This window comes from Pristiophorus japonicus, chromosome 2 (genome assembly GCF_044704955.1).
Source record: "Pristiophorus japonicus isolate sPriJap1 chromosome 2, sPriJap1.hap1, whole genome shotgun sequence".
In the NCBI taxonomy this organism is placed as follows: domain Eukaryota; kingdom Metazoa; phylum Chordata; class Chondrichthyes; family Pristiophoridae; genus Pristiophorus; species Pristiophorus japonicus.
The window spans coordinates 101,197,463-101,269,551 of record NC_091978.1 but is presented as its reverse complement, the minus strand read 5'-3'; positions in this window follow the sequence as shown (position 1 = coordinate 101,269,551).

Sequence of the window (72,089 nt, the reverse complement as noted above, 5' to 3'; positions counted from 1 at the left end):
GGCCTGATGGTCTGCATCCCAGAGTACTTAAGGAGGTGGCCTTGGAAATAGCGGATGCATTGACAGTCATTTTCCAACATTCCATAGACTCTGGATCAGTTTCTATGGAGTGGAGGGTAGCCAATGTAACCCCACTTTTTAAAAAAGGAGGGAGAGAGAAAACAGGGAATTATAGACCAGTCAGCTTGACATCGGTAGTGGGTAAAATGATGGAATCAATTATTAAGGATGTCATAGCAGCGCATTTGGAAAGAGGTGACATGATAGGTCCAAGTCAGCATGGATTTCCGAAAGGGAAATCATGCTTGATAAATCTTCTGGAATTTTTTGAGGATGTTTCCAGTAGAGTGGACAAGGGAGAACCAGTTGATGTGATGTATTTGAACTTTCAGAAGGCTTTCGACAAGGTCCCACACAAGAGATTAATGTGCAAATTTAAAGAACATGGGATTGGGGGTAGTGTGCTGACATGGATTGAAAACTGGTTGGCAGATAGGAAGCAAAGAGTAGGAGTAAATGGGTACTTTTCAGAATGGCAGGCAGTGACTAGTGGGGTACCGCAAGGTTCTGTGCTGGGGCCCCAGCTGTTTACATTGTACATTAATGATTTAGACGAGGGGATTAAATGTAGTATCTCCAAATTTGCGGATGACACTAAGTTGGGTGGCAGTGTGAGCTGCGAGGAGGATGCTATGAGGCTGCAGAGTGACTTGGATAGGTTAGGTGAGTGGGCAAATGCATGACAGATGAAGTATAATGTGGATAAATGTGAGGTTATCCACTTTGGTGGTAAAAACAGAGAGACAGACTATTATCTGAATGATGACAGATTAGGAAAAGGGGAGGTGCAACGAGACCTGGGTGTCATGGTACATCAGTCATTGAATGTTGGCATGCAGGTACAGCAGGCGGTTAAGAAAGCAAATGGCATGTTGGCCTTCATAGCGAGGGGATTTGAGTACAGGGGCAGGGAGGTGTTACTACAGTTGTACAGGGCCTTTGTGAGGCCACACCTGGAGTATTGTGTACAGTTTTGGTCTCCTAACTTGAGGAAGGACATTCTTGCTATTGAGGGAGTGCAGCGAAGGTACACCAGACTGATTCCCGAGATGGCGGGACTGACATATCAAGAAAGACTGGATCAACTGGGCTTGTATTCACTGGAGTTCAGAAGAATGAGAGGGGATCTCATAGAAACATTTAAAATTCTGACGGGTTTACACAGATTAGATGCAGGAAGAATGTTCCCAATGTTGGGGAAGTCCAGAACCAGGGGTCACAGTCTAAGGATAAGGGGTAAGCCAAACCGAGATGAGGAGAAACTTCTTCACTCAGAGAGTTGTGAACCTGCGAAATTCTCTACCACAGAAAGTTGTTGAGGCCAGTTCGTTAGATATATTCAAAAGGGAGTTAGACGTTGCCCTTACGGCTAAAGGGATCAAGGGGTATGGAGAGAAAGCAGGAATGGGGTATTGAAGTTGCATTATCAGCCATGATCATATTGAATACTGGTGCAGGCTCGAAGGGCCGAATGGCCTACTCCTGCACCTATTTTCTATGTTTCTATGTTTCTATGTAGACCTGGGAATGATTACTGCACTGAACAGATGAATGAGTCATAGACAAATACCTCGGTCTCAACTGTCAATGCTTCATTAAAGTTACCTCAACACAGCAAAACTATGAGTAAATACAGTGACAATGTAGTACAATCCAATATTCTGGCATGTCTAAACCGCCCCTATCGTGAAGTACCCAACGTCTAAATCCTCCGCTCAGATCCACAGTGTACCCTTGAATCTGTACCGACCGGCTGGGCGTACCCCTATGGTCCTTGCAGCAAAACCTCCCCACTAAAACCCCTCTAAAGCTTGGTTGGGAGAACACTATGATACTCACCAATGATTCTCACCGATTCGTTGGCTTCCTCGCTGCTTCTCCTGGTGAAAACGTGTCTCTTCTGGTTCCGTACTGTCTATGATTTTTTTTCTCCATCCCAGATGGAATTCTCGGTCCTTGTATGGGTGAAGCAAATGTAAATTAAAATTGGCATTAGGGATATAAACGAAATAAGGTTTGAAGTGCCGGCTTCTACATTGGTTCAGCAAAAGGGACAGAAGGTCTGTGGCTGACCTCACATTCTAACATATTCCAGCTCCAATGACCCAGAGGCCTCTGATTCAACATTGATGTACCAAAACACTAGATAACATCAAGGTACGTCCAGTCCGACAAGATAAAACTCTGTGAAAAGACTCTAAACAGACTTTTAGGCACTACGTACGATCAGTAAATTCTAACCCAATGAGGTCATCCCAGTTAAGGTCTAAAAGTTGCCTTGAGACCTTGGTCTGTCAATCCAAAATATTGCTAATAAGGTAACCCAATTAGAGATCGAGGGAGGTGGTACCGGGGGGCGAAGGGATCTAGGAAATGTATAAATGATGCACAATTTTGCTATTCAGGGAACATCTCCACTCACAGGCGGCTGTGATGAGAAGTGTTCTCGGACGTCTGTAATTAAAGATCGTTATACCTTGCCATCCGTCTCCATCTAATACTTTGAGGGCTGCTACGCGGGTTGGGATGAGCATCGACCCCTTATATCAAAATGCCCACTCGTGGGAAGAGAAGCCTTCCCATTTTCCACTTCAATTTGGCGCTGCGAGCAGAGTACAAGAACTTCCTCAATGGAACAATGATCCAGCTGTTGGGGTGAGTATGTTTAACTTACCACTTTCAAGTTAGAGCTGAGGCATTGTAAACCGGGAGGGAAGGACATCTGTACAAAGAACCATCTGTAGCAGGTCCCAGAGGGACGGAGACAGAGGACAGGGATGATCTAGGGGTGGGAGGGGGTTAAAAGGCATACTCTGGGATGCGCACGTGTAGGAAGCGCGGCAGTGCGAGGGTATGATGCAAGGGAAGACATATGGACGAGACCTATTGACCCAAGCGGTACGAGAGCACGCGAAGGAACGAGACACATTGACGTGGAAGCTTGGCAGTACGGGTGTACGGTGCAAAAGGAAGACATATAGACGACATCCCTGCAGAGACGAGACATATTGACTCAGAAGCATGGCAGTACGAGTGTACGGCGGCAAGGGGAGACATATAGACGACATCCTGCATTCCAAACACGAATTAAAGGGAATGCCCAAGACCCCTACACCTTCCCCCAAAGTAAGATGGGTAATCCGGCTCGTAAAAAGGTGAATAAAACCAATGAGGGAACAGGAACCCAGGCCAGCAAAAAAAAAAAGGAGGAAGAATGTAACTGGGAATCAAAAGGGTCTCTATTAAATTTGCAAAAAATACGCAACATTACTGGAAGAAATGAAACAGAAAGGGTAGCAGCCCATGGATTCCCCCCGATAGACAGAAAAAGTGGTGGAATAGTCAGACCAAACACAAAGTTGAAATGGCCCAAGTAATTATCCTTACCTGTTATCGGGAACAGGTAAAAGAAATAGATCCCCACACTGAATTGATTCAGAAATTAAAAAGTAAAATAACGGAATTAGAAAAGGCTGTAAGGGAGAATGGACAAACCCTTCAGTGCGCATCAGCAATACCCGACCCAAAAATAACCCCCCCCCAGTCCCCCAAATATGCCCCTCCCTGAAAGAGGTACAGGCAGGGGAGCCCCAAGATAATAACAGGACCAAGGAAGGGCCCCCGGCATATGACTGGTAAGTACAGGCAGCTCTCGTCCGTACTACCACCGTCCCTGCACTCGGGCAGCAACCCAGTCACGTCACCATACACGAAGTTCCCCTCACCCCGACAGAGAGACAGACACTGCTAAAAGATTTACCCACCCCCAAACCAAATAGCAGAAATACAGAATTCTGGCAAAAGGTTGAGGAAATGTTTGATGCACATAATCTAACCCTAGGAGACGTACACGGTCTGGTAAAGGCCAAAACCGGTGATATAAACTGGCAAAGGGCTACCCAAGCCGTGCAAAATGGCAACTGGATGACGATGGGAAACCCGATGCAAACTAAGGCACAGCGGATACTAGACCTCAAGCACGGGATGGATGAATGTTGGGGACCAATAAGAACAAATTGGAGCAGGATATTAAAAGTAATCCAAAAACCGAACGAAACTGTAGGGGAATATGGAGAGCGGAAGTGGCTTGAGTACAAGGACCACTCTGGTGCTAACAACCCCGATGAAATGTTTAAGGACAGACTGCGGGAGGCGCATCAAAAAATAATTAAGCAGGGATTCAAGATAGGAGGTGGTTATGATGAAATCTTAGAATGGATACAAAACGTGGAGGAATTAAAAGGAATTAAAAGCCAAGCAAAAGGAAAAGGTAGCCAAGATAGTGGCGGCAGCATTTGTGACGGGAGAATAGGAAGATGGGGGGACCTCCACGCACCCCCTTGACGTGTTACACATGTCATCAGGACGGGCATTTTAGCAGAGATTGCCCGCAAAGGGAGGCTGAAAAAGGGATGGATAGACCCAGGTGCCGTAATTGCAACAAACTGGGCCACGTAACAAAAAGATGCTGGGTAGCGGGAGACGGGGCGGCATGAAAGGGCCCCCAGCAAACCAGAAAACAGACAGGGACGCCCATCACGCATGAGGAACTGATGGAAATTCTCCAACAAACAACACTGCCAGCCCCACCCCCTCCGGAGACATCCTCTAACGAGGAGCTCATCAACTTACTTAAATTGGCCAATACCGATTCGGGGTTACCGGCCTCCGAGAGAAGGTTGGGATGGCAGACGCTAGATCCCCGTATGTTTATTAGTGCAGTGTTAGGGGGCCGGCAGTGCAACATGCTAGTGGACATGGGAGCATCGGTATCCATAACTAATCTAGATCTCCCTCTTACAAGAACCACAGTTAATATTCAAGGGTTAGGAGGAGGATCCAAAAAAGCGACATTAAGCGAAGTAGTACTATTAGAGATACAGGGAATAATGATACCCACCCAATTTTGGTGCTGCCCTAACCCAGAAGGCACCATACTAGGGATAGACACCCTGAGGGAAGTAGGGGCACTTATAGACCTCCTGCATAATCGGATAATGTGGGGAGAGAAACATCAGACCCAACAGAAGTTTGATTGTCCGGGACACCAGCAGCAGTGAGTAACAAGGATTGTCCCAATACAGCCCGAGTGGGAAACGAAGGGCGTGTGGGACAGCGTATGCCGACTATACCCGGCTCTGCAGGCACAGCACAAACAGGATTGTGGGCTGGCCCGAGTTGACCCGGTCAAAATTCCCGGGCTGGAACATAAGGTCCACAGACAATATCCTTTAAAACCCGAGGCTGAAGCAGCTGTCCACCAAATAGTGCAAGAATTAGAAGCACAAGGGGTGGTAAAGCTAGTAACTGCCACCACTAATTCACCGGTGTGGCCGGTAAATAAACCCAACGGAACCTACAGGTTCACTGTCGACTATACAGCCCTGAACAAGGTCACCCCAAGGGAACATCCGATTGTGGCGAGCCCATCCACTATTTTCAATGGTCTGAACCCAGAACAGAAAATCTTTACTGTACTCGACATAGCGAACGGAAACAGTGTACCTGGACCAGGATGCCGCAAGGTTTCACAATAGCCCAGGCATATTCCACCAGGGCATTGTCAAGAATCCTGGAACCCCTGGACGTAGGAAAAGGAAGCACTATACTACAGTACGTAGACGATATTCTTATCACTTCAGGTACTGAGCAACAACACATGTTGGCCCTAACTACAGTATTAGGGGCCTTACAGTGCTCGGGGTTGAAGGCAAATCCTAGGAAAGCCCAAGTGGGAAAGGAGGAGGTTACGTACTTGGGGTACATAGTAGCCCAAGGGAATAGACGGATGTCCGCAGATCAGAAAGAGGCTATTAGAACAATGCCGAGACCAGGAATGGTAAAAGGGGTCCGACAGGTATTGGGACTATTTAACTATTGCCGAAACTTTATTCCGGAGTGTGTGGAGATGGCCCAACTGATATAGGACCTAGTAAAAGGAGGAAGGCCCTCCCAGGATCCCATCAACTGGGGTATTCCCAAGGAGGCGGCGTTTATACAACTGAAGCAAGCCCTTATGAGTACACCCGCCTTGGGATTGCCGGATCAGAATAGACCCTTCCACCTGTATATGTACCATAGTGAGACCCATTAAAATGCAGTGGTAACCCAGGAACACAGGGATAGGCAAAGGCCCGTGGCATACTATTTCACGAAACAAGGACCGGTGGCCACAGGGCTATCCCGATGTGTCGTAGCTCTCGATTGTGCGGCATGGACCGTGAGAGCCAGTGAGCCTATAGTGATGACCGGACAGGTCATCCTACATACGCCACATACCCTCGTGGAATTACTTAACACAGGAAGGTTCAGAACCGTATCAGCCGCACGGCTCGCCAATTGGGAAGCGATGCTCTTACCCCCAAACGACGCCATGATTATAATAAAGGACAATGGGAATAATCCCACAGGATGGATAGTCAGTGTGGTCTCACGGGAAATGAGGGGGAAGGGAGTCACATTAGCGAAACCCCGCTTGAAAAGGCAGATATGGACCACTTTGTGGATGGATCCCGTCGATGTGTAGACGGAACCCCACAAACAGGATGGGCAGTGGTGGACAACAATGGACAAGTCAGGAAAAGGGGACCCTTAGAGGGAAACCTATCTACTCAGGTAGCGGAATTGGTATCCCTCACCGAAGCATTAAAACTAGCAGCAGGGAAAGGGTCAACATATACACAGATAGCCGTTACGACTGCTTGGAAGAGGCGGGGGTACGTGACATCAGCAGGGAGACCCATTAGGCACGAAGAGATAGTTAAGGAATTGGTAGAGGCATCCCTCCTCCCTCAGGAATGTGCAGTGATAAAAATTAAAGCGTATCTAAAGATCACGGACAGGCACCAGCAGGGAAATGCCTGGGCAGACGAAGCTGCCAAACAGGCAGCCGAATTAGATATGACTAGTAACATCCCGATTGGCTCATGTATTACCCAAACGGAGGAAGTAAACATACTCAAAATACAGGGAGAATCCACCCCGCAAGGAACAGAAGAATGAGAACAGAACGGAGCTAAAAAGGGGGCGGATGGAATTTGGAGGAAAAATGACAATGTAGTGGCTCCGGAATGTATCCAACAGAACCTATTGAATCTCTACCATGGATACACCCATACCGGTAGGACCGGCATGATGAACTCCATGTCACGATGTTGGTGGTGAAAAGAAATGGGTAGAGACATAGAAAACCATTGCAGGAAATGTAGGAAATGTAGGAAATGCGCTAAACACAACCCGAGGAAAAAGATAAAGGTCCTGCTGGGACACCAAACTCGTCCAAAGGGACCCTGGGAAGTGATACAAATAGACTTTACTGGGCCACTGTCTAGCCAAAGGGGAAAAATGTACTGTCTGGTAATAATAGACCAATTTACAAAATGTGTAGAAGCCTTCGCCACCAGAAACTGCACCGCTGATACAGTAGCTAAGATCCTGGCCGGGGAAATAATACCCAGGTGGGGAATGCCACTACAGTTGGACTCAGACCAGGGTACACACTTACGGGAAAAATCATGAAGTAAGCTTGCGCCCTGTTAGGAATTAAACAAAAATTCCACATCCCATACCACCCTGAGTCTTCCGGATTGGTAGTGCGAATGAATAGGACCTTAAAAACAGCACTGGCTAAGGCAATCGAGGAGACCGGACAGGGGTGGGTTGAGTTATTACCACGAATTCTAATGAAATTAAGAGCTACCCTTAACCGGACTACCAGACTGACCCCCTTTGAACTAATGACAGGAAGAGCCATGAGGCTGCCAGAACTGCTGGTTACTGGAAGTGATGACGTAGGGCTCTACAAGGATAAGATACGGAGGTTCATGATTGAACTCTGTAAACAATCAAATGAATTACGAGCACAAGCCTGAGACCAACAAATTATTAGGGATCTAGAAGGGGACACGAAGGAACAAAGGGTTCAGGTACATCAAATAGCAAGCTGGGTCATGGTAAAGATAAATCTTGAAAGACCCGGAGACTCGCCAAAATGAACCAGACCCCACCAGGTGATTATGGTTAGTGACACATGCGCTTGCATAGACATAGGAGGTGTTGGCAAATGGAAACACTGGGACCCAGTTGAAACGATTTGGATCCTAACCAACCGGTGGCCACCGGAAAACGTTGTGTCTTACAGGATCCTATCCCTCCATGGAGCCAGAACATCCACTGATGAAGAAAGTAACGGACCTCAAGGCCTATATTATAAGACGTCGGAAAACGTTAGCTGTGATCCCGATTCAAAAACCCAAATGGTGGTAGTCGGCACAACGGTAGATTTAAATTGTAGCATTGGACTAACGGGCACAACACAACTTAACAGAGATTCCAACCGACAGTGGGGGTGGAACAATAACAAGGGCATAGCATTAGCAGTAAATGAGACTGCAGTATGCTTTGTGTTAGAAGAAGAACGAGGAAGTGGCACTCATAGGGAGAGGATACAGATACGGTGCACGCCCGTCTTTACTCAATTCTCAGGAAAGCCATGACAAGGGGATACCAGGTGGAAGATATATCCGGCCTCCCCGTGCGTGGGTACGGACCAGTGGTGTCGGGACATCCTTGTCCGAGATAGACCCCCTACTGCTGACCCGACAACCACCCTGGGGACAAAAACTCTTCCCAGCACAATCATGCAAGCCTCCCGCCATATGCCCGTCCATAAAGACTGGAGCCAAAGGAGGGCTAGTAATAAAGGAATCTAAGGAAAGGATATATTTTGGGGTGCGGCAGCGACTACACACGGTAATCCTAAACCTAACGGATATCATCCTTCCTAACTTCTGTGGGAATGAAACTATAAGTCGATACCAGAACCTGACAAAACGAATCCTCGAAGGCCCAGAATCCACTACCCTGGATTTAATGTCAGAAAGAGAACAGAACAAAGTCAAACGAAAAGGGGAATAGGGGAATACTGGAAACACTAGGCAGGGGTTATGCGGCGGGGGTTGCGATGATGATTTCCATAGACCCATATGCAATAGACGACCGGGTTAACACCTTAACGCAAATCTTAAGGGGTTTATGGTGGAGGGAAATAGATAGCCAAGCCCTACAAGCGCAGTTGCGAGAAGGCGCGGAAGGGGAACTGTTACAAGTGGCCCACACATTACAGGAACATGCCAAGACCATAAATTTGATCCACGCAATGGGGAACGATTACAAGCTGAGATAGTTTGCTCCAGGTATGGGGCCTGGATACTGAGTGAGGTACAACTTAACCTGGAGCAACTCCAGAATGGGTACATACCAGATTGGACTTTAGACAAAAACATGAACAACATGTGCGAGGTACGGAAAAATAGTCACGCATGGGTGCCAAAATTTAGATGTATTACTGGACATGTGTATATGATCGGATTCGTGTTATCAATACCACAGTATAACATAACAAAGGAAGATCCCTTATACCAAACTGACAATATCGGTGAAATAAGAAACCGAACACAGTTGCGTTACCATCAACCTTCCAGACAGGTGATTAAAATTAACAATAGTACCAAAGGCATTGACATAACTAACTGCTATAAAAATAACCAAGTGGTTTTACGTCGAGGTATGCTATGGGTGATGATTGCGGATTTCACCAAACAAACGGATGATTGCTGAGTATCACTCCTCTTGAACGCGATTCCGAAACAATCGCTACTCCACAAGGGAATGGAGATTGGTGCGTGAGCACAGAAGCAGCCAACCTGATGATTAAGACAAGGGGAGGAGTCATCCCCTGTGTAATCACCAACCCTAAATTCTGTTTCTGGCCCATGGGAAACATAGACATAAATGGATACCACGTACATCCCGAGACAACGGAAATTATCCACAGAACGGACACGGATATCCTCCGAGAAGGGTACAAGGAGGCGGTATGGGAACCGTAAGGAAAACAGATACCTGAATTAAGTGAGGAACAATTACAATTGATGCAAGGAATCCAAAACCAAACACGACAGTATATCCGGCTGATGGAAGAAATAGACAACTTACAAAGAGACACTAACGCGATGCTGGCTGATCAGCTCTGGTACTCAAAGCTGTGGAACATTGGACTTAATATTCAGATCCACCCATGGATAAGGATTATATCACATGTACTTATAGTAATACAGGGCCTGGTCCTGATAGTACTGGTAGGGTTAACCTGTGCACGAATTAAACAGGCCAAACGACATGCTAGGTCACATAATTATGATTAAGACAATAAGGGACGAAAATTTAAACAGTCCTGCAGGAAGGATTTACCTTATATAGCCCTGCAGGAGAAGTCACAGGAGGTCCTGAAGTTTGGGAGATGGCCACCCAGGCGAACGGACATATCTGGAACTTGTCCATAGGGAAGTAGGTTCCGGGGAATATGGCCTACTTGGTGTATAGCCAAGGGCCAAAGGGGGGAATTGTAAGAGAAAATTGGCATTAGGGGTAGAAGTGAAATAAGGTTTAAAGTGCCGGCTTCTACATTGGCTCAGCAAAAGGGGCAGAAGGTCTGTGGCTGACCTCACATTCTAACATATTCCAGCACCAAGGACCCAGAGGCCTCTGATTCAACATTGATGTACCAAAACACTAGATAACATTAAGGTAAGTCCAGTCCGCCAAGATAAGACTCTGTGAAAAGATTCTAAACAGACTTTTAGGCGCTACGTACGATCAGCAAATTCTAACCCAATGAGGTCATCCCAGTTAAGGTCTAAAAGTTGCCTTGAGATCTTGGTCTGTCAATCCAAAATATTACTAATAAGGTAACCCAATTAGAGATCGAGGGAGGTGGTACCGGGGGGTGAAGGGATCTATGAAATGTATAAATGATGTACAATTTTGCTATTCAGGGAACATCTCCACTCACAGGCGGCTGTGATGAGAAGTGCTCCCAGACGTCCATAATTAAAGATCGTTATACCTTGCCATCCGTCTCCGTCTAATACTTCGAGGGCTGCTACGCAGGTTGGGATGAGCGTCGACCCTTTATATCAAAGGGCCCGCTCGTGGGAAGAGAAGCCTTCCCATTTTCCCCTTCACAAGTGAGAACAAAAGAGAGAGAGCTATGGTCATGTGGCCACCTTTTATATCCATAGTCTGTTTTCCTTTTCTGGCCAAATAAAATTTTCCTTGTTTCGAGGCTTCTGTCTGAGTGGCCCATGTGTATTCCAGTGATGGCTGGTGTTGGGGTTTCACTTCCAACTGGTTTGGGGCTGAATGGCTTTCTATTATTCTGGTTTCCCATCTCTCGGGGTTATCTCATTCCAGGTAATGGTTTGATCACTGACTAGTTCACATTGCTTAACAATGGACCCTCCATCTTTGCCCATTACCTGTAATGAGTTGCCTTCTCCTGGCCATTGTAACCTCCCAGACCACCTCCGCCATCAGATGTGGATTTCGAGTACAACATGGAAAAGTACCTGGGCCTCTCCCACAACAGGCTGCCAGCTTTTTCTGCAGTGAGAAATATTAAAACGTAATGTCCGGATATCCAACAACTTTTGGGGAGCCGATGTTTACAGTCCCCCCTATGATATTTCAAGAGTCCTTCTAGAACATATCAACGTTCGCTGGTGAGCAAGCATCGTGGTTCCCAACCAATCCTATCTCTTTTACTTTTAAAACACCCCGAACATATGTCCCCGAAATATAACCATGCACCGCACTGTTACCATATCTATACAGAAAGTTACATTCAAGGTTCGTTAACTACGGCCTCCCATCAACTCCAGAATGCTCGACATCTCTTTTTACAAGAAATTCATAGGCAGTCCCTCGGAATCGAGGAAGACTTGCTTCCACTCTTAGCATACGTTCTTAGGTGGCTGTACAGTCCAATACGAGAACCACAGTCTCTGTCACAGGTGGGACAGACAGTGGTTGAAGGGAAGGGTGGGTGGGACTGGTTTGCTCCACTCGCTCCTTCCGCTGCCTGCGCTTGATTTCTGCATGCTGTCAGCGACGATACTCGAGGAGCTCAGCGCCGTCCCGGATGCACTTCCTCCACTTAGGGCAGTCTTTGGCCAGGGACTCCCAGGTGTCAGTGGGGATGTTGCACTTTATCAGGGAGGCTTTGAGGGTGGCTTGTAACGTTTCCTCTGCCCACCTTTGGCTCATTTGCCATGGACAAGTTCCGAGTAGAGCGCTTGCTTTGGGAGTCTCGTGTCTGGCATGCGAACTATGTGACCTGCCCAGCGGAGTGGATCAAATGTGGTCAGTGCTTCAATGCTGGGGATGTTTGCCTGGGTGAGGACGCTAATGTTGGTGCGTCTGTCCTCCCAGGGTATATGTATAGGATTTTGCGACGACATAGTTGGTGGTATTTCTCCAGCGACTTGAGGTGTCTACTGTACATGGTCCATGTCTCTGAGCCATGCAGGAGGGCGGGTATTACTATGGCCCTTGTAGACCATGAGCATGGTGGCAGTTTTGAGGGCCTGGTCTCCAAACACACTTTTCCTCAGGTGGCCGAAGACTGCACTGGTGCACTGGAGGCGATGTTGGATCTCGTCGTTAATGCCTGCTCTTGTTGATAGGAGGCTCCCGAGATAAGAGAAGTGGTCCACATTGTAAGGGCCGCGCCGTGGATCTTGATGTCTGGGGGGCAGTGCTGTGCAGCGAGGATAAGAAATACACAACAGGTATATCGCAATCAAAAACTGTACATCGACAAGAGCATGTGAGCATATCCGGATCCGCAGAGGAACCTCCACACTTTTACCAAGGTCCCACCAGGGTGGGGAATTTATCCTTTTAATTCTTTCCCCTGTGTCCCGGTTTGTCTGTTCCAATGTGAAATAATGTTTTTGGGATAGCTCGATCGCCTTTAATAATGTTGTTTGGTGTTCCTGCAGAAAAGGAATCTGATACCTGTTGCAGGTTCGGGATCGTGTCATTTACCTTAATGTGTACCATGGATGGCTCTGGGATCGGAATAATACATTCCTGTGCCACTGGAACTTCGGAGTGGGGTTTGAAGCAGAAAGTGCTGTCGGTGACCGGACACCAAGTGTCCCGGTGCATTCGATACCAGTCCACACTCGTGGTTACGCAGTATGTCCCGTTGCCCGCATATGCTACCTGTGGTGGAACATGGCTCTGGGCCCTCACCTCCATGCTGCAATTGATGGGCTATCGACTCTCGGAATCAAACCCGCACTCCAGCCGATCGAACGCATTCAAATGCTGGGTACACAATATGACATGTACACGCCTGTTCTGTATTTACAGTCTTTGTGTGTGTCTCCAGCTCTGCGATAACCTCCTTTAAATGGACAGTCGTTGCCTGGTCCTCCTCTAACTCCGACCCTACCACTGCGTGCCCTTCCCCCAGGATTTTCTGCAGCTGGTCCTTTAAACCACTGATCTGCATCTGCAGCTGCACGGCGTCCATACTATTGACGAGAGATGCACCTACCCTAAACGCCGTAACAGCATCATTGACCACCCCCCAACCCCCGCCTCTGCCACCCCGGACTAACGTTATCCCTCACTCCCATATCGTACAATCTTTCCCGACTCACATCCCTGTAACTGAGTTCAGAGAACTGGCAGAACATTTCTTGAATGAGCGCCTCAGACAGCTGCTCAGTTTCTTTTGGGCACCACTCGGGCAGATGTACCCCGGTTAAGTTTAAAATGACTGACACGACCACGTAATGCACCCACTGGAATAGAACCTTTCCAGTTGGGACTAAAACTAAACCATTCCATGGGCCTGGTGGGGTGGCTGAACACCTAACTTCTGTCGTCTGTACCAGTGGGGCTGTGGGCAGGGGCTTCCTCTTGTGTGCGACAAGCTCCGTGGTATTTATAGTTTGGGTGGGTCTGGGATCATGCAGGAGTCCATACTCCGATCCCATCTGTTCCCAGCCCCGGTGTCCTGCCATTGCCGCGACAAGGTAATCCCCACACCCGCTGAGTAGATCCATTCTGACCCCCATATACACATAAATTCCCTGTTCCTCCTTCCACCACTTTTCCCAGCACACTTCCACTCCCTCCTTTGACCCCGTGATCTGTCGGTACGTATCGTTCCCTAGTCTCTCCCAGTCTGCTGTCTGGTTCCCCGTGTCCTGACTCAATTTCCTGAGCCACCACCACTGTCCCAGGGGAATGTGTCCCTTTGCACTTCAAGCATACGCGCTTGCCCTCCGTCACCCCAACCCTTGTGGCTGTGACCTTCAGTCTGGGACACGGTATGGAAGCCTCCCCGTCTGTGAACCCAGCATGGCTGGAGTATTTAGTCGAATTTGACCCCAGCCACCCTGGCCATCTTCACTCGTGGTAGTAACCTGCCATTCCATCCGTGTCCCCTGTCCTACCCCCGTGTCATGGTGGATCCGTTCCCCCGAGTACATCCGTAGAGGAAGGACAATTCGGTGTCCCCCCTCTTGCTGCACCTTGTTCCAGCCAAGCTCCAAAGAACGATTACCAGGGTTGTCTCCATCTTTCTCCCGGCTTCCTGTGAAGATACAAAGAAGCAACAACCTTTCTGTGAGAGGGTATACCTTCACAGGTCTGGCTTCATCAAAACACGAAACTGAGAAGGAAACTAAATACACTGCCACCCGTCTCTGGGTGGCCCCGCTAGGTCTCTATGACCCTGGGCTTTTTACGGCTCCTTGGTTGTGTATAAGGAGGTGACCATGGGGTTCTCGGCCATGGGGTTCTGCTACTCCTCCTAACCACGACCACCACGGGCTCCTCACTGTCCCAAATTGTGGGAGGAAGACCCGCGTCCACCATGCTGTTTACAGCGCCTTGGTGCTTCTTTCTGTTTCTCGCTCTTTTCCCCGGGTTAAACAACTTGCACTGGTTCACATGGAATCACTTTGTGCGCTTCAGAAGCTTAACCGTGTACACCATGGGACTGGCTTTATCTACGATGCTGTCGGGTCCCATGTACCAAACATGCCCACCCGAGCGTAATTGCGGACCATGACCTGATCCCTTACCTTCCACTCGTGGGTTCACCGGAGCTTGAGCAGCAACCGATTGCTCTGGTGCTGTTTCCCCATGTTGCTGTCAGCTTGCTAATGAATCTGTTTCAAGTGCTCGAACAGATTCTTGACAAATTTGTCCTGGTATACTTCTCTTACGTGCCCCGCTGTGAGAACCGCCGGCAGAACATGGGCATGCGCATGACCCTACCAGTCATGAGCTCATGTGGGGAATACCCTGTGCTTCTGGAGAGACTGGCTCGAACCCCCATCAGGACAAAAGGCAGGACCTCCACCCACTTTTTCGGGGACTGTCCTGTTTCCTTCCGCAGCCTTTCTTTGATGGTCCAATTAAGTCGCTCCACAACCCCCGATGACTGTGGGTTGTGAGCCACATGCCATTTCCCTTCTATCCCTAGCACGTTCAAGGTAGCTGTTATGTATGCTACATGGTTACTGCTTGTAATATTACAAGGTGTGCCACCAGGGGGCACCTCAGTGGGAGACTTGTAGGTTACCTGTACCGGTGTGCCAGGCCTAGTATAAAAGGCAGGCCACCAGGTGTGATCCTCACGCTGGAGTTATCAATAAAGGACGAAGGTCACAACAGTTCAAGTACAACACATTGTCTCGTGGAGCCATTATCAGAGCATCTAAAGACATAACAGTAGCCTGCATGACATAGAAACATAGAAACATAGAAAATAGGTGCAGGAGTAGGCCATTCGGCCCTTCTAGCCTGCACCGCCATTCAATGAGTTCATGGCTGAACATGCAACTTCAGTACCCCATTCCTGCTTTCTCACCATACCCCTTGATTCCCCAATAGTAAGGACTTCATCTAACTCCTTTTTGAATATATTTAGTGAATTGGCCTCAACAACTTTCTGTGGTAGAGAATTCCACAGGTTCACCACTCTCTGGGTGAAGAAATTCCTCCTCATCTCGGTCCTAAATGGCTTCCCCCTTATCCTTAGACTGTGTCCCCTGGTTCTGGACTTCCCCAACATTGGGAACATTCTTCCTGCATCTAACCTGTCTAACCCCGTCAGAATTTTAAACGTTTCTATGAAGTCCCCTCTCATTCTTCTGAACTCCAGTGAATATAAGCCCAGTTGATCCAGTCTTTCTTGATAGGTCAGTCCCGCCAACCCGGGAATCAGTCTGGTGAACCTTCGCTGCTCTCCCTCAATAGCAAGAATGTCCTTCCTCAGGTTAGGAGACCAAAACTGTACACAATACTCCAGGTGTGGCCTCACCAAGGCCCTGTACAATTGTAGCAACACCTCCCTGCTCCTGTACTCAAATCCCCTCGCTATGAATGCCATTTGCTTTCTTAACCGCCTGCTGTACCTGCATGCCAACCTTCAATGACTGATGTACCATGACACCCAGGTCTCTTTGCACCTGCCCTTTTCCTAATCTGTCACCATTCAGATAATAGTCTGTCTCTCTGTTTTTACCACCAAAGTGGATAACCTCACATTTATCCACATTATACTTCATCTGCCATGCATTTGCCCACTCACCTAACCTATCCAAGTCGCTCTGCAGCCTCATAGCATCCTCCTCGCAGCTCACACTGCCACCCAACTTAGTGTCATCCGCAAATTTGGAGATACTACATTTAATCCCCTCGTCTAAATCATTAATGTACAGTGTAAACAGCTGGGGCCCCAGCACAGAACCTTGCGGTACCCCACTAGTCACTGCCTGCCATTCTGAAAAGTCCCCATTTACTCCTACTCTTTGCTTCCTGTCTGACAACCAGTTCTCAATCCATGTCAGCACACTACCCCCAATCCCATGTGCTTTAACTTTGCACATTAATCTCTTGTGTGGGACCTTGTCGAAAGCCTTCTGAAAGTCCAAATATACCACATCAACTGGTTCTCCCTTGTCCACTCTACTGGAAACATCCTCAAAAAATTCCAGAAGATTTGTCAAGCATGATTTCCCTTTCACAAATCCATGCTGACTTGGACCTATCATATTACCTCTTTCCAAATGCGCTGCTATGACATCCTTAATAATTGATTCCATCATTTTACCCACTACCGATGTCAGGCTGACCGGTCTATAATTCCGTTTTCTCTCTCCCTCCTTTTTTAAAAAGTGGGGTTACATTGGCTACCCTCCACTCCATAGGAACTGATCCAGAGTCAATGGAATGTTGGAAAATGACTGTCAATGCATCCACTATTTCCAAGGCCACCTCCTTAAGTACTCTGGGATGCAGTCCATCAGGCCCTGGGGATTTATCGGCCTTCAATCCCATCAATTTCCCCAACACAATTTCCTGACTAATAAGGATTTCCCTCAGTTCCTCCTCCTTACTAGACCCTCCGACCCCTTTTATATCCGGAAGGTTGTTTGTGTCCTCCTCAGTGAATACCGAAGCAAAGTACTTGTTCAATTGGTCCGCCATTTCTTTGTTCCTCATTATGACTTCCCCTGATTCTGACTGCAGGGGACCTACGTTTGTCTTTACTAACCTTTTTCTCTTTACATATCTATAGAAACTTTTGCAATCCATCTTAATGTTCCCTGCAAGCTTCTTCTCATACTCCATTTTCCCTGCCCTAATCAAACCCTTTGTCCTCCTCTGCTGAGTTCTAAATTTCTCCCAGTCCCCGGGTTCGCTGCTATTCCTGGCCAATTTGTATGCCACTTCCTTGGCTTTAATGCTATCCCTGATTTCCCTTGATAGCCACGGTTGAGCCACCTTCCCTTTTTTATTTTTACGCCAGACAGGAATGTACAATTGTTGTAGTTCATCCATGCGGTCTCTAAATGTCTGCCATTGCCCATCCACAGTCAACCCCTTCAGTATCATTCGCCAATCTATCCTAGCCAATTCACGCCTCATACCTTCAAAGTTACCCTTCTTTAAGTTCTGGACCATGGTCTCTGAATTAACTGTTTCATTCTCCATCCTAATGCAGAATTCCACCATATTATGGTCACTCTTCCCCAAGGGGCTTCGCACAACGAGATTGCTAATTAATCCTCTCTCATTACACAACACCCAGTCTAAGATGACCTCCCCCCTAGTTACTTCCTCAACATATTGGTCTAAAAAACCATCCCTTATGCACTCCAAGAAATCCTCCTCCACCGTATTGCTTCCAGTTTGGTTAACCCAATCTCTGTGCATATTAAAGTCACCCATTATAACTGCTGCACCTTTATTGCACGCAGCCCTAATTTCATGTTTGATGCCCTCCCCAACATCACTACTACTATTTGGAGGTCTGTACACAACTCCCACTAACGTTTTTTGCCCTTTGGTATTCTGCAGCTCTACCCATATAGATTCCACATCATCCAAGCTAATGTCCTTCCGAACTATTGCCTTAATTTGCTCCTTAACCAGCAATGCTACCCCACCTCCTTTTCCTTTTATTCTATCTTTCCTGAATGTTGAATACCCCTGAAATGGACCTGTGAAGTGGCTCCCCTGGTCGGACTCCACGATTTGCGGCGAGAGAGAGAGAGAGAGAGAGAGAAGGCAAGAGAGCGAGAAGGCGAGAGAGAGAGAGAGAGAGAGAGAGAAAGCGAAAGAGAACATTTCCCTCACCAAGATCTGTGCCATCACCAATGCTGTGGCTAGATCTGCGGGCTGCGCCATTTCCACCCCCGTGGTGGGCAATGGCAGCCTACTGAGAGCATCGGTGCAGTTTTCTGTGCCTGGCCTGTGGCGGATGGTGTAGTTGTATGCGGACAATGTGAGTGCCCATCTCTGGATGCGGGCCGATGCGTTGGTATTTATCCCTTTACTCTTGGAAAACAGGGATATTATTGGCTTATGGTCAGTTTCCAATTCGAATTTTAGCCCAAACAGGTATTGATGCATTTTCTTTACCCCATAGACACACGCTAACGCTTCTTTTTCAATCATGCTGTAGGCTGTCTCAGCCTTGGACAGACTCCTGGATGCATAAGCAACCGGTTGCAATTTCCTGAAATCATTAGCTTGTTGCAATACACATCCGACGCCATATGACAACTCAACACATGCTAGTACCAAACGCTTACATGGATCGGAGAACACAAGCAATTTGTTTGAGCATAACAATTATCTCGCTTTTACAAAGGCATTTTCTTGGTTTTTGCCCCAAACCCATTCGCCCCCTTTTCGTAATAAGCCATGTTGTGGTTCTAGCCATGTGCTGAGACCCAGTAAGAAGTTACCAAAGTAGTTCAAGAGTCCCAGAAATGACCGCAGCTCCATTACGTTCTGTGGCCTCGGTGTGTTCTCGATTGCCTCCATATTCGCATTGGTAGGCCTGAGGCCATCCGCTGCAATCCTCCTTCCCCGGAACTCCACTTCAGGTGCCAGGAAAATGCACTTCGAGCGTTTTAACCTGAGCCCCATGCGGTTGAGTCGACTAATAACCTCCTCCAGGTTCTGCAGATGCTCGACTGTGTTCTAACCTGTGACCAAGATGTCGTCCTGGAAGACCATGGTGTGCGGGACCGACTTCAGTAAACTTTCCATGTTTCTCTGGAATATCGCCGCTGCTGATCGGATTCCAAATGGGCACCTGTTATAAACAAAAAGACCTTTGTGCGTGTTGATGCAGGTGAGGGCCTTCGATGATTCCTCCAGTTCCTGCGTCATGTAGGCTGAAGTCAGATCCAGCTTCGTCTTTCCTCCTGCCAGCGTTGCAAAGTGGTTGTCGGATTTTGGTAGTGGGTATTGATCCTGCAGGGGGAAATGATTGATAGTTACTTTGTAATCGCCACAGATTCTGATGGTGCCGTCTCCCTTGAGGACAGAAACAATCGGACTGGCCCACTCGCTGAACTCGATCGGTGAAATGATGCCCTCTCGTTGCAGCCAGTCTAGCTCGATCTCTACCCTTTCTCTCATCATATATGGACGGTACTGCTCTCGCCTTGTGATGGATGGGTCGCGCCCTGGGAATTAGGTGGATCTGCACTTTTTCTCCTTGGAATTTTACGATGTCTGGTTCGAACAGCGAAGGAAATTTGTTTAAGACCTGGTCACACGAAGTGTCGTCAGCGGGCGATAGTGCTCGGACGTCATCCCAGTTCCAGCGTATCTTTCCCAGCCAGCTCCTGCCGAGCAGCATGGGACCATCGCCCGGTACCACCCAGAGTGGTAGCTTGTGCACCGCTCCATCGTAGGAGACCTTTACGGTTGCACTGCCGATTACAGGAATCAGTTCTTTTGTGTAAATTCTTAGTCTCGTGCGAACTGGAGTTCACAATTGAGGCCTTGTTGCACCACAACCTTTCGAAAGTCTTTTTGCCCATGCTGGACTGGCTCGCGCCCGTGTCTAGCTCCATTGACACCGGGAGTCCATTTAGTTCAACATTCAGCATTATAGGGGAACAATTCGTGGTAACTGTGTGCACCCCATGTACCTCTGCCTCCTCGATCTGAGGCTCTGGTTCGTAGTGATCCTCCGTGGATCTGTCCTCCTCTGGTGGTTTTCAGGTTTAACGTGTTTTGCAGCTTGCCTGCACAATCATTGGAGGTGTCCCATTGTTCCACAGCCCTTGCAAATGTATCCTTTGAATCGGCATGAATGGAAACGATGATCACCCCCGCAGCACCAGCAAGATGTTAATGGCCTTGCATTCATCACCCTTGATGGTGGATTCTGAGACATCTGCGGATGTGTAGCTGCAGGTATGTGTGACCTGCCCTGTATGTTATGATTCAAAAACAACATCACTTTGTTCACAGTACTTGTAGCAGCATTTGTGTGCTGAGAAATTTGCTTAGTATTGTCACTGGTGACAAAGAACGCCTGAGCTATCGCTATGGCCTTACTCAAGGTTGGGGTCTCTACAGTCAAAAGCTTGCGAAATATGGTTTCGTGGCCGTGAAAAAGTCTCTGAGCATGTGCTCCAAATGACCTACAAATTCGCAATGTCCTGCAAGGCGTCTCAGCTCGGCGACATAACTCGCCACTTCCTGGCCTTCAGACCTTTTGTAGATGTAGAACCGATACCTCGCCATCAGAACGCTTTCAAATGCTCTCGCACCAGTGTGCACAAATCATCATATGATTTGTCCATGGGTTTCGCTGGAACCAGCAGGTTCTTCATGAGGCCATACGTTGGTGCCCCACAGAGGGTGAGGAGGATCGCCCTTCATTTGGCAGCGCTCTCTTCCCCATCTAGCTCGTTGGCTACAAAGTATTGGTCGAGTTGCTCCACAAACGTTTCTCAATCATCTCCCTCCGAAAATTTCTCCAGGATGCCCACTGTTCTCTGCATCTTTGGGTTGGCTATCTGTATCTCATCGCCAGTTGTATGGAGAAGGAGTCAGACTGAACACTGTGAGCTCAAAGTAAAGTGTGATCTTAGCCTTTTATTGCAGGTCTCCAGAGTGCCTCTCCAACCTGTGAAGCCTTCTTAAATACCTGTGCTCCCAAGGGATTATAGGATCCCTTGGCACTACAGGGGATGAGCCCTTTGGTGGCTGTACAGAGTAAATGCAAGTATTCATATATAACAGGAACGGCCTCGGTCCCGAGGGTTTCGCATTTTAGGCGCTGCCCCTGTACTAAATGGTATATACTTCAATCCAAGGAGTACAGGGAATAAGGCAGATTAGCTGCAATATACTTGGGAGTATGATATTATTGCTATTACTGAGACATGGCTGAAAGGAGGGCAGGTATGGCAGCTCAACATTCCTGGTTACAGGGTTTTCAGATGGGATAGAGAGGAGTTAAAAAAGGAGAGGGTGTCGCAGTATTGATTAAGGAAACACAGCTGTGAGAAGGGTTGATATGTTAGAGGGATCATCAAATGAGGCCATGTGGGTTGAATTGAAGAATAAAAAAGTGGCAAATGGAATTCAATCCGCATAAGTGTGAGGTAATGCATCTGGGGAGGTCTAACAAGGCAAGGGAATACACATTAAATGGTACGACACTGTAAAGTGTAGAGGAACAAAAAGACCTTGGAGTGCAAGTTCATAGATTCTTGAAGGTTGCAGGCCAGGTAGATAAGGTGGTTAAGAAGGCATGTGGAATTAGTCGAGGCATGGAATACAAGAGCAAGGAGGTTATGCTTTAACTGTATAAAACACTGGTGTAAGTGGTTTCCCTTAGGTGTTTTCGACGCACCCCAACGTTACAATAGTTCGAGACGTAATATATTGACGTGGATAAAGAACTGGTTGGCTGACAGGAAGCAAAGAGAAGGAATAAACGGGTCCTTTTCAGAATGGCAGGCAGTGACTAGTGTAGTACTGGAAGGTTCAGTGCTGGGACCCCAGCTATTTACAATATACATTATGATTTAGATGAAGGAATTGAATGTAATATCTCCAAATTTGCAGATGGCACTTAGCTGGGTAGCAGTTTGAGCTGTGAGGAGGATGCTAAGAGGCTGCAGGGTGACTTAGACAGGTTAGGTGAGTGGGAAAATGCATGGCAGATGCAGTATAATGTAGATAAATGTCAGGTTATCCACTTTGGTGGCAAAAGCAGGGAGGCAGAATATTATCTGAATGGTGACAGATTAGGAAAAGGGGAGGTGCAACGAGACCTGGGTGTCATGGTACATCAGTCATTGAAAGTTGGCATGCAGGTACAGCAGGCGGTGAAGAAGGCAAATGGCATGTTGGCCTTCATAGCGAGAGGATTTGAGTATAGGAGCAGGGAGGTCTTATTGCAGTTGTACAGGGCCTTGGTGAGGCCACACCTTGAATATTGTGTACAGTTTTGGTCTCCTAATCTGAGGATGAACGTTCTTGCTATTGCGGGAATGCAGCGAAGGTTCACCAGGCTGATTCCCGGGATGGCAGAACTGACATATGAAGAAAGACTGGATCGACTAGGCTTATATTCAGTGCAATTTAGAAGAATGAGAGGGGATCTCATCGAAACATATAAAATTCTGACAGCACTGGACAGGTTAGATGCAGGAAGAATGTTCCCGATGTTGGGGAAGTCCAGAACCAGGGGTCACAGTCTAAGGATAAGGGGTAAGCCAAACCGAGATGAGGAGAAACTTCTTCACTCAGAGAGTTGTGAACCTGTGGAATTCTTTGCCACAGAAAGTTGTTGAGGCCAGTTCATTAGATATATTCAAAAGGGAGTTCGATGTGGCCTTTACGGCTAAAGGGATCAAGGGGTATGGAGAGAAAGCAGGAATGGGGTACTGAAGCTGCATGAGCAGCCATGATCATATTGAATACTGGTGCAGGCTCGAAGGGCCGAATGGCCTACTCCTGCACCTATTTTCTATGTTTCTATGTTTCTGTGTAAACCTGGGAATGATTACTGCACTGAACAGATGGATAAGTCATAGACAAATACCTCGGTCTCAACTGTCAATGCTTTATTAAAGTTACCTCAACACAGCAAAACTATGAGTAAATACAGTGACAATGTAGTACAATCCAATATTCTGGCATGTCTAAACTGCCCCTATCGTGAAGTACCCAACGTCTAAATCCTCCGCTCAGATCCACAGTGTACCCTTGAATCTGTACCGACCGGCTGGGCGTACCCCCATGGTCCTTGCAGCAAAACCTCCCCACTAAAACCCCTCTAAAGTTTGGTTGGGGGAACACCATGACACCTCCTTATACAGTGGCTGTGATCTTAAAGATGCGTGTGCAGGGATGATGCTCACCAATTCGTTGGCTTCCTCGCTGCTTCTCCTGGTAAAAACGTGTCTCTTCTGGTTCCGTACAGTTTATGATCTATTTTCTCCGTCCCAGATGGAATGCTCGGTCCTTGTATGGGTGAAGCTAATGTAAGAGAAAATTGGCATTAGGGATATAAATGAAATAAGGTTTGAAGTGCCGGCTTCTACATTGGTTCAGCAAAAGGGGCAGAAGGTCTGTGGCTGACCTCACATTCTAACATATTCCAGCACCAAGGACCCAGAGGCCTCTGATTCAACATTGATGTACCAAAACACTAGATAACATTAAGGTACTTCCAGTCTGCCAAGATAAGACTCTGTGAAAAGATTCTAAACAGACTTTTAGGCGCTACGTATGATCAGCAAATTCTAACCCAATGAGGTCATCCCAGTTAAGGTCTAAAAGTTGCCTTGAGATCTTGGTCTGTCAATCCAAAATATTACTAATAAGGTAACCCAATTAGAGATCGAGGGAGGTGGTACTGGGGGGCAAAGGGATCTATGAAATGTATAAATGATGTACAGTTTTGCTATTCAGGGAACATCTCCACTCACAGGTGTCTGTGATGAGAAGTGTTCTCGTACGTCCGTAATTAAAGATCGTTATACCTTGCCATCCATCTCCATCTAATACTTTGAGGACTGCTACGCGGGTTGGAACGAGCGTCGACCCTTTATGTCAAAGGGCCCGCTCGTGGGAAGAGAAGCCTTCCCATTTTCCCCTTCAATTTGGCGCTGCGAGCAGAGTACAAGAACTTCCCGAATGGACCAATGATCCAGCTGCTGGGGTGAGTATGTTTAATTTACCACCTTCAAGTTAGAGCTGAGGCATTGTAAGCCGGGAGGGAAGGACATCTGTACAAAGAACCATCTGTAGCAGGTCCCAGAGGGACAGAGACAGAGGATAGGGATGATCTAGGGGTGGGAGGGGGTTAAAAGGCATACTCTGAGACGTGTACGTGTAGGAAGCGCGGCAGTGCGAGGGTACGACACAAGGGAAGACATATGGACGAGACCTATTGACCCAAGCGGTACGAGCGCATGGCGCAAGGACGAGATATATTGACGTGGAAGCTTGGCAGTATGGATGTACGGCGCAAAGGGAAGACATATAGTCGACGTCTCCACAGAAATGAGACATATTGACCCAGGAGCGTGGCAGTACGAGTGTATGGCGCCAAGGGGAGACATATAGATGACATCCTGCATCCCAAACATGAATTAAAGGGAATGCCCAAGACCCCTACACCTTCGCCCAAAGTAAGATGGGTAAGCCGGCTAATAAAAAGGTGAATAAAACCAATGAGGGAACAGGAACCTAGGCCAGCAAAAAAAAAGGAGGAAGAATATAACTGGGGACCAAAAGGGTCTTTATTAAATTTGCAAGAAATACGCAACATTAATGGAAAAAATGAAACAGAAAGGGTAGCAGCCCACGGATCCCCCCGATAGGCAGAAAAAGAGATGGAATAGTCAGACCAAACACAAATAGTGCAAGAATTAGAAGCACAAGGGGTGGTAAAGCTAGTAACTGCCACCACTAATTCACCAGTGTGGCCGGTAAATAAACCCAACGGAACCTACAGGTTCACTGTCGACTATACAGCCCTGAACAAGGTCACCCCAAGGGAACATCCGATTGTGGCGAGCCCATCCACTATTTTCAATGGCCTGAACCCAGAACAGAAAATCTTTACTGTACTCGACATAGCGAACGGATTCTGGGCTATATCTTTGGATGAGGAGTCACGGGGAAAACAGTATACCTGGACCAGGATGTCGCAAGGGTTTCGCAATAGCCCGGGCATATTCCACCGGGCATTGTCAAGAATCCTGGAACCCCTGGACGTAGGAGAAGTAAGCACTATACTACAGTATGTAGACGATATTCTTATCGCTTCAGGTACTGAGCAACAACACATGTTGGCCCTAACTACAGTATTAGGGGCCTTACAGTGCTCGTGGTTGAAGGCAAATCCTAGGAAAGCCCAAGTGGGAAAGGAGGAGGTTACGTACTTGGGATACATAGTAGCCCAAGGGAATAGACGGATGTCCGCAGATCAGAAGGAGGCTATTAGAACAATGCCTAGACCAGGAATGGCAAAAGGGGTCCGACAAGTATTGGGACTATTTAACTATTGCCGAAACTTTATTCCGGAATATGCGGAGATGGCCCAACCGATGCAGGACCTAGTAAAAGGAGGAAGGCCCTCCCAGGAGCCCATCGACTGGGGTATTCCCTAGGAGGCGGCGTTTATACAACTGAAGCAAGCACTTATGAGTACACCCGCCTTGGGATTGCCGGATCAGAATAGACCTTTCCACCTGTATATGTACCATAGTGAGACCCATTACAATGCAGTGGTAACCCAGGAACATGGGGATAGGCAAAGGCCCATGGCATACTATTTCACGAAACAAGGACCGGTGGCCACAAGGCTATCCCGATGTGTCACTGCTCTCGATTGTGCGGCATGGACCGTGAGAGCCAGTGAGCCTATAGTGATGACCGGGCAGGTCATCCTACATACGCCACATACCCTCATGGAATTACTTAACACAGGAAGGTTCAGAACCGTATCAGCCGCACGGCTCGCCAATTGGGAAGCGATGCTCTTACCCCCAAACGATGCCGTGATTATAATAAAGGACAAAGGGAATAATCCCACAGGATGGATAGTCAGTGTGGTCTCATGGGAAATGAGGGGGAAGGGAGTCACATTAGCGAAACCCGACTTGAAAAGGCAGATATGGACCTCTATGTGGATGGATCCCGTCGATGTGTAGACGGAATCCCACGAACAGGATGGGCAGTGGTGGACAACAACGGACAAGTCAGGAAAAGGACACCCTTAGAGGGAAACCTATCGACTCAGGTAACGGAATTGGTATCCCTCACCGAAGCATTAATACTAGTAGCAGGGAAAAGGGTCAACATATACACCGATAGCCGTTACGACTGCTTGGAAGAGGCGGGGGTACGTGACATCGGGAGGGGGACCCATTAGGCACGAAGAGATAGTTAAGGAATTGGTAGAAGCATCCCTCCTCCATCAGGAATGTGCAGTGATAAAAATTAAAGCGTATCTAAAGATCACGGACAGGCACCAGCAGGGAAATGCCTGGGCAGACGAAGCTGCCAAACAGGCAGCCGAATTAGATATGACTAGTAACATCCCGACTGGCTCATGTATGACCCAAATGGAGGAAGTAAACATACTCAAGATACAGGGAGAATCCACCCCGCAAGAAACAGAAGGGTGGGAACAGAACGGAGCTAAAAAGGGGCGGAAGGAATTTGGAAGCAAAATGACAATGTAGTGGCTCCAGAATGTATCCAACAGAACCTATTAAATCTCTACCACGGGTACACCCATACCGGTAGGACCGGCATGATGAACTCTATGTCACGATGTTGGTGGTGGAAAGGAATGGGTAGAGACATAGAAAACCATTGTGGGAAATGTATAACACGCGCTAAACACAACGCCATTGTGGGAAAAAGATAAAGGTCCTGCTGGGACACCAAACTCGTCCAAAGGGACCCTGGGAAGTGATACAAATAGACTTTACTGGGCCACGGCCCAGCCAAAGGGGAAAAATGTACTGTCTGGTAATAATAGACCAATTTACAAAATGTGTAGAAGCCTTCGCCATTAGAAACTGCACCGCTAATACAGTAGCTAAGATCCTGGCCGGGGAAATGATACCCAGGTGGGGAATGCCACGACAGTTGGACTCAGACCAGGGTACACACTTTACGGGAAAAATCATGAAGTAAGCTTGCGCCCCGTTAGGAATTAAACAAAAATTCCACATCCCATACCACCCTGAGTCTTCCGGATTGGTAGTGCGAATGAATAGGACCTTAAAAACAGCACTGGCTAAGGCAATCGAGGAGACCGGACAGGGGTGGGTTGAGTTATTACCACGAATCCTAATGAAATTAAGAGCTACCCCTAACCGGACTACCAGACTGACCCCCTTTGAACTAATGACAGGAAGAGCCATGAGGCTGCCAGAAGTGCTGGTTACTGGAAGTGATGATGTAGAGCTCTACAAGGATAAGATACGGAGGTTCATGATTGAACTCTGTAAACAATCAAATGAATTACGAGCACAAGCCTGAGACCAACAAATTATTCGGGATCTAGAAGGGGATACGAAGGAACAAAGGGTTCAGGTTCCTCAAATAGCAAGCTGGGTCATGGTAAAGATAAATCCTGAAAGACCCGGATTCTCGCCAAAATGGACCGGACCCCACCAGGTGATTATGGTTAGTGACACATGCGCTTGCATAGACATAGGAGGTGTTGGCAAATGGAAACACTGGACACAGTTGAAATGATTTTGATCCTAACCAACCAGTGGCCACCGGAAAACGTTGTGTTTTACAGGATCCTATCCCTATATGGAGCCAGAACATCCACTGATGAAGAAAGTAACGGACCTCAAGGCCTATATTATAAGACGTCGGAAAACGTTAGCTGTGATCCCGATTCAAAAACCCAAATGGTGGTAGTCGGCACAACGGTAGATTTAAATTGTAGCATTGGACTAGCGGGCACAACACAACTTAACAGAAATTCCAACCGACAGTGGGGGTGGAACAATAACAAGGGCATAGCATTAGCAGTAAATGAGACTGCAGTATGCTTTGTGTTAGAAGAAGAATGAGGAAGTGGCACTCATAGGGAGAGGATACAGATACGGTGCACGCCCGTCTTTACTCAATTCTCGGGAAAGCCATGACAAGGGGATACCAGGTGGAAGATATATCCGGCCTCCCCGTGCGTGGGTACGGACCAGTGGTGTCGGGACATCCTTGTCCGAGATAGACCCCCTACCGCTGACCCGACAACCACCCTGGGGACAAAAACTCTTCCCAGCACAATCATGCAAGCCTCCCGCCATATGCCCGTCCATAAAGACTGGAGCCAAAGGAGGGCTAGTAATAAAGGAATCTAAGGAAAGGATATATTTTGGGGTGCGTCAGCAACTACATACGGTAATCCTAAACCTAACGGATATCATCCTTCCTAACTTCTGTGGGAATTAAACTATAAGTCTATACCAGAACCTGACAAAACGAATCCTCGAAGGCCCAGAATCCACTACCCTGGATGTAATGAGATTTAATGTCAGAAAGGGAACAGAACAAAGTCAAACGAAAAGGGGAATACTGGAAACATTAGGCAGGGGTTATGCGGCGGAGGTTGCGATGATGATTTCCATAGAACTATATGCAATAGATGACCGGGTTAACACCTTAACACAAATCTTAAGGGGTTTATTGGGGAGGGAAATAAATAGCCAAGCCCTACAAGCGCAGTTGCGAGAAGGCGCGGAAGGAGAACTGTTACAAGTGGCCCACACATTACAGGAACATGCCAAGACCATAAATTTGATCTACGCAATGGGGAATGACCTAAGTAAACGATTACAAGCTAAGATAGTTTGCTCCAAGTATGGGGCCTGGATACTGAGTGAGGTACAACTTAACCTGGAGCAACTCCAGAATGGGTACATACCAGATTGGATCCCGAACGGCATATTTAACAATTGGACTGTGGACAAAAACATGAACAACATGTGCGAGGTATGGAAAAATAGTCACGCATGGGTGCCAAAATTTAGATGTATTACTGGACATGTGTATATGATCGGATTCGTGTTATCAATACCACAGTATAACGTAACAAAGGAAGATCCCTTATACCAAACCGACAATATCGGTGAAATAAGAAACCGAACACGGTTGTGTTACCATCAACCTTCCAGACAGGTGATTAAAATTAACAATAGTACCAAAGGCATTGATATAACTGACTGCTATAAAAATAACCAAGTGGTTTTATGTCGAGGTATGCTACGGATGATGCTTGCGGATTCCAACAAACAAACAGATGCATGCTGAGTATCACTCCTCTTGAACGCGATTCCGAAACAATCGCTACGCCACAAGGGAATGGAGATTGGTGCGTGAGCACAGAAGCAGCCAACCTGATGATTAAGACAAGGGGAGGAGTCACCCCCTGTGTCATGTAGGGGAGGACGAAAACCCCCTCATTTTACCCAGAAGGAAAAGGGCTGTGGGATCAGTCTGTGCTGTGAATTGAAACCGATGGAAGGACAACTTTGGGACACAAATGAATGGAGACCCCTCCCCCAAGTGTTTGGACTCATAGGAAAGGGAATTTAATTTGGAACTATCTACCAGAAAGTTTGAAATTCTAAAGTGCACATGGAAGAAACTACGAACTTTAATCAAATTTGGGATTTTTTAAAATGTGTATGTTGGGTCTGCAAGAAAAGGGGTGGAGTCAATATCAAAAGGGCCAGTTTGGACATTGGAACTAATCAAATTGTCTGGGAACTGTATACCCTCAAAACGCGCCCCTTGAAAACATTAGCATTTAAACAATGTCACATACATATTCCAACACCTTTTTCATCAGGCATAGAAATATCTGGCTCAGGCCAGTTTAGCACAATGGCTACAGGAGGCCAATGCAATCAATACCCACTCAAACCTTGAGTAGGTTAAGATCAGTGGAAAAAAAAACCTAAAACCCTAAAACTGCTGCATTTTTCAAAATCAAAAAGTCCACCAATGAGAAGAATCTACTGCAGCAGGAGAGGCGGACTGGATAATCTGGCTATAAAAAAAAAGGGGTTTCTGACGTAGTGAAAAAGAAGTGATGATTTTCCCTGCCCTCGTCATCCAACAACCACAACCAGCAAGCCTCTCGACACTGAAGGAAAACCAGTGTCCGAAGACACCGAAGATAGAAGAACAAACCACCAGACTGCAGAAGGCACAGTAGTGAGTATAACCTCTGGTCTCCAGAACTCCCAACTCAGTTAGGCCAGGAAAGGTGGGAGGTTGGGCATTGTACTGCTATACTTGTGTAAAGATTTTCGTTGGGTCCGTTTTAGTGGGATTTAGGGGGATTGTTTTGTTGGTGTATTGCTGTTTGTTGAGTTACACCTTGTCAAATAAATTGGAAGCCTAAAGTTCCTCTTGGAATCACCTTGTCTCAGTTCTATTGTATTACATCTCCTGATCATGAGTCTTATGTCAGAACCGTGTAAGGGAAGCTAGGAGCGCCTTGAAAACGCTCAACTGTGTGTCACAGGCTAGGGAAGAAGGGGTTAGGAGTGTTTGACACTCACCGGTGCCTCACAGGCTAGGCATAAGCTGTGGGGACGCACGAGTCTAAAAACCCCCTTCATAAGCTGTGGACACAGTCTCTCCAGGGGTGCTCTTGCAGCACTCAGGGTACCTCACAGGCCAGGCATAAGCTGTGAGGGCAGAAGCCCAGAGAGAGACACCCAAGGCACAACAACCCTGTGAAAACCCCTTACAGTCATCACCAACCCTAAATTCTGTTTCAGGCCCATGGGAAAAATAGACAAAAATGGATACCACATACATCCCGAGACAACGGAAATTATCCACAGAACGGTCATGGATACCCTCCGAGAAGGGTACAAGGAGGCGGTATGGGAACCGCAAGGAAAACAGATACCCGAATTAAGTGAGGAACAATTACAATTGGTGCAAGGAATCCAAAACCAAAGACGACAATATATCTGGCCGATGGAAGAAATAGACAACTTACAAAGAGACACTAACGGGATGCTGGCCGACCAGACTTGGTACTCAAACCTGTGGAACATTGGACTTAATATTCAGATCCACCCATGGATAAGGATTATATCACATGTACTTGTAGTAATACAGGGCCTGGTCCTGATAGTACTGGTAGGGTTAACCTGTGCATGAATTAAACAGGCCAAACGACACGCTAGGTCACACATTATGATTAAGACAATAAGGGACGAAAATTTAAACAGTCCTGCAGGAAGGACTTACCTTATATAGCCCTGCAGGAGAAGTCACAGGAGGTCCTGAAGTTTGGGAGATGGCCACCCAGGCGAACGGACATATCTGGAACTTGTCCATAGGGAAGTAGGTTCCGGGGAATATGGCCTACTTGGTGTATAGCCAAGGGCCAAAGGGGGGAATTGTAAGAGAAAATCGGCATTAGGGATATAAGTGAAATAAGGGTTAAAGTGCCGGCTTCTACATTGGCTCAGCAAAAGGGGCAGAAGGTCTGTGGCTGATCTCACATTCTAACATATTCCAGCATCAAGGACCCAGAGGCCTCTGATTCAACATTGATGTACCAAAACACGAGATAACATTAAGGTACGTCCAGTCTGCCAAGATAAGACTCCGTGAAAAGATTCTAAACAGACTTTTAGGCGCTACGTACGATCAGCAAATTCTAACCCAATGAGGTCATCCCAGTTAAGGCCTAAAAGTTGCCTTGAGATCTTGGTCTGTCAATCCAAAATATTACTAATAAGGTAACCCAATTAGAGATCGAGGGAGGTGGTACTGGGGGGGTGAAGGGATCTATGAAATGTATAAATGATGTACAATTTTGCTATTCAGGGAACATCTCCACTCACAGGCGGCTGTGATGAGAAGTGTTCCCAGACGTCCGTAATTAAAGATCGTTATACCTTGCCATCCGTCTCCATCTAATACTTCGAGGGCTGCTACGCGGGTTGGGATGAGCGTCGACCCTTTATATCAAAGGGCCCACTCGTGGTTAGAGAAGCCTTCCCATTTTCCTCTTCACAAGCGAGAGCAAAAGAGAGAGAGCTATGGTCATATGGCCACCTTTTATATCCAAAGTCTGTTTTCCTTTTCTGGCCAAATAAAGTTTTCCTTGTTTCGAGGCTTCTGTCTGAATGGCCCATGTGTATTCCAGTGATGGCTGGTGTTGGGGTTTCACTTCCAACTGGTTTGGGGCTGAATGGCTTTCTATTATTCTGGTTTCCCATCTCTCGGGGTTATCGCATTCCAGGTAATGGTTTGATCACTGACTAGTTCACATTGCTTAACAATGGACCCTCCATCTTTGCCCATTACCTGTAATGAGTTGCCTTCTCCTGGCCATTGTAACCTCCCAGACCACCTCCGCCATCAGATGTGGATTTCGAGTACAACATGGAAAAGTACCTGGGCCTCTCCCACAACAGGCTGCCAGCTTTTTCTGCAGTGAGAAATATTAAAACGTAATGTCCGGATATCCAACAACTTTTGGGGAGCCGATGTTTACAGTCCCCCCTATGATATTTCAAGAGTCCTTCTGGAACATATCAACGTTCGCTGGTGAGCAAGCATCGTGGTTCCCAACCAATCCTATCCCTTTTACTTTTAAAGCACCCCGAACATAAGTCCCCGAAATATAACCATGCACCGCACTGTTACCATATCTATACAGAAAGTTACATTCAAGGTTCGTTAACTACGGCCTCCCATCAACTCCAGAATGCCTGAGATCTCTTTTTACAAGAAATTCATAGGCAGTCCCTCGGAATCGAGGAAGACTTGCTTCCACTCTTAGCATGAGTTCTTAGGTGGCTGTACAGTCCAATACGATAACCACAGTCTCTGTCACAGGTGGGACAGACAGTGGTTGAAGGGAAGGGTGGGTGGGACTGGTTTGCTGCACTCGCTCCTTCCGCTGCCTGCGCTTGATTTCTGCATGCTCTCAGCGACGATACTCGAGGAGCTCAGCGCCCTCCCGGATGCACTTCCTCCACTTAGGGCGGTCTTTGGCCAGGGACTCCCAGGTGTCAGTGGGGATGTTGCACTTTATCAGGGAGGCTTTGAGGGTGGCTTGTAACGTTTCCTCTGCCCACCTTTGGCTCATTTGCCATGGACGAGCTCCGAGTAGAGCGCTTGCTTTGGCAGTCTTGTGTCTGGCATGCGGACTATGTGGCCTGCCCAGCGGAGCTGATCAAGTGTGGTCAGTGCTTCAATGCTGGGAATGTTGGCCTGGATGAGGACGCTAATGTTGGTGCGTCTGTCCTCCCAGGGTATATGTATAGGATTTTGCGACGACATAGTTGGTGGTATTTCTCCAGCGACTTGAGGTGTCTACTGTACATGGTCCATGTCTCTGAGCCATGCAGGAGGGCGGGTATTACTATGGCCCTTGTAGACCATGAGCATGGTGACAGTTTTGAGGGCCTGGTCTCCAAACACTCTTTTCCTCAGGTGGCCGAAGACTGCACTGGTGCACTGGAGGCGATGTTGGATCTCGTCGTTAATGCCTGCTCTTGTTGATGGGAGGCTCCCGAGATAAGAGAAGTGGTCCACGTTGTCCAGGGCCGCGCCGTGGATCTTGATGTCTGGGGGCCAGTGCTGTGCAGCGAGGACAAGAAATACACAACAGGTATATTGCAATCAAAAACTGTACAATGACAAGAGCATGTGAGCATATCCGGATCCGTGGAGGAACCAAGGTCCCACCAGGGTGGGGAATTTATCCTTTTAATTCTTTCCCCTGTGTCCCGGTTTGTCTGTTCCAATGTGAAATAATGTTTTTGGGATAGCTCGATCGCCTTTAATAATGTTGTTTGGTGTTCCTGCAGAAAAGGAATCTGATACCTGAACTGGGTAATGTACTGTTGCAGGTTCGGGATCATGTCATTTACCTTAATGTGTACCGTGGATGGCTCTGGGATCGGAATAATACATTCCTGTGACACTTGAACTTCGGAGTGGGGTTTGAAGCAGAAAATACTGTCGGTGACTGGACACCAAGTGTCCCGGTGCACTCGATACCAGTCCACACTCGTGGTTACGCAATATGTCCCGTTGCCCGCATATGCTACCTGTGGTGGAACATGGCTCTGGGCCCTCACCTCCATGCTGCAATTGATGGGCTTTCAACTCTCGGAATCAAACCCGCACTCTAGCCGATCGAACGCATTCAAATGCTTGGTACACAATATGACATGTACACGTCTGTTCTGGCACCCCTTGAGGTCAGTGCCGGTCATGGCATGCTCCCACTTTATAGCAAACGGTGGGACTGCATGATACCGCATGTGCACCCCTTCCCGTACGACCCCAATTTTCTCACCCTGTATACTGCCGCTGGTTGTGATGGCATACGCAACACTATCCTCATGATTTTGTGGTTGGACCGACCGCAATCCACTGGGACTGGGTAGGCTTCGGAGGCTAGACGGAGCTGACACGGGCTCATCGAATTACTGTACGGGCTGACACTGCAAGGTGCCGGTTGCTGATACATGATGGAACGCGACCTTGCTGGAGGTCCTCGAAATTACTGCGCCCCTCGCTCAGCAACCAGGCGCCGTACAATACGCACACTTCGTTTCATGCTGCCTGAGCCGAGGCATTCTTGTCCTCCCATATTAATGCATTTACAGTCTTTGTGTGTGTCTCCAGCTCTGCGATAACCTTCTTTAAATGGACAGTCATTGCCTGGTCCTCCTCTAACTCCGACCCTACCACTGCGTGCCCTTCCCCCAGGATTTTCTGCAGCTGGTCCTTTAAACCACTGATCTGCATCTGCAGCTGCACATCATCCATACTATTGACGAGAGATGTACCTACCCTAAACGCCGTAACAGCATCATTGACCACCCCCCAACCCCCGCCTCTGCCACCCCGGACTAACGTTATCCCTCACTCCCATATCGTACAATCTTTTCCGACTCACATCCCTGTAACTGAGTTCAGAGAACTGGCAGAACAATTCTTGAATGAGCGCCTCAGACAGCTGCTCAGTTTCTTTTGGGCACCACTCGGGCAGATGTACCCCGGTTAAGTTTAAAATGACTGACACGACCACGTAATGCACCCACTGGAATAGAACCTTTCCAGTTGGGACTAAAACTAAACCATTCCCTGGGCCTGGTGGGGTGGCTGAACACCTAACTTCTGTCGTCTGTACCAGTGGGGCTGTGGGCAGGGGCTTCCTCTTGTGTGCGACAAGCTCCGTGGTATTTATAGTTTGGGTGGGTCTGGGATCATGCAGGAGTCCATACTCCGATCCCATCTGTTCCCAGCCCCGGTGTCCTGCCATTGCCGCGACAAGGTAATCCCCACACCCGCTGAGTAGATCCATTCTGACCCCCATATACACATAAATTCCCTGTTCCTCCTTCCACCACTTTTCCCAGCACACTTCCACTCCCTCCTTTGACCCCGTGATCTGTCGGTACGTATCGTTCCCTAGTCTCTCCCAGTCTGCTGTCTGGTTCCCCGTGTCCTGACTCAATTTCCTGAGCCACCACCACTGTCCCAGGGGAATGTGTCCCTTTGCACTTCAAGCATACGCGCTTGCCCTCCGTCACCCCAACCCTTGTGGCTGTGACCTTCAGTCTGGGACACGGTATGGAAGCCTCCCCGTCTGTGAACCCAGCATGGCTGGAGTATTTAGTCGAATTTGACCCCAGCCACCCTGGCCATCTTCACTCGTGGTAGTAACCTGCGATTCCATCCGTGTCCCCTGTCCTACCCCCGTGTCATGGTGGATCCGTTCCCCCGAGTACATCCATAGAGGAAGGACAATTCGGTGTCCCCCCTCCTGCTGCACCTTGTTCCAGCCAAGCTCCAAAGAACGATTACCAGGGTTGTCTCCATCTTTCTCCCGGCTTCCTGTGAAGATACAAAGAAGCAACAACCTTTCTGTGAGAGGGTATACCTCCACTGGTCTGGCTTCATCAAAACACAAAACTGAGAAGGAAACTAAATACACTGCCACCCGTCTCTGGGTGGCCCCGCTAAGTCTCTATGACCCTGGGCTTTTTACGGCTCCTTGGTTGTGTATAAGGAGGTGACCATGGCGTTCTCGGCCATGGGATTCTGCTACTCCTCCTAACCACGACCACCACGGGCTCCTCACTGTCCCAAATTGTGGGAGGAAGACCCGCGTCCACCATGCTGTTTACAGCGCCTTGGTGCTTCTTTCTGTTTCTCGCTCTTTCCCCCGGGTTAAACAACTTGCACTGGTTCACATGGAATCACTTTGTGCACTTCAGAAGCTTAACCGTGTACACCATGGGACTGGCTTTATCTACGATGCTGTAGGGTCCCATGTACCAAACATGCTCACCCGAGCGTAATTGCGGACCATGACCTGATCCCTTACCTTCCACTCGTGGGTTCACCGGAGCTTGAGCAGCAACTAATTGCTCTGGTGCTGTTTCCCCATGTTGCTGTCAGCTTGCTAATGAATCTGTTTCAAGTGCTCGAACAGATTCTTGACAAACTTGTCCTGGTTTACTTCTCTTACGTGCCCTGCTGTGAGAACCGCCGGCAGAACATGGGCATGAGCATGACCCTAACTGTCATGAGCTCATGTGGGGAATACCCTGTGCTTCTGGAGAGACTGGCTCGAACCCCCATCAGGACAAAAGGCAGGACCTCAACCCACTTTTTCGGGGACTGTCCTGTTTTCTTCCGCAGCCTTTCTTTGATGGTCCAATTAAGTCGCTCCACAACCCCCGATGACTGTGGGTTGTGAGCCACATGCCATTTCCCTTCTATCCCTAGCACGTTCAAGGTAGCTGTTATGTATGCTACATGGTTACTGCTTGTAATATTACAAGGTGTGCCACCAGGGGGCACCTCACTGGGAGACTTGTAGGTTACCTGTACCGGTGTGCCAGGCCTATTATAAAAGGCAGGCCACCAGGTGTGATCCTCACGCTGCAGTTATCAATAAAGGACTCAGGTCACTACAGTTCAAGTACAACACATTGCCTCGTGGAATCATTATCAGAGCATCTAAAGACATAACAGTAACCTGCATGACCTGTGAAGTGGCTCCCCTGGTCGGACTCCACGATTTGCGGCGAGAGAGAGAGAGAGAGAGAGAGAGAGAAGGCAAGAGAGAGAGAAGGCGAGAGAGAGAGAGAGAGAGAGAGAGAAAGCGAAAGAGAACATTTCGCTCACCAAGATCCGTGGTGTGGCTGATCGGCAAGGGAAGGCTTCAACCCACTTTGAGAAACGTCCAGTAGGACCAAACAGTACTTGTAACCCCCATTTGCTGTGGGCAATGGCCCGATGTAATCGACCTGTACCGACTGCCATGGTACCTCTACCCTTCTCTTGGGTCCCATGGGAACCTTTCTTATCTGGGAATCGGGGTTGTTCGCTGCGCACACCAGACAATCTGCACAAAAATCGTGGACATCCTCCCTCGGTTGCAGCCACCACCCTGCCTGTTCTACTCTCTGCCAGGTAGTCTCCGGCCCTGGGTGTCCCGCTCCTGGGCCCCCCATGGGCTATCTGGAGGAATTCCCTCTGGTGCTGTTCTGGAACCATCACTGATCTCCCCTGGAAAGCATTCCCTCTTTTAAAGTAATGCCCGTTACCCCGAACGGACCTTCTACCTTTTCTCCCCTAGCCAGCTGCTCCAGGTCAATATTGAGGACGGGATCCTGTGCCTGAACTTTTCTCAAGTCCGGGGCTAACGCTACCCCTACACTCCCTTGTGTTCCCCCTTTGTCCTGGGATTGCTGCTACTGGGCTGGACCCGTATGGGTCCCAAAACTCTCCTGTTTTGGCTCCCTCCTTGACTAACACATTAACCTTTTGGTTGCCTTCCCCTCTGGGCTCTGTCCTGAAATGAGCCTTTACTTTATGAATGTAATGGTTTCCATGGGTTCCCGTGGTCTCTAAGATCCTTTGCAACAGTGATTTGGTTGCTAAGGGCTTCCCGTCTGCGGATGTGAAACTACGACGAGGCCAGATGGCCAAGTATTCCGTGCACGAATTGCATGTGAACATGGAATCCGAGCAGATGGTGTATGGGGTCAGGAACTCATCGGCATGGGTAACAACATACACCACTGCCGACAGTTCGGTGTCCTGAGCACTCTGGGAGTTTATGGCCCTTGCAATGCCTGCTGTCGGGTCATAAATCCCGCACCCGGTGAAACGCTTCCCTGCTACCACTGAACTGGATCCGTCGGCATATATTTTGCGGCCCGTGGGGTGTAACCCGGCCCGAGATCCTATGTCTATGTCCCATACTCCCTCTACCGAATACTTATGGGCCACCCCTGCATAGATCATGTTAGCGGCTAGCTTGGGCACACATAGGCCTGACACTCTCAGATTCATCTGTGAGAGCAATAAAGTCCAGCGAGCAATGCGAATACTGCTCACTGTGCCGTGCTTTAACCTCCCATCTAATAACATCTGAGTGGGTGTATGGTGGGTTAGTAGAATGATCTGGGATGACCCTGTGAAGAGCTGGGAGCGCTTCACGGCCCAATGTGTGGCAAGGAGATGCCTCTTGCAATTGGAGTATCCCTGTTCTACATCTGTGAGGACTCTTGAGGAGTACGCCACGGGTCTCAGCTTGCCGTGTTGCTCCTGGAGCAGCACCACGCTCAAACTGTCCCCGCTGGCTGCTACTTTTAAAAAGAAGTCCTCCCCACCATTAATTGCCCCGAGTGTGAGTGCCGTCTGCAGGTCTCCCTTGAGCCAATTGAACGCTGCCATGCAGTCCTCATCCCACTCCCATCCGACTCCCTTGCGGAGAAGCCGAAGCAGAGGGGCTGCCGTGGTGGCGTAATCCTCAATAAAGTCCCTGCAGTACCCCGTGAGCCCCAGGAAGGATCTCACCCCTGTCACGGTCATGGGGGCTGGTAACTCCTGCACCGCCTTCCGTTTGACTTCGTCTATAGCCCTTTTCCCAGCCCTCACAGTCAGCCCGAGGAATTTCACTTCCTTCTGACCGACCTCAGCTTTCTTGGGATTGACCTTGAACCCACTGCCCTTCAACAGCTCCAGCAGCTTGGCCAGCAGCGGACCAAGCTCCTCCCCCTCGTCGGAGAACAAAAGCAGGTCATCTACATACTGCACCAACTGCTGAGGCCTGCTGAAATCCTTTAAACTGTTGGCCATACACTGGTGAAAAATGGAGGTGCTGTTGTGGAAACCCTGGGGAAGGCACGTCCAGGTACACTGTTGTCCTTTAAATGTGAATGTGAACTTGTACTGGTCCTCACTTTTGAGGGGAATTGACCAGAGCCCATTTGATATATCCAGCACCGTGATCGCGGTGCTGTGGTCGCGGATGCTGGACAGCACTGGAGCTGTGAATGGACTCACTCTGGAGTATGCGCGATGCTAAGGATGTCGTGGATAGCACATTCAGTGAGTTGGTCACACCGCAGGTAAAGGTTACTGTTGTGTATGGAGAAAGACTCAGACTGAACACTGTGAGCTCAAAGTAAAGTGTGACCTTAGTCTTTTATTGCAGGTCTCCAGAGTGCTTCTCCAACCTGTGAAGTCTTCTTAAATACCTGTGCTCCCAAGGGATTATGGGATCCCTTGGGACTCCGGGGATTGAGCCCTCTGGTGGCTGAACAGTGTAAATACAAGTTCATATATATAACAACATTCCCCCCCAAAGTCAATAGTGTAACTATTTGCAATATGAGTCGATCTGGGGCCTTTCTTGCCCTGGTTGATCGTCTCGAAGTGAAAGCTGGTGTTGTTGAATCATTTGTTGGGCCCTCGCTGGGCTGCTGTGCAGCTAGCCTTGCTGGGCTGCCTGGTGTGTTGGGCCCTGCAGGGCTGCTGTGGATGATGGGTACTGCTTTGTGGTCAACCGTGGTGTCGGTTGCCACTGGTTTGTGTGTTGGGGGATCAAAAATGGTAGGGTCCAAGGTGGGTTGCTCAGGGTAGTCTGTGAATCTGAGTTTGATTTGGTCCAAGTGTTTCCAGTGAATGAGTCCATTTGAATGTTTGACCCAAAACACCCTGCTCCCATCTTTGGCCACGACAGTGCCGGGAAGCCATTTGGGACCTTGTCCATAATTTAATACAAATACAGGATCATTGCCTTCAATCTCGCGTGACACATTTGCGCTATCATGGTATGCACTTTGTTGAAGCCGCCTGCTCTCTACCTGTTCATGTAGATCAGGGTGAACTAACGAGAGCCTTGTCTTAAGTGCTCTTTTCATGAGCAGTTCAGCAGGTGGGATCCCAATGAGTGAGTGGGGTCTCATGCGGTAGCTAAGCAGGACTCGGGGTAGGCGAGTCTGCAGTGAGCCTTCAGTTACCCTCTTCAAGCCTTGCTTGATGGTTTGCATTGCTCTCTCTGCCTGACCATTGGACGCTGGTTTAAACGGGGCAGATGTGACATGTTTGATCCCATTACGGGTAATGAGTCTTTGAACTCAGCACTGGTAAAACATGGCCCATTGTCGCTCACCAGGACATCGGGTAAGCCATGTGTGGCAAACATGGCCCACAGGCTATCAGTAGTGGCAGTGAACGTGCTAGCCGACATTATCTCACATTCAATCCACTTGGAGTACGCGTCTCCAACCACAAGGAACATTTTACCCAAGAACGGGCCTGCATAGTCGACGTGTACCCTAGACCACAGTTTAGAGGGCCAAGACGATAAACTTAGCAGCGCCTCCCTGGGTACATTCCTTAACTGCGAGCATGTATTACATCTGTGAACGCAGGATTCTAAGTCCGCATCGATACCGGACCACCACACGTGGGATCTGGTTATCGCTTTCATCGTTACGATGCCTGAGTGGGTACTGTGGAAGTCACTGATGAAGGTGGGACCACTACTCGATTGCTCCACAGAAGGCAGTCTGCCTGTTTGGACATTTCACCCTTGCGCCGCTGAAATGGCTTTATCTCTTCCTGCATTTCCACTGAGACACTGGATCAGCTCCCGTGAAGCACACAGCTTTTGACTAGAGATAATAAGATGTCCTGGCTTGTCCAGGTTTTGATCTACTGGGCAATGACGGGTGATTGCTCACTCTCAAGTGCTTCCATAACCATGGCTAGATCTGCGGGCTGCGCTATTTCCACCCCCGTGGTGGGCAATGGCAGCCTACTGAGAGCATCGGTGCAGTTTTCTGTGCCTGGCCTGTGGCGGATGGCGTAGTTGTATGCGGACAATGTGAGTGCCCATCTCTGGATGCGGGCCGATGCGTTGGTATTTATCCCTTTACTCTCGGAAAACAGGGATATAAGTGGCTTATGGTCAGTTTCCAATTCGAATTTTAGCCCAAACAGGTGTTGATGCATTTTCTTTACCCCATAGACACACGCTAACGCTTCTTTTTCAATCATGCTGTAGGCTCTCTCAGCCTTAGACAGACTCCTAGATGCATAAGCAACCGGTTGCAGTTTCCCGAAATCATTGGCTTGTTGCAATACATACCCGGCGCCATATGACGACACATCACAGGCCAGTACCAAACACTTACATGGATCATACAACACAAGCAATTTGTTTGAGCATAACAATTTTCTAGCTTTTACAAAGGCATTTTCTTGGCTTTTGCCCCAAACCCATTCACCCCCTTTTCATAGTAAGACATGCAGTGGTTCTAGCAGGATGCTGAGACCCGGTAAGAAGTTACCAAAGTAGTTCAAGAGTCCCAGAAACGACTGCAGCTCCGTCACGTTCTGTGGCCTTGGTACATTCTCGATTGCCTCCGTCTTCACGTTGGTGGGCCTGATGCCATCCGCCGCAATCCTCCTTCCCAGGAACTCCACTTCAGGCACCAGGAAAATGCACTTCGAGCATTTTAACCTGAGCCCCACGCGATTGAGTCAACTAAGAACCTCCTCCAGGTTCTGCAGGTGCTCGTCTGTGTTCTGTCCTGTGACCAAGATGTCGTCCTGGAAGACCATAGTGTGCGGGACTGACTTCAGTAAACTTTCCATGTTTTTCTGGAATATCGGCGCCGTTGATCGGATTCCAAATGGGCATCTGTTATAAACAAAAAGACCTTTGTGTGTGTTGATGCTGGTGAGGGCCTTCGATGATTCCTCCAGTTCCTGCATCATGTAGGCTGAAGTCAGATCCAGCTTCGTGAACGTCTTTCCTCCCGCCAGCGTTGCAAAGATGTCGTCGGATTTTGGTAGTGGGTATTGGTCCTGCAGGGAGAAACGATTGATAGTTACTTTGTAATCGCCACAGATTCTGACGGTGCCGTCTCCCTTGGGGACTTGGACAAAAGTCCACTCGCTGAACTCGATCGGTGAAATGATGCCCTCTCATTGCAGCCAGTCTAGCTTGATCTCTACCCTTTCTCTCATCATGTACAGTACTGCTCTCACCTTGTGATGGATGGATCATGCCCCAGGAATTAGGTGGCTCTGCACTTTTGCTCCTTGGAATTTCCCGATGCCTGGTTCGAACAGCGAAGGAAATTTGTTTAAGACTTGGGCATATGAAGTGTCGTCAGCGGGCGATAGTGCTCGGACGTCATTCCAGTTCCAGCGTATCTTTCCCAGCCAGCGCCTGCCGAGCAGCGTGGGACCATTGACCGGTACTGCCCAGAGCGGTAGCTTGTGCACCACTCCATCATAGGAGACCTTTACGGTAGCACTGCCGATGACAGGAATCAGTTCTTTAGTGTAAGTTCTTAGTTTCGTGCGAACTGGAGTTAGAAGAGCACCACAACCTTTCGAAAGTCTTTTTGCCCATGATGGACTGGCTTGCGCTCGTGTCCAGCTCCATTGACACTGGGAGTCCATTTAGTTCAACACTCAGCATTATCAGGGGACAATTCCTGGTGAATGTGTGCACATCATGTACCTCTGCCTCCTCTATCTGAGGCTCTGGTTCATAGTGATCCTCCGTGGATCTGTCCTCCTCTGCAACATGTTGGTTTACAGGTTTAACAGGCTTAGCAGCTTGCCTGCACACTTGTTGGAGGTGTCCCATTGATCCACTGCCCTTGCAAACATATCCTTTGAATCGGCATGAATGGAAACGATGATCACCCCCGCAGCGCTAACAAGGTTTTAATGGCCTTGCATTCCTCACCCTTGATGGTGGACTCTGAGACATCTGCGGACGTGTAGCTGCAGGTATGTGTGACCTGCTCTGTACGTTATGATTCGAAAACAACATCACTTTGTTCACAGTACTTGTAGCAGCACTTGTGTGCTGAGAGATTTGCTTAGTATTATCGCTGGTGGCAATGAACGTCTGGGCTATTGCTATGGCCTTACTCAAGGTTGGGGTGTCTACAGTCAAAAGCTTGCGAAGTATGTTCCCGTGGACAATGCCAAGTACGAAAAAGTCTCTGAGCATGTGCTCCAAATGTCCTTCAAATTCGCAATGTCCTGCAAGGCGTCTTAGCTCGGCGACATAACTCACCAGTTCCTGGCCTTCAGACCTTTTATAGGTGCAGAACCGTTACCTCGCCATCAGAATGCTTTCCTTCGGGTTCAAATGTTCTCGGACCAGTGTGTACAAATCGTCGTACGATTTCTCCGTGGGTTTCATTGGAGAGAGCAGATTCTTCATGAGGCCATACATTGGTGCCCCACAGAGGGTGAGGAGGATCGCTCTTCGTTTGGCAGCGCTCTCTTCCCTATCTAGCTCGTTGGCCATGAAGTTGGTTGAGTTGCTCCACAAAAGTTTCCCAATCATTTCCCTCTGAAAATTTTTCCAGGATGCCCACTGTTCTCTGCATCTTTGGGTTCTTTATCTGTATCTCGTCGCCAATTGTTGTGTATGGAGAAAGAGTCAGACTGAACACTGTGAACTCAAAGTAAAGTGTGACTGTAATCTTTTATTGCAGGTCTCCAGAGTGCCTCTCCAACCTGTGAAGCCTTCTTACATCTCTGTGCTTCCAAGGGATTATGGGATCCCTTGGGACTCCGAGGAATGAGCCCTCTGGTGGCTGTACAGAGTAAATACAAGTCCACATATATAACAGTTACAAAGGTAAAGGGTGACCACCAGGCAGAGCAGGAGTAGGAATGCAGTGCAGAACACCCCTGCGGTCATCTCCCTCTAACAGATATACCGCTTTGGATGTTGTTGGGGGAGATGGCTCTTCAGGGGAAGGCAGTGGCAGCCAAGTTCATGGCATCATGGGTGGCTCTGCTGCACAGGAGGGCAGGAAAAAAGAATGAGAGAGCTATAGTGGTAGGGGATTCTATTGTAAGGGGGATAGATAGGCATTTCTGCGGTAACAACCGAGACTCCAGGATGGTATGTTGCCTCCCTGGTGCAGGGGTCAAGGATGTCTCAGAGCGGCTGCAGGGCATTCTGGAGGGGGAGGGTGACCAGCTAGTTGTCGTGGTGCATATAGGTACCAACGATATAGGTAAAAAGCGGGATGACGTCCTACAAGCTGAATAAGGGTAGCTAGGAGTTAAATTAAAAAGTAGGACCTCAATGGTAGTAATCTCAGCATCTCCTCAGCTACCAGTGCCTTGTGCTAGTCAGAGTAGAAATAGCAGGATAGCTAAGATGACTATATGGCTTGAGAAGTGGTGCAAGAGGGAGGGATTCAAATTCCTGGGACATTGGAACCGGTTCTGGGGGAGGTGGGACTAGTACAAACCGGACAGTCTGCACCTGGGCAGGACTGGAACCAATGTCCTAGGGGAAGTGTTTGCTAGTGCTGTTGGGGAAAGTTTAAACTAATATGGCAGGGGGATGGGAACCTATGCAGGGAGACAGAGGGAAATAAAATGGGGGCATAAGCAAAAGATAGAAAGGAGAATAGTAAAAGTGGAGGGCAGAGAAACCCAAGGCAAAAATCAAAAAGGGCCACATGACAGCAAAATTCTAAAGGGACAAAGAGTGTTAAAAAGACAAGCCTGAAGGCTCTATGCCTCAATGCGAGGAGTATTTGTAATAAGGTGGATGAAATAACTGCGCAGGCAGCTATTAACAATTCTGATATAATTGGGATTATGGAGACATGGCTCCAGGGTGACCAATGCTGGGAACTCAACATCCAGGGTTATTCAACATTCAGGAAGCATAGACAGAAAGAAAAAGGAGATGTGGTAGTGTTGTTGGTTAAAGAGGAAATTAACGCAATAGTAAGAAAGGACATTAGCTTGGATGATGTGAAATCTGTATGGGTAGAGCTGCGGAATACCAAAGGGCTAGTGGGAGTTGTGTACAGACCACCAAACAGTAGTAGTGAGGCTGGGGATGGCATCAAACAAGAAATTAGGGATGTGTGCAATAAACGTACAGCAGTTATCATGGGCGACTTTAGTCTACATACAGATTGGGTTAACCAAACTGGTAGCAATGCGGTGGAGGAGGATTTACTGGAGTGTATTAGGGATGGTTTTCTAAACTAATATGTCGAGAAACCAACTAGAGAGCTGGCCATCCTAGACTGGGTGATGTGTAATGAGAGAGAACTAATTAGCAATCTTGTTGTGCGAGGCCCCCTGGGGAAGAGTGACCATGATATGGTAGAATTCTTTATTAAGATGGAGAGTGACAGTGTTAATTCAGAGACTAGGGTCCTGAACTTAAGGAAAGGTAACTTCGATGGTATGAGATGTGAATTGGCTAGGATAGACTGGCAAATGAAACTTAAAGTGTTGACAGTGGATAGGCAATGGCAGACATTTATAGATCACATGGATGAACTTCAACAATTGTATATCCCTGTCTGGTGTAAAAATAAAATGCGGACGGTAGCTGAACCGTGGCTAACAAGGGAAGTTAAGGATAGTGTTAAATCCAAGGAAGAGGCATATAAATTGGCCAGAAAAAGCAGCAAACCTGAGGACTGGGATAAATTTAGAATTCAGCAGAGGAGGACAAAGGGTCTAATTAGATGGGGGAAAATATCGTATGAGAAGAAACTTGCAGGGAACATAAAAACTGACTGCAAAAGCTTCTATATATATGTGAAGAGAAAAAGATTAGTGAAGACCAACGTAGGTCCTTTGCAGTCAGAATCAGGTGAATTTATAATGGGGAACAAAGAAATGGCAGACCAATTGAACAAATACTTTGGATCTGTCTTCACTAAGGAAGACACAAATAACCTTCTGGAAATACTAGGGGTTCGAGGGACGAGCGAAAAGAGGAACGGAAGGAAATCCTTCGTCGTCAGGAAATTGTTTTAGGGAAATTGATGGGATTGAAGGCCGATAAATCCCCAGAGCCTGATAGGCTGCATCCCAGAGTACTTAAGGAAGTGGCCCTAGAAATAGTGGATGCATTGGTGGTCATTTTCCAACATTCAATAGACTTTGGATCAGTTCCTATGGATTGGAGGGTAGCTAATGTAACCCCACTTTTTAAAAAGGGAGGGAGAGAGAAAACACGGAATTATAGACTGGTTAGCCTGACATTGGTAGTGGGGAAAATGTTGGAATCAATTATTAAAGATGAAATAGCAGCGCATTTGGAAAGCAGTGACAGGATCGATCCAAGTTAGCATGGATTTATGAAAGGGAAATCATGCTTGACAAATCTTCTAGAATTTTTTGAGGATGTAACTAGTAGAATAGACAAAGGAGAACCAGTGGATGTGGTGTATTTGGACTTTCAAAAGGCTTTTGACAAGATCCCACACAAGAGATTAGTGTGCAAAATTAAAGCGCATGTTATTGGGGGTAATGTAGTGACGTGGATAGAGAACTGTTTGGCAGACAGGAAGCAGATAGTCGGGATAAACGGGTCTTTTTCAGAATGGCAGGCAGTGACCAGTGGGGTGTCGCAGGGTTCAGTGCTGGGACCCCAGCTCTTTACAATATACATCAATGATTTAGATGAAGGAATTGAGTGTAATATCTCCAAGTTTGCAGATGACACTAAGCTGGGTGGTGGTGTGAGCTGTGAGGAGGATGCTAAGAGGCTGCAGGATGACTTGGTAAGTTAAGTGAGTGGGCAAATGCATAGCAGATGCAGTATAATGTGGATAAATGTGAGGTTGTCCACTTTGGTGGCAAAAACAGGAAGACAGAATATTATCTGAATGGTGACAGATTAGGGGAAGGGGAGGTGCAATGAGACCTGGATGTCATGGTACATCAGTCATTGAAGGTTGGCATCCAGGTACAGCAGGCGGTGAAGAAGGCAAATGGCAAGCTAGAGGATTTGAGTATAGGAGCAGGGAGGTCTTACTGCAGTTGTACAGAGCCTTGGTGAGGCCACACCTAGAATATTGTGTTCAGTTCTGGTCTCCTAATCTGACGACGGACATTCTTGCCATTGAGGGAGTACAGCGAAGGTTCACCAGACTGATTCCCGGGATGGCAGGACTGACATATGAGGAGAGACTGGATCAACTGGACTTTTATCCACTGGAGTTTTGAAGAATGAGAGGGGATCTCATAGAAACATATAAAATTCTGACGGGATTGGACAGGTTAGAGGCAGGAAGAATGTTCCCGTTGCTGGAGAGTTCCAGAACCATGGGTCACAGTCTAAGAATAAGGGGTAAGTCTTTTAGGACTGAGATGAGGAGAAACTTCTTCACTCAGAGAGTGGTTAACCTGTGGAATTCTTTACCGCAGAAAGTTGTTGAGGCCAGTTCGTTAGATATATTCAAAAGGGAGTTAGATATGACCCTTATGGCCAAAGGGATCAAGGGGTATGGAGAGAAAGCAGGAAAGGGATACTGAGGTTGAATGATCAGCCATGATCTTATTGAATTGCGATCCAGGCGCGAAGGGCTGAATGGCCTACTTATGCACCTAATTTATATGTTTCTATGTTTCTATGTAATGCTCCCTTTTAGGTCGGCTATGGCCATGAGAGTGGGCGCGCAAGCTGGGATGTTCTTGTTGAGCACCCGATAGCCCACGGTGGCCCTCCACGACTGGACCGGTTTCTGAACCGCCCAAAGTGGAGAGTTCACACGTGTGGCTGTGGGCCTCAACAATTCGTGGGCTACCAGGGATCACAGTGCCGTCTCTAAGTCGGCCTCTGCCTCCCTGAGGAAATTATACTGTTTCTGCGGCCGGGGCATAAGGTCTCCTTGTACCCTGACTTCTACCCCCATCACCCTACCGCAGTCGTCTTTGTGTGTGGCGAACGATGCGAGATTGTCCCGCACTTAAGCCTGGTACTTGGCCCAGGGTAGTATTAACCAATTGCTCTAGGTCGTAACTACCCTTCGGCCTCATCGTACACACTGTGTCTTTACCCTACCTTTTCTCCGGGATAACCATTACCTCCCTCTCCTGCCCTGTACACACTGCTCCCCAAAGACAGTGGTTCCTCAAATCCACTATGATTCTGTGAGCTAGCAAAAAATCTGCCCCGGCGACTCCTGACCCTGGCTGCTCTCATTTCAGCAGGACGCACTTCCATTTTGCGTGGAGTGATCCTAAATTGATGACTAGCGGCCTGGAAATCGACTCTGCCTGCACGTTCCCTGTGAACTCCACCAGACTGTTTGGAACTTTGCTGGACAAAAGTGAGGTAGTCGGATTATTTGCATGAATCACCATGCTGGAAGCTCCGGTGTCCAACAAATACTTTCCCACTACCTTTTCCACCCCCATCTTCACACAAGGTCTCTTCCACTCGTCATAAATGAGCGGACACACGTACTCAGACTGGGCGCGCGCTAGACAGGGTGCTGGGTTTACCGGAGCGGTCAGTATGCTCACGGCAGCGCATACTCTTCCCTGCTCTGGCACAAAAACTGCTCGAAGGGCGGCCACCAGAACATTGAATTGTTTGGTGTTCGGCCCCTTCGCCTCGACAGGTTTTGTCACAGGCGTCGGAGGATCCTCTTTCCCTTGCCCCTTCCTCAGGGCTGGGCAGTCTTTCCTCCAATGGCCTGGCTTCCCACATCTGAAACACGTCCTAACCCTCTCTGAGCAACCCCCTTCCTGGCGCCATTCCCTTTTACTACCTCCACTGGGCTTCATCTCGTGAACTTTCTCTTTAACTGGTTTGACCTCCTCCTCCACGCCGGCCTTGAATGCCAGATTCATGAGACGGAGCACATCGGCCTCTGTGTTCTGGAGATCCTCAGGGTCAAACCAGCTGTCGGACTTTGCCCTAATCCGGGGTAAACTTTTTGACATTAGGGTCCTGAGCCAATGGTTCCTTGGCTCCCGCTGCAACTGCACCCAGTCCAGCACTCCATTACAGGTTTTATTATAGACCGGCCAGAGCCGGTCTGCAAAAGCCTAAGGTGCTTCCCCAGCCAATTGCAGCATCCTTTCCACCCTGGAAAATGGACTACCTTGGGTGTAACCCATGGCTCTTAGGATTTCCTCCTTTAAGCCCTCTCTGGTTTCCTGCCCCCTCTTGCTTTCGGCAGATAGGGCCTGATTCATCTTTCCCACCAGGGAAAATAATAGCAGCTTGTGAACCTCTGCTTCATTACACCCATTAATCCCTCCCACCTGTTCCGCCTCCGTGAAGTGGTCCGATGGGTCTCCTTCGTTGGTAAGCTGGGCACCCCTGAAATCATATTTTGCAGCTATGGGGTTGTGAATGGGACCACAAAATCGCTTTGCAGTGCCCCTGCCCATGGCCGTCTATGGGCACACTGTATTTCCGCTGCCATATGGGATACATGGGTCTTGGCGCTTCTGGAGGAGGTCGTGCGTCCCTGTCCGGCTCCCAATCCTCACTGTCTTCCCCTTCCTCTTCCCAGTCCACCCAGGCTGCCCCCGGGGCCATTAGGCAGACCATTCCTTTGACCTTGGCTAGAGCGTGGGTCAAGTTTTCGATTTTCTCTTGACAGGTCCCGTGATTCCCACTCTCAAAACCCTTACTAGTGGCTACCCTATACGCTGTCTTAATAGCCTTCAGTTGCTCCTCCAGCCACTCTACATTACCCGCTAGATGAGCGGTATCCTGCCGTGTGACCTGCTCATTGAGCTTGGCCTCTGTTACCTGACACTGCAGGTACTTCCCGGTGTTACGGGAGGTTTCCTTCTGAGTGTGCCTCGTCTGCTTTTCCTCTCGCAACTCATCTAAAAGCCTCGTTCCGACCATGGCCCTTGCGGCTGACTGCTCCCTGGAATCCTTGAGCTATGCCTTAAGCCTACCAACCTGCTCCCTAAGCAGTTGGATTGCTTCTGCAGACACAGGAGCCAGATGGCCTTTTCTTTTGCCTTTCTATGCTCCTTACTCCCCATCCACTCAATGGCTTTGTCCTCCAGACTCTCAACCCGCAAAAGGTCCAGTACCCACTGTAGTGTTACGTTAACTTTCCCAATGATATATGAGAAAGTCCTATCCCCCATTGCCGATCTCTTGGCCGTAATATCTTCCATAACTCTTTGTTCAGTACACCCAGGTCCTGCCACGGTCACCAGATTCTGTAACTGTTTTCCCTTAGGTGTTTTCGACGCACCCCCATGTTACAATAGTTTTAGACTTGGGAGTGATTACTATACTGAACAGATGAATGAGTCACAAATACCTCGCTCTCAACTGTCAATGCTTTTTTAAAGCTATATCAACACAGCAAAACTATGAGTAAATACAGTGACGATGTAGTACAATCCAATACCCTGGCGTGTCTAAACCACCCCTATTGCGAAGTACCCAACGTCTAAACCCTCTACTCGGATCCACAGTGTACCCCCAAATCTATACTGACTGACTGGGCATTCCCCCATGGTCCTTGTAGCAAAACCTCCCCACTAAAACCCTTCTAAGGCTTGGTTGGGAGAACACCATGACATCTCCTTACACAATGGCTGTGATCTTAATGATGCATGGGCAGGGATGATGCTCACCGATTCGTTGGCTTACTCGCTCCTTCTCCTGGTGAAAACGTGTCTCTTCTGGTTCCGTACTGTCTATGTTTTTTTTTCTCTCCTTCCCAGATGGAGTGCTCAGTCCTTGTAGAGGTGTAAGCAAGCGAGTGCAAAAGAGAGAGAGCTATGGTCATGCAGCCACCTTTTATATCCAAAGTCTATTTGCCTTTTCTGGCGAAATAAAGTTTTCCTTGTTTTGAGGCTTCTGTCTGAGTGGCCCATGTGTAGTCCAATGATGGCTGGTGATAGGGTTTCACTTCCAACCGGTTTGGGGCTTAATGGCTTTCTATTGTTCTGGTTTCCCACCTCTCGGGGTTATCTCATTCCAGGGAGTGGCTTGATCACTGACCAGTTCACATTGCTTAACAATAGACCCTCCATCTTTTCCCATTACCTGTAATGAGTTGCCTTCTCCTGGCCATTGTAACCTCCCAGACCACCCCCGCCCATCAGGTGTGGATTTCGAGTACAACATGGAAAAGTACCTGGGCCCCTCCCACAACAGGCTGCCAGCTTTTTCTGCAGTGAGATATATTAAAACGTAATGTCCAGATAGCCAACAATCCTTGGGGAGCTGATGCTTACACTGGTTAGGCCACAGCTGGAGTATTGTGAGCAGTTCTGGTCACCACATTACAGGAAAGATGTGCAGAGGAGATTTACGAGAATGTTGCCTGGACTGGGGACTTTTGGCTATGAGGAAAGATTGGAGATGCTGCGTCTGTTTTCTTTGGAACAGAGGAGGCTGAGGGGATCAAAGTGTATAAAATTATGAGGGGCCTGGATAGAATGGATAATAAGGATCTGTATCCCTTGGCAGAAGGGTCAACAACCAGGGGGCATAGATTTTAAGTAATTGGGGGCAGGTTTAGAAGAACTCACTGTCTGAAAGGGTGGTCAAGGCAGAAAGCCTTACATTTAAAAAATACTTGGCTGTGCACTTAAAGTACCGTAACCTACAGTGCTACGAACCAAGAACTGGAAAGTGGGATTAGGCTGGATATCTCTTGGTCGACCGGCACGGACACAAAGAGCCGAAATGTCCTCCTTCTGTGCTGTAAATTTCTATGATTCTATGAAATCATGAATTTGCCTAGCTCAGGCAACCAGGATTGACTGATGACACAGGAGAATTCCAGTCATATCAGATAAGGAGTTGTACAAAGAACTAAGGCCATCACAGGGATATAATACAGGAACAGGCTTTCATGTAAATATGACTAGGCCTGATAAGAGGTCAAGCCAGGAGCCTTATAAACAAACTGTTCAAGAGAAGGCACCCAGAAGTCCAAACAAGAGATAAGAGGAGGGTTGATCTTATGGGGACAGGCGGGGTTGCCGTAGATACCTCTTCCCCTGTAATTGGACAATTGAAATGATTGATGCGATGTATCCACCGACCCATCAAAATAAGACATATAAACAGGCAGCCGAAAGAAAGAAACAGGCAGTTAGCAGGGACAGTTTCTCTGAGGTATGCTGGCTGATGGCCTAACACCTCCAACAGCTTGAGGGATGACCCAACAGAAGTGATCACTCCGTCCGCCTGGTCGTTCCCTTCCGTTTCGGGTCCGTAGATTGCTCTCATCTGTCACGGGTTGTATGTCTGTTATATCTATCTCAATCGCATGTAGTATCTGATTATGCTTAAAATTGTAGCTCTTTAACAAAACGTCTTCCAACTCCTAAGACCTTTCTTTGGAGCAGAGGAGTTTGGGGGGAGACGTGGTTGAGGATTATGAAGTTCCTGGATAGAGTGGATGGGGGGGACCTGTTTTCCTTGGCGGGAATCAACGTCCAGGGGTGTATAAATTTAGGATGATTGGGGATGGTTTGGAGGGGATATGAGGGGAAATTTCTTTGCCCGGAGGGTGGTGGGAGACTGAAGCTCACTGCCTACAAGGGGTGGTAGAGGCAGGAACCCTCACCACATTTAAAAGCTATTTGGATGTGCACTTAAAGTGTTGTAACCTGCAGGGCCAAGAGCTGGGAAATGGGATTAGGCTGGATAGCTCTTTGTCGGCCGGTGCGGACACGATGGGCCGAAATGGCCTCCTTCCATGCTGTAACTTTCTATGATTCTATGAAGACCCTTTGGGTAATCTGTGCGTGATATGTGATCCAACTCTTGCACCCCCCCACTTAGCCTCCTGTTCCAAAGTGCTATGGTCCACATCATGGCTGTCCTTCCGACAGTCTTTATCCTTATCCTCACAGGTAGCAAGTGCATTGTACCTATTGGATAGGATCAGTTTCTGTGAATCCTCGTTTCATTTCTTACCTGGGTTGCCCTTACTCTGCACACTATCGGTTACACCAACCCCAATCTGATCCTGCACCCAGTGCTGGATTAAGACTGTAAGGGGCCTAAGGCTAATAGGAGGGATGGGACGATATATGGACTATATATTGCATACAATTCATAAAATCATCAGACAAATATAATTGTATATTTATCCAAATTTAACAACTAGCAAAAATCAAAGCTATGTACATTAAAAAACAGCATACGATTCAAACAGAGAATGGTTTCTTCCTGGCTTTTATCTGTGATATCAAACAAAAAATTCTCTGAATACATATTTTCAAACCAAGACTGGTTATTTCCTGCTCTTGACTGTGGCAAATAAATTACAAAAATCAAAGCTATGTACATTAAAAAACCCAGCAGAGATTGGTTTCTTCCTTGCTTAAAGTGCAATATCAAACAAAAAATTCTCTGAATACGTTTCTTCAAACAAAGACTGGTTTGTTCCTGGCCTTAGCTGTGGCAAAGTCGTGAATAATATCATCACAATTTAAACACCTGACAATTTCATTCTCAATGCTTGAAAGAGACAAAGTAGTGGGATGCTTCTGATTCATGGTGGGTCGTAAAATTTTTTTTTATCCTTTTGAGAAGAGAGAAGGAACGTTCTCCATTACAATTAGTGACCATTGATGACAAATACAGCTGCAAGACTCTTACGTGAGGAGCTGATATCTGAACGATTTGCCTGAAAGAACGTTGCTGTGAGTGACAACGCTGACATACTGCTGTGTGTGTGCAGCTCAGACATCAATGATGCCCATCACGTCGGTGCCAGTTAAAGTTTATGTTGATTGAAGTTAAGTTTTATTTAACCCTTGCATGTTAAGGAATCACTAGTGTGTAATGGTCCAGCTATCTGAGACAATGCGCAACAAGGTTATGTTCAATAAAAAAAAAAATTATACCAACGTTGGTCTGAAATCATAAGTAGCACGGGCAAAAACACCCAACCCCTGCCCACACCCTACTTTTTCCACCATTGACATTAATCAAATGGTCAATATGTCCAGCAACACAGAATACAAATGCAAAGCAGGAGGGTGGCCACTCTCCCCCATAAATTACAACAAATTGCATACACCCAGATGGAGATATAACACAACCATCACCTGGGGACTTGCACCTCACTTTCCTTCCCTCCTCTCCTTCTTCTTCCCACCTCTAGGGAAGACTAGAACTAGGGGGCATAATCTTAGAATAAGGGGCCGCCCATTTAAAACTGAGATGAGGAGGAACCCTCTCAGAGGGTTGTGAATCTGTGGAATTCACTGCCTCAGAGAGCTGTGGAAGCTGGGTCATTGGATAAATTTAAGACAGAGATAGACAGTTTCTTAACCGATAAGGGAATGGGGGGGTTATGGGGAGCGGGCAGGGAAGTGGACCTGAGTCCATGATCGGATCAGCCATGATCGTATTAAATGGCGGAGCATGCTCGAGGGGCCGTATGGCCTATTCCTGTTCCTATTTCTTATGTTCTTAGGTCTAAGAAGTCTTGTCCTATAATTTTTAGTTGGATTTTGTGTAATAAACTAACAGTTGGGTTTAAACCTAAACTTTGTGTTACGTGGCATCCTTCCTGTAATTCCCGAGATCTATGAATCAAAGTAGAGTAGAAAATGAATACTCTACACTCTGACCATCTCTCTGTATCCCCTTATACTTCAATCTCCTCCTTCCCATCTCCCCATCCCTCTCGCTCTCTCTTCTGTTTCAGCCCCTCCTTCTCCCACTTCCTCTCCCTCTCATTTCTTCTCTCTCTCCCTCTTTCCACCTCTTTCCCTCTCTCTCCCAGTTCCTCTCCCTCTCACTCCTTCTCCCTCCTCCTCTTCCCCCTTTTTCCTCCTCTTTCCCTCTCTATCCCACTTCTCCTTCTCACTCCTCCTCCCTCCCCCTCTTTCCCCCCTTTCCCTCTTTCTCCCACTTCCTCTCTCTCTCACTCTTTCTCCCTCCCCCTCTTTCCCCCTCTCTCCCTCTCTCCCACACTTCCTGTCCCTCTCACTCCTTCTCCCTCCCACTCTTTCCCTCTCTCCCCCTTGGAATCAATGGAAATGAAAATCATGTAGGTGCTATAACGGGCGAACATTCCAGTTCATTAGTATACCACCGGTGAAATTCAGAACTACTCTAATTTGCTTAGAATTTCCCTGTGCAAATCATGACAAAAGGTAGATAAGGACAACCAAGCAAAATTACGTCAGTACATCAACAAATGTAAATGTGGTTCAAGAAATGCAAATTCCAAACCATAATACGTAACTGGGAAAAAATAGGCATACATTTAGCACAAGATCACATGCTAATTACAAATGAGGAAGGCTTTTCATCACATCTTATTTTTTTCATCCAGAAAAACCCTACAGTTCTGCCCAGTTTCGAATTGTTTTAAAATTATTCCAGCGTTTTTACTTCTGGACACTTATTGAGAGACCCAAATAACTTTCATGGCAAAATATGCAAGAGGTACTCTGAAACCACAGACACTCACAAATTACGAACTATGGACAGGCTTCAATACACTAAGCCCTTTTGCAACTTAAAACATGGGACACGCAGATCAGCGCAAGGTGGTCGTGTCCTTTGTGAAAGAGGCCTTACTTCTGTTGAATGGGGAGCTCTTTCCCCAGCATCCATAGCGGCAGAGAAACCGCTCTATCTCTGGGTTGAATGCTTGTACGGCTCTATCCCAGGGACAGAGCGATTTCGCTGCTGCTATGGATACTGGGTGAATAACTCCCCATTCTACGAAAAAAATTACAGCACATATAATGACCATTTTGAAAATAAGGACACTGGCAAAAAAAGGACAGCTGATGCAAGTGCCTAAGGGATCCGTAATTTACAAGCTGCAACGTACTGCACTATTCGAAGTTGTAATTAATTTGCTAGTCACAAGCCGAATCCCCCAATGCATCTAGATCTATCTGTAGCATTCGAGGATTGTCTGCAGTTCTGACACGCTCATAATTCAGCGTCATCTGCAGACTTGCAGATTGCGCCGTCAACACCCACACTGGATCATTAATAAAAAAGTAAACAGCATTGGTCCCAACACTGATCCCTGCGAGACACCACTGGTGGCCAGTCACTAAGCAGATCCAAATTCATCTACAATTCCTTTCTGCCTATGACCTTGCAGCTCAATCAGCTCAATATATTACCACCAATACCAAAGGCTTTGACCTTGCAGAGAAGCCTCTTATGCAGTAACTTGTTTTTTGGAAGTATTTATGCAATGTCTATTGGTTTCCCTCATCCACTATCTCATAGAGTCATAGCAATTTACAGCACTGAAGGAGGCCATTCGGCCCAACGTGTCTGCGTCGGCCGACCAAGTGCTATCCAGCTTAATCCCACTTTCCAGCTCATGGTCCTGTAGGTTACGGCACTTACAGTGCACATCCAATATTTTTAAAATGTGGTCAGGATTTCTGCCTTTACCACCCTTTCAGGTAGTGACTTCCAGACCCCCACAACCGTCTGTGTGAAGACATTTCCCTTCAAATTCCCTTTAAACCTCCCTCCAATTACTTTAAATCAATGCCCCCTGATTGTTGACCCCTCTGTCAAGGGAAACAGGTCCTTCCTATCCACTCTATCCAGCCCCTCATAATTTTATACACCTCAAACAGGTTTCCCCTCAGCCTCCTCTGTTCCAAAAAAAACAAATCCAGCATCTCTAATCTTTCCTCATAGCCAAAATTCTCCAGTCCAGGCAACATTCTTGTAAATTTCCTCTGCATCCTTTCCAGTACAATCACATCTTTCCTGTAATGTGGTGACCAGGACTGCATACAACACTCCAGCTGCGGCTTAACCAGTGTTTTATACAGTTCAAGCATAACGTCCTTGCTCTTGTAATAAAGGCAAGTATTCCATATGCCTTCTTAACCACTTTATCTACCTGGCCTGCTAACTTCAGTGATCTGTGGACGAGCACTCCAAGGTCCCTTTGTTCCACTACACTTTTCAGTGTCGTACCATTTAATGTGAATTCCCTTGCATTGTTAGACCTCCTCAAATGCATTACCTCACATTTATCCGGATTGAATTCCAGTTGTCATTGTTCTGCCCACCTGACCAGTACATTGATATCTTCCTGCAGTCCGCAGCTTTCTTCTTCATTTATCAACCACACAGGCTATTTTGGTGTCATCTGCAAACTTCTTAATCATACCCCCAACATTCAAGTCCAAGTCATTGATATATACCACAAAAAGCAAGGGACTCAGCACTGAGCCCTGCAGAACCCCACTGGATACAGCCTTCCAGTCACAAAAACACCCATCAACCATTACCCTTTGCTTCCTGTCTCCGAGCTAATTTTGGATCCAACTTGCCATCTTGCACTGGATCAAACGGTCTTTTACTTTCGTGACCAGTCTGCCATGTGGGACCTTATCAAAAGCTTTGCTAAAATCCATATACTCTACATCATATACACTGCCATCATCGACCCTCCTGGTTACCTTCTCGAAAAATTCAATCAAGTTAGTCAGACATGACCTTCCCTTAGCAAATCCATGTTGGCTGTCCTAGATTAATCCATGTCTTTCCAAATGAAGATTTATCCTGTCCCTCAGGATTTTTCCAATAATTTTCACACCACTGAAGTTAGGCTGACTGGCCTGTAATTACTCGGCCTATCCCTTTCTCCCTTTTTAAACAAAGGTACAGCTCCAGCCAGGAGAAAAAGCAAAAAAGAAGTAGAAAGGAATCAAAAGGTGACGTCACAGCCAAAGGGGTAAGTGATTGGTTGGTGATTGGTGAGTAGCTTTCCTTTTTCTTTTTTATATCAGTAATTAAGCCGTTAACATTGTTGTATTTTTCTTTTTTATATCAGTAAGTAACCTGTTAACATTGTTGTCGCCAAATTAAGTGTATCTATGGGTTAATCATGGCAGGAGAGCTCGGTCACATGATAAGCTCCTCCTGTACTATGTGGGAACTCAGGGACACTTCCTGTGTCCCTGACGACAACGTGTGCGGGAAGTGTATCCGCCTCCAGCTCCTGATGGACCGTATTGCGGATTTGGAGCTGAGCGTGAATTCACTCTGGAGCATCCACGATGCTGAGAATGACGTGAGTAGCACATGTAGCGAGTTGGTCTTATCGCAGGTGAAGGGTCCACAGCCAGCTAGGGAATGGAAGACCAGCAGGAAGAGCAGTGCAAGTAAGGTAGTGCAGGGCCCCCTGCGGTCATCCCCCTGCAAAACAGATACACTGCTTTGTGTACTGTTGAGGGGGATGACTCATCAGGGGAGGGCAGCAGCAGCCAAGTTCATGGCACCATGGCTGGCTCTGTTGCACAGGAGGGCAGGAAAAAAGAGTGGGAGAGCGATAGTGATAGAGCATTCAATTGTAAGGGGAATAGATAGGCGTTTCTGCAGCCGCAACCGAGACTCCAGGATGGTATGTTGCCTTCCTGGTGCAAGGGTCAAGGATGTCTCTGAGCGGGTGCAGGACATTCTGAAAAGGGAGGGAGAACAGCCAGTTGTCGTGGTGCACATTGGTACCAACGACATAGGTAAAAAAAGGGATGAGGTCCGACGATACGAATTTAAGGAGCTAGGAGCTAAATTAAAAAGTAGGACCTCAAAAGCAGTAATCTCGGGATTGCTACCAGTGCCACATGCTAGTCAGAGTAGGAATCGCAGGATAGCTCAGATGAATACGTGGCTTGAGCAGTGGTGCAGCAGGGAGGGATTCAAATTCCTGGGGCATTGGAACTGGTTCTGGGGGAGGTGGGACCAGTACAAATCAGACGGTCTGCATCTGGGCAGGACTGGAACCAATGTCCTAGGGGGAGTGTTTGCTAGTGCTGTTGGGGAGGAGTTAAACTAATATGGCAGGGGGATGGGAACCAATGCAGGGAGACAGAGGGAAACAAAATGGAGACAGAAGCAAAAGGCAGAAAGGAGATGAGTAAAAGTGGAGGGCAGAGAAACCCAAGGCAAAAAACAAAAAGGGCCAATGTACAGCAAAATTCTAAAGGGTCAAAGTGTAATAAAAAGGCAAGCCTGAAAGCTCGGTGCTTCAATGCGTGGAGTATTCGGAACCCAGGAGAGGGCTCTGAGCTCGTTAGAGTGGGTGAGAGCTCAGATGAACAGGACCCCAAGAAAGAATGCAAAAGGCAGGATGCAACAGAGCAGAGTAGCACTGGGGTAAGTGTAAACCACAAGGTGATAGGAAGGGACAATATGTATGAATATAAAGGGGCTGCAGGAGGGGTCAAAACTAAAAATCATGGTTTAAAAACTAGTATTAAAACACTTTACCTAAACGCACGCAGCATTTGAAATAAAGTAAATGAGTTGACGGCACAAATCATTACAAATGGGTATGATTTGGTGGCCATTACAGAAACGTGGTTGCAGGGTGGCCAAGACTGGGAATTAAACATACAGAGGTATCTGACAATTCGGAAAGATAGACAAGAAGGGAAAGGAGGTGGGGTAGCTCTGTTAATAAAGGATGATATCATGTCAGTTGTGAGAGATGATATTGGCTCGAATGAACAAAATTTGAATCATTGTGGGTGGCGATTAGAGATAGAAAGGGGAAAAAGTCATTGGTTGGTGTAGTTTATAGGCCCCCAAATAATAACTTCACGGTGGGGCGGACAATAATCAAGGGAATAATAAAGGCATGTGAAAAAGGAATGGCAGTAATCATGGGGGATTTTAACCTACATATCGATTGGTCAAATCAAATCGCATGGGGTAGCCTGGAGGAGGAATTCAAAGAATGCATACAGGATTGTTTCTTAGAACAGTATGTTACAGAACCTACAAGGGAGCAAGCTATCTTAGATCTGGTCCTCTGTGTAATGAGACAGGAATAATAAAAGATTCTAGTAAAAGATCCTCTCGGAATGAGTGATCACAGTATGGTTGAATTTGTAATACAGATTGAGGGTGAGGAAGTAGTGTCTCAAACGAGCGTACTATGCTTAAACAAAGGGGACTACAGTGGGATGAGGGCAGAGTTAGCTAAAGTAGACTGGGAACACAGACTAAACGGTAGCACAATTGAGGAACAGTGGAGGACTTTTAAGGACCTCTTTCATAGTGCTCAACAAAAATATATTCCAGTGAAAAAGAAGGGCGGTAAGAGAAGGGATAACCAGCCGTGGATAACCAAGGAAATAAAGGAGAGTATCAAATTAAAAACCAATGCGTATAAGGTGGCCAAGGTTAGTGGGAAACTAGAAGATTGGGAAAATTTTAAACAACAGCAAAGAATGATTAAGAAAGCAATAAAGAAAGGAAAGATAGATTACGAAAGTAAACTTGCGCAAAACATAAAAACAGATAGTAAAAGCTTTTACCGATATATAAAACGGAAGAGAGTGACTAAAGTAAATGTTGGTCCCTTAGAAGATGAGAAGGGGGATTTAATAATGGGAAATGTGGAAATGGCTGAGACCTTAAACAATTATTTTGCTTCGGTCTTCACAGTGAAAGACACAAAAACCATGCCAAAAATTGCTGGTCACAGGAATGTGGGAAGGGAGGACCTTGAGACAATCACTGTCACTAGGGGAGTAGTGCTGGACAGGCTAATGGGACTCAAGGTAGACAAGTCCCCTGGTACTGATGAAATGCATCCCAGGGTATTAAAAGAGATGGTGGAAGTTATAGCAGATGCATTCGTTATCATCTACCAAAATTCTCTGGACTCTGGGGAGGTACCAGTGGATTGGAAAGCAGCTAATGTAATGCCTCTATTTAAAAAAGGGGGCAGACAAAAGGCATCTGTAGTGGGGAAAATGCTTGAAGCTATCATTAAGGAAGAAATAGCGGGACATCTCGATAGGAATAGTGCAATCAAGCAGACGCAACATGGATTCATGAAGGGGAAATCATGTTTAACTAATTTACTGGAATTCTTTGAGGATATAACGAGCATGGTGGATAGAGGTGTACCGATGGATGTGGTGTATTTAGATTTCCAAAAGGCATTCGATAAGGTGCCACACAAAAGGTTACTGCAGAAGATAAAGGTACGCAGAGTCAGAGGAAATGTATTAGCATGGATCGAGAATTGGCTGGCTAACAGAAAGCAGAGAGTCGGGATAAATGGGTCCTTTTCGGGTTAGAAATCGGTGGTTAGTGATGTGCCACAGGGATCGGTGCTGGGACCACAACTGTTTACAATATACATAGATGACCTGGAAGAGGGGACAGAGTGTAGTGTAACAAAATTTGCAGATGACACAAAGATTAGTGGGAAAGCGGGTTGTGTCGAGGACACAGAGAGGCTGCAAAGAGATTTAGAGAGGTTAAGCGAATAGGCTAAGGTTTGGCAGATGGAATACAATGTTGGAAAATGTGAGGTCATCCACCTTGGAGGAAAAAAAACAGTAAAAGGGAATATTATTTGAATGGGGAGAAATTACAACATGCTGCGGTGCAGAAGGACCTGGGGGTCCTTGTGCATGAATCCCAAAAAGTTAGTTTGCAGGTGCAGCAGGTAATCAGGAAGGTGAATGGAATGTTGGCCTTCATTGAGAGAGGGATGGAGTATAAAAGCAGGGAGGTCCTGCTGCAACTGTACAGGGTATTGGTGAGGCCGCACCTGGAGTACTGCGTGCAGTTTTGGTCACCTTACTTAAGGAAGGATATATTAGCCTTGGAGGGGGTACAGAGACGATTCACTAGGCTGATTCCGGAGATGAGGGGGTTACCTTATGATGATAGATTGAGTAGACTGGGTCTTTACTCGTTGGAGTTCAGAAGGATGAGGGATGATCTTATCGAAACATTTAAAATAATGAAAGGGATAGACAAGATAGAGGCAGAGAGGTTGTTTCCACTGGTCGGGGAGACTAGAACTAGGGGGCACAGCCTCAAAATATGGGGGAGCCAATTTAAAACTGAGTTGAGAAGGAATTTCTTCTCCCAGAGGGTTGTGAATCTGTGGAATTCTCTGCCCAAGGAAGCAGTTGAGGTGAGCTCATTGAATGTATTCAAATCACAGATAGATAGATTTTTAACCAATAAGGGAATTAAGGGTTATGGGCAGCGGGCGGGTAAGTGGAGCTGAGTCCATGGCCAGATCAGCCATGATCTTTTTGAAAGGCGGAGCAGGCTCGAGGGGCTAGATGGCCTACTCCTGTTCCTAATTCTTATGTTTTTATGTTCTTATGTTCTTATCTTCTTATTAGCAGTCCTCCAGTCCTCTGGCATCATACCTGTAGCCAGAGAGGACTGCAAAATGATGGTCAGAGCCTCTGCTATTTCCACTTTTGCTTCTCTTAACAGCCTGGGATACATTTCGTCCGGGCCTGGGAATTTATCCACTTTCGAAGCTGCTAAGCCCCTTAATACTCCCTCTCTCACTATGCTTGTCTCGTCTAATATTGCACACTCTTCCTTACTTATTGCAAAGTCTGCATCACCCCTCTCTTTTGTGAGAACAGATGCAAAGTATTTATTAAGAATCATACTCACATCTTCTGCCTCCACACACAGATTTCCTTTATGGTCTCTAATAGGCCCCACTCTATCTATAGTTATCCTCTTGCTCTTAATGTATTTATAAAACTTCTTTGGGGTTTCCCTGATTTTAATTTGCAACATTTTTCATGCTCTCGCTTTGCTTTCCTGATAGCTTTTTTAATTGCAGCCCTGCACTTCGTCTAGATTTTCTTCAGTATTGAGTTCTCTGTATCTGTTCCCTTTTTTATTTTCTTACCGTGTATTTCCTTTGACATCCAATGGGCTCTAGATTTGTTAGCCCCATCCTTTCTCTTTAAGGGAACATACTTGTTCTGTCCCCTCAGGATCTCCACCTTGAATGCCTCTCACTGCTCTGACACTGATTTACCATCAAGTAGCCGTTTCCAGTCCACTTTGGCCAAATCCCATCTCAGCTCAGCAAAATTGGCTTTATCCCAAATGAGAACATTTTTTCCTGGTCAACTTTTGTCCTTTTCCATAACTACCCTAAATCTTACCGAATTATGATCACTAGCATTGAAATGCTCTCCCACTGATACCCCATTTTGGTGACTTCTTAAAAAAATACACTCAAATTTGTTGCACCTGACCCCCTTTTTTGAAGCCATGTTGGGTGTCTCTAATATGTTTCTCTCTGTCTAAGTATATTGCATCCCTAATGATTCCCTCAAGCATTTTCCCTATTACTAATGTCAAACATAGTGTCCCATGGTGTCAGCTATGGCTCAGTGGGTAGCATTCTCACTTCAGAGTCAAAAGGTTGTGGGTTCTAATCACACTCTAGGGACTTACAGCACAAAAATCTAAGCTGACACTCCAATGCAATGCTGAGGGCTTACTGCACTGTCGGATGTGTCTTCTTTCAGATGAGACGTTAAACCGAGTCCCTGTCTGCTCCCTCAAGTGAATGTAAAATAACCCATGACACTATTTTGAAGAAGATCAGGGGAGTTATCCCTGGTGTCCTGGCCAATATTTATTCCTCAACTAACATGACACAAAAATAGGTTACCTGGTCATTCAGCATCATCGTCATCATCATCATAGGCAGTCCCTCGGAATCAAGGAAGACATGCTTCCACTCTAAAAATGAGTCCTTATGTGGCTGAACAGTCCAATACGAGAATCACAGTCCCTGTCACAGGTGGGACAGATAGTCGTCGAGGGAAAGGGAGGGTGGGGCTGGTTTGCCGCACGCTCTTTCCGCTCCCTGTGCTTGATTTCTGCATGCTCTCGGCGATGAGACTCGAGGTGCTCAGCGACCTCGCGGATGCACTTCCTCCACTTTGGGCAGTCTTTGGCCAGGGACTCCCAGGTGTCAGTGGGGATGTTGCACTTTATCAGGGAGGCTTTGAGGGTGTCCTTATAATATTTCCTCTGTCCACCTTTGACTCGCTTGCCGTGAAGGAGTTCCGAGTAGAGCATTTGCTTTGGGAGCTTCGTGTCTGGCATGCGAACGACGTGGCCTGCCCAGCGGAGTTGATCAAGTGTGGTCAGTGCTTCAATGCTGGGGATATTGTCCTGGTTGAGGATGCTAACATTGGTGCATCTGTCCTCCCAGGGGATTTGCGGAGACATCGTTGGTGGTATTTCTCCAGCGACTTGAGGTGTCTACTGTACATGGTCCATGTCTCTGATCCATACAGGAGGGCGGTTATTACTACAGCCCTGTAGACAATGAGCTTGGTGGTGGATTTGAGGGCCTGGTCTTCAAACACTCTTTTCCTCAGATGGCCGAAGGCTGCACTGGCGCACTAGAGGCAGTGTTGAATCTTGTCGTCAATGTCTGCTCTTGTTGATAAGAGGCTCCTGAGGTATGGGAAATGATCCACGTTGTCCAGGGCCGTGCCATGGATCTTGATGACTGGGGGGGATTGCTGTGCAGCGAGGATAGGCTGGTGGAGGACCTTTGTCTCACGGATGTTTAGCATATGCCTCAGTAAATACATTGACTATGACTTGGAGTTCAGCCTCTGTATATGCGCAGACGCAGGCGTTATCCGCTTCCTGTAGCTCGACGACAGATATTGGATTCATCTTGGACTTGGCCTGGAGTCGATGAAGGTTGAACAGATTCCCACTGGTTCTGTAGTTTAGTTCCACTCCAGCGGGGAGCTTGTTGACTGTGAGGTGGAGCATGGCAGTGAGGAAGATTGAGAAGAGGGTTGGGGTGATGACACAGCCCTGTTTGACCCCGGTCCGGACATGGATTGGGTCTGTGCTGGATCCGTTGGTAAGGATCATGGCCTGCATGTTGTCGTGGAGCAGGTGGAGGATGGTGACGAACTTTTGGGGGTATCCGAAACGGAGGAGGCCGCTCCATAGACCCTCGCGGTTGACAGTGTCAAAAGCCTTTGTAACGTCAAAGAAGGCCATATAAAAGGGTTGGTGCTGTTCCCTGCATTTTTTCTGCAGCTGTCGCACTGTAAAAATCATGTCCGTTGTGCCCCGTAGGGGACAAAATCCGCACTGTGACTCCAGGAGGAGCTCCTCAGCCACAAGGAGAAAACGGTTGAGGAGGACTCTAGCGACGACTTTCCCAGTGGCATTATCACATTGCTGTTTGTGGGAATTGCTTGTGTGCAAATTGGCTGCTGCATTTCCTACATTGCAACAGTGACTACACTCCAAAAGTACTTCATTGGCTGTAAAGCTCTTGACGTCCCGTGGTCGTGAAAGGTGCTAGATAAATCCAAGTCTTTCTTTTTTCAAACTAATGGGCCTATAGTTAGGTGGATCCATCTTTTCTCCTTTTTTAAAGGTGGAGGTAAAATATGTTTTCTGCATTAGTCTCAATTAGAAACAGTAAAATAAAATAAACTACCCTGCAAAAATTAGTGCTCAACAACAATTAAAAAATGTAATCGTTGTTCCTAGTGTAATGTGATACTATTTGAATATTATCACATTTATCTTTGGCAGCAGTTAGTCCATTTCCTCCATAGGTACACCACTCCCAGTGACTGTAAAAGTCACAATTGCTTTGAACCTTTATGCAATGGGGTCACTGCAGGTGACACTGGTGACATAACTAATATCAGCCAAACTGCTGCGCACAGTTGCATTACAAAGGACACAGATGCACTGTTTTGTAGAGCTAGCAATTTGATCCACATCTCCATGGACAACCAGTGGCAGTGTGCCAAATTACTGCAATTTTTCCAGTGTGGTATAATTCCTGATGGTCAGAGGAGTCATTGATTGCACCCACGTGGCCATACATGCTAATTTCTCACTGCTATAACCTATGTTCACAACTGTTTCCATCGGTAGGTGCGTCGGTAGCTGGAGGGAAAAGATAAGGAGAATAAGATAAGGAAAGATTGGATAGGTTGGGGTTGTTTTCTTTGGAACAGAGGAGTTTGAAGGGAGATTTTATTGAGGTGTATAAAATTACAGTGATTATTTGCACTAGTTTTTTGAGCGTTCTTTTATGCCTGTGCTCCCTGGACTCCACCCCCGACGCCTATGCATGTGCAGACTCCTCAAACCCGAAAGCGGAAGTAGGGCCTGTATCTAACCCGGAGTTGCTGCCGACCACATTATTTTGCTGAGGAGCCCGGAGCTGCTGTGCTGTTGCTGACCACGTTGCTTTGCAGATTTTGACTTTTGCCAAAAACATCGCTGTGATTATCTACACGAACATTTTCGCAGCCTTCTGTGGGAGAAGAGAGAGAGAGGCGGTGGGGAGAGAGAGAGAGAGAGACTGGAAGGAGAGTTAGAGAGATTGAGGGAGAGGTAATGACAGACTTGGGGAGACATAGAGAGAGAGACTGGGAGAGAGACTGGGGGAGAGTGAGAGAGACTGGAAGAGAGAGAGAGAGAGAGAGAGAGAGACTGGGGGAGAAAGAGAGAGACTGGGGTGAGGGGAAAGAAAGAGAGAGGCGGTGGGAAGAGAGACTGGGGAGGGGGAGAGAGAAAGATGGGGAAAGAGAGAGAGGCTGAGAGGAGAGTGATAGAGGCTGGGGAGAGATAGAGACAGACTTGGGGAGAGAGAGAAACTGGGGGAGAGAGAGAGACGGTGGGGAGAGAGACTGGGGAGGGGGAGAGAGAGATGGGGGGAAGAGCGAGAGAGACAGGGGTGGGGGGAGAGAGAGACTGGTGGGGACAGAAAGAGAGAGACTGGAGGAGAGAGAGAGACTGGGAGAGAGAGACAGATTGGGAGGGAGAGAGAGAAAGAAAGAGAGACTGTGGGAAGAGAGAGAGAGAGAGAGAGACTGTGGGAGAGTGAGAGAGTGGGGCGAGAGAGAGAGAGTGGGGCAGAGAGAGAGAGAGAGAGAGAGAGTGTGTCTGCGGGGATAGTGAGAGAGACTGGGGGAGAGAGAGAGATCGGGGGAGAGAAAGAGACAGACTTGGCTAGAGAGAGAGAGACTGGAGGAGAGAGAGAGAGAGAGAGGCTGGGGGGGAGAGAGAGAGGCGGGGGGAGAAAAACTGGGAAGGGGGAGAAAGAGAACTAGGGGGAAGAGAGAGAGACTGGGGAGGGGAGAGAGAGAGAGAGGGACTGGGGGGAGAGAGACTGGGGAGGGAAGAGAAAGAGAGAGACTGGTGGGGAAGGAGAGAGAGAGACTGAGAAAGTCTGAAGAGAGAAAGAACTCAGGGAAGATGGATTACATTCTTCCAACTGCACTCCCTTTAAAACCGATTTCTCAGAAAGCTTGGTGAATGTGTAACAAAGGACATCATTGGAGTGGATGAAATCCGGAAGTCACGACACTGTCACTATTCACCTCATGCCCAATAAAGCTGTTAACAAACCGTGACCCACACACAATGCCCCATCTATGGCTGGTGGTGTCGGGGTGCGGAGGGGGGTGAGGTCAGGAGCTTGGGCTGGGTGTGTCAGGAACTTGGGCTGGGATGGGGCGGGAACTTCGTCTTGTGGACATGAACTTGGGCTGGGGAGGCAGGAACTTGGGCTGGGGGGGCAGGAACCTGGGCTGGGGGTTTAGGAACTTCGGCTGGGGAGGGGCATGAATTTGGGCTGGGGGCGTAGGTCAGGAAAACCTGAGTTCGGGTGTCAGGAACTTGGGCTGGGATGGGTTACTTCTATCCCGTCTGGGGTCGGCAGTCAGAATGGCTCGAATTACACTTTGGAAAGTCACTCAGAACTTGGGCTGGGAGGTTCTAATTACACATTCCAGAGAAACTGCTTAGTGTATCTTATCCTCCAAGGGGACCAATCAGCAATCAGGTCATGTGATCATGGAGAGCCAATCAGAGCATTTTGCTCATGCAATTAAGCGTGTCCATAAAATTATGAGAAGCCTAAATAGAATGGTTCAGAAGGACCTATTTCCCCTAGCAGAGAGGTCAATAACTAGGGGGTATAGATTTAAAGTAATTGGTAGAAGAATTAGAGGAGAATTGAGGAGATCTTTTTCATCCAGAGGGTGATGGGGTCTGAGGCAAAAAATGCTCATCACATTTAAAAGGTACTTGGATATGCACTTGTAGTGCTGTAACCTACAAGGCTATGGACTATGAGCTGGAAATTGGGATTAGGCTGGTTAGCTCTTTTTCAGCTGGCACAGCCATGATGGATCGAGTGGCTTTCTGTGCCGTAAATTTCTGGATATTGTCAAAAGAATCAGAGGGGAGATGAAGAGAATATTTTTTACACGGTGAGTTGTTATGATCTGGGATGCATTGCCTGAAAGGGTGGAGGAAGCAAATTCAATAGTAACTTTCAAAAGAGAATTGGATACATTGCAGGGCAGAGGGGAAAGTTTTGCAATATAATGCAGCTAGAACGTCATAGAATCATAGAAGTTTATAGCACGGAATGAGGCCATTTCAGCCCATTGTGTTCATGCCGGCCAATGAGAGGTTATCCAGCCTAATCCCACTTTCCAGCTCTAGGTCTGTAATCCTGCAGGTTACGGCACTTCAAGTGCACATCCAAGTATTTTTTAAATGTGGTGAGGGTTTCTGCCTCTACCACCCTTTCAGGCAATGAGTTCCAGACCCCCACAACCCTCTGCGTGAAGACATTTCCCCTCAAATCCCCTCTAAACCTTCTACCAATTACTTTAAATTTATGCTTCCTGGTTGTTGACCCCTCTGCTATATCTAGGCGCCTCATAATTTTATACACCTCAATGAGGCCTCCCCTCAGCCTCCTCTGTTCCAATGAAAACCAGATCCAGCCTATCTAATTTGTCCTCATAACTTAGATTCTCCACTCCCGGCAACATCCTCGTAAATCTTCTCTGAACCCTCTCCAGTGCAATCACGTCCTTCCTGTATTCCGGTGACCAGAACTGAACACAGTACTCCAGCTGTGGCCTAACCAGTGTTTTATACAGTTCAAGTATAACCCCCCTGCTCTTGTAATCTATGCCTCGGCTAATAAAGGAAAGCATTCCGTATGCCCTCTTAACCACCTTATCTACCTGGCCTGCTACTTTCAGGGATCTGTGGACATGCACTCCAAGGTCCCTTTGTTCCTCTACACTTATCAGTATCCTACCATTTAATGTGTATTCCCTTTCCTTGTTAGCCCACCCCAAATGCATTACCTCACACTTCTCTGGATTAAATTCCATTAGCCACTGTTATGCCCACTTGACCAGTGCATTGATATCTTCCTGCAGTCCGCAGCTTTCTTCTTCATTATCAACCACACTGCCGATTTTAGTATCATCTGCAAACTTCTTAATCATACCCCCTATATTCAAGTCTAGATCATTAATGTATATCACAAAAAGCAAAGGACCCAGTACTGAGCCCTGCGGAACCCCACTGGAAATATCCTTCCAGTTGCAAAAACACCCATGAACCATTACCCTTTGCTTCCTGCTTCTGAGCCAATTTTGGATCCAACTTGCCACTTTGCCCTGGCTTTTACTTTTGTGACCAGTCTACCATGTGGGACCTTATCAAAAGCTTTTCTAAAATCCATATATACTACATCATACACTTTGCCTTTATCGACCCTCCTGGTTATCTACTCGAAAAATTCAATCAAGTTAATCAAACATGACCTTCCCTTAACTTATCATATTATAGGCAGTCCCTCGAGATCGAGGAAGACTTGCTTCCACTCTAAAAGTGAGTTCTTAGGTGACTGAACAGTCCAATACGAGAATTACAGTCTCTGTCACAGGTGGGACAGATAGTCATTGAAGGAAAGGATGGGTGGAACTGGTTTGCTGCACGCTCCTTCTGCTGCCTGCGCTTGTTTTCTGCTTGTACACAGCACTACCCCGCAATCATCAAGATCCATGGCTCATGGCCCTGGACAATGTAGACTACTTTACATACCTTGGGAGCCTATTATCAGCAGGGGCAGACATCGATGACGAGGTTCAACATTGCCTCCAGTGCGCCAGCACAGCCTTCGGCCGCCTGAAGAAGAGAGTGTTCAAAGATCAGACCCTCAAATCTGGCACCAAGCTCATGGTCTACAGGGCTGTAGAGATACCCGCCCTCCTGTGTGGCTCAGTGATGTGGACCATATACAGTAGACACCTCAAATCGCTGGAGAAATACCACCAACGATGTCGTCCCTTAACAAATCCATGCTGACTGTCCTTGATTCATTTGTGTCTTTCTAAGTGAAGATTTATCCTGTCTTTCAGGATTTTTCCCAATAATTTTCCTATCACTGAGGTTAGGCTGACTGGCCTGTAATTACTCGGTCTATCACTTTCTCCTTTCTTAAACAAAGATACAACATTAGCAGTCCTCCAGTCCTCTGGCACCACACCTGAAGCCAGAGAGGATTGCAAAATGATGGTCAAAGCCTCTGCCTTTTCCTCTTTTGCTTCTCTTAACAGCCTGGAATACATTTCATCTGGGCCTGGGGACTTATCCACTTTCAAAGCTGCTGAACCCCTTAATACTTCCTCTCTCACTATGTTTATTTCATCTAATATTTCACACTTCTCCTCCTCATTAGTAGTGTCTGCATCGCCCATCTCTTTTGTGAGAACAGATGCGAAGTATTCATAAAGAACCATACTCACATCTCCCACCTCCACACACAGATTAGCCTCACGGTCTCTAATAAGCCCTACCCTGCCTTTAGTTATCCTCTTGCTCTTAATATATTTATAAAACATCTTTAGGTTTTCCTTGATTTTACTTGCCAAGAATTTTTCATGCTCTCTCTTTGCTTTCCTTTTTAATTTCACCCCTGGACTTTCTATACTCCTCTAGAGATTCTGCAGTATTTAGCCCTCGGTATTTGTCATAAGCCTCCCTTTTTTTCTTTATCCTACCCTGTATGTCCCTAGACATCCAAGGGACTCTAGATTTATTAGTCCCACCCTTTTTCTTTAAGGGCACATACTTGCTCTGAACCCTCTGGATCTCCTCCTTGAATGCCTCCCACTGTTCTGACACTGATTTACCTTCAAGTAGCTGTTTCCAGTCCACTGTGCCCAAATCACCTCTCAGCTTGGCAAAGTTGGCTTTTCCCCAATTTAGAACTTTTATTCCTGGTCTCCCTTTGCCCTTTTCCAGAACTACCTTAAATCTAATTGAATTATGGTCACTAGCACCTAAATGCTCTCCCACTGATACTTCTTCCACCTGCCCAGCTTCATTCCCTAAAACTAAATCCAGAAATGCCCCCATGTTGAGCTTGCTACATACTGGCTAAAAAAGTTCTCTTGAATGAATTTTAGGAATTCCGCAACCTCTATACCCTTCACACTAATTTTGTCCCAGTTAATATTAGGATAGTTGAAATTCCCATCTATTACTGCCCTATAGTTTATGCACTTCTCAGAAATTTGCCTACATATTTGCTCTTCTATCTCCCTCTCAATGTTTGGGGGTCTATAGTACACTCCCAGCAGGGTGGTCGCCCCTTTTTTGTTTTTCAGTTCGACCCATATGGCCTCGTTTGATGATCCCTCGAACATATCATCCCTCCTCACAGCTGTAATAGTTTCTTCAATCAATACCGCGACCTCCCCCTCCCTTTTTACCCCCCTCTCAATGCCGTCTGAAGATCCTGTAACCAGCTTCCTGCTGTACAACTTTGCCTTAAAGAAGATCATTCCGACAGACTGGATAGAGACTCTTGTGGTGCCAATATTTAAGTAGGGGACTAAATTCGAACTTGGGAATAACAGTTTGACTTTAGTTGTAGGTAAACCATTGGAAGGAATTACTAGGGATGCATTGTATATTTACTTCTAACAAGAAACAGTTTTTTTTTTAAGAAATCAAATGTTATGCAGGATGCTGATTTGCTTGCATTCTCAAAGGCAGAGGGTAATAATTCATGGAAATAGGGCTGCATGGGGTCCAATCACTAGGAAGGTCCCTTAGGTTTTTATGTTGGGACCAATGCTCTTCAGTATTTGCATCA